The sequence below is a fragment of the Carassius carassius genome, chromosome 42, assembly GCF_963082965.1.
Source record: "Carassius carassius chromosome 42, fCarCar2.1, whole genome shotgun sequence".
Lineage (NCBI taxonomy): Eukaryota > Metazoa > Chordata > Actinopteri > Cypriniformes > Cyprinidae > Carassius > Carassius carassius.
The window spans coordinates 5,744,339-5,816,427 of record NC_081796.1 but is presented as its reverse complement, the minus strand read 5'-3'; the positions used below and the strand labels follow the sequence as shown (position 1 = coordinate 5,816,427).

General features: G+C 37.1%; 1 protein-coding gene across 4 annotated transcripts; it reads left to right on the top strand.

Moving 5' to 3' along the window:
• Window positions 1-19,351: 19,351 nt before the first annotated feature.
• LOC132123786 (divergent protein kinase domain 2A) lies at window positions 19,352-56,326 on the top strand. 4 transcript variants are annotated; one of them, XM_059534422.1, is made up of 5 exons: window positions 19,352-19,645; window positions 27,867-28,750; window positions 42,843-43,146; window positions 54,153-54,480; window positions 56,006-56,326. In XM_059534422.1, exons 2-5 carry the CDS (start codon window positions 28,097-28,099, stop codon window positions 56,100-56,102), a joined length of 1,383 nt encoding a protein of 460 aa, XP_059390405.1. In that variant the 5' UTR covers window positions 19,352-19,645; window positions 27,867-28,096; the 3' UTR covers window positions 56,103-56,326. The 4 variants fall into 4 exon arrangements, with proteins under 4 accessions (XP_059390405.1, XP_059390404.1, XP_059390406.1 ...); XM_059534421.1 differs by having other exon boundaries at window positions 19,352-19,817; XM_059534423.1 differs by having other exon boundaries at window positions 19,353-19,817; window positions 56,081-56,326.
• Window positions 56,327-72,089: the final 15,763 nt, after the last annotated feature.

Below are 72,089 nucleotides of genomic sequence, written 5' to 3'. Positions count from 1 at the left end.
CTACGCTGATGACACCCAACTCTACCTCTCATTCCAACCAGATGACCCGACGGTAGCTGCTCGCATTTCAGCCTGTCTGAGTGACATCTCTAGCTGGATGAATGACCATCACCTTCAGCTTAACCTTACGAAGACAGAACTCCTGGTGATTCCAGCTAACCCATTGCTTCATCACAACTTCTCTATACAGCTGGGCTCATCAACCATTACTCCTTCGAGGACAGCTAGAAACCTAGGAGTTGTGATGGATCATCAGTTAAGCTTCACAGACCACATTGCTACAACTACCCGGTCCTGCAGGTTTGCCTTATACAACATTAGGAAGATTAGACCCTTCCTGTCAGAGCAAGCAACCCAACTTCTTGTCCAAGCTCTTGTTCTCTCCAGACTGGACTATTGTAATGCTCTCCTGGCGGGCCTTCCTGCATGTACTGTCAAGCCTCTGCAATTGATTCAGAATGCAGCAGCGAGGGTTGTCTTCAATGAGCCAAAGAAAGCTCACGTTACTCCGCTCCTCATCAGGTTACACTGGCTACCAGTAGCTGCTCGCATCAAATTCAAGGTACTGATGCTAGCCTACAAGACGACCACTGGCACGGCACCAACTTACCTAAACTCATTGGTTAAATCTTATGTGCCCTCCAGAAGTTTGCGCTCTGCAAGTGATCGACGCCTTGTGGTACCATCCCAAAGAAGTTCAAAATCACTCTCAAGGACCTTTTCCTGGACTGTCCCCAGCTGGTGGAATGACCTCCCAATCTCAATTCGTACAGCTGAGTCTTTACTCATTTTCAAGAAACAGCTAAAGACTCATCTTTTTCGCCTGCACTTAACCAACTAACACTAGCACTTTTCCTTTTCTTGTTTTTTAATTAAAAAAAAAAAAAAAAAAAAAAAAAAAAACCTACCTATGCGTTCTATACTAGACTAACTGAGACCTGTCATGGCACTTGTATACTGTTGTTGTTCTCTTGTTGACCTGACTGCTTCTGTTGTTCTCATTTGTAAGTCGCTTTGGATAAAAGCGTCTGCTAAATGATTAAATGTAAATGTAAATGTAAGTCACGTTTGATGTGGTAATTTTACAGTAGACATACACACAGGTGCGAAAACTCGTTCTCGCCCCCTACAGTGCAATTCGGTTAGGCATACATCAGCGCTAAAATATCAAGGTCAAAGTCATCATAGCTCGCCTAGTATACACCCAGCTCTCAAACCAACCTTGAGAATAGATTAACGGCGATATTTTTTTATCGCCCGATAAAAGTCTCCCGTTAACGCAGCACGTTAACGCCGATAACGGCCCACCACTACTTTTTCACTCATAGTGTACAATTAGAGAAAATGAGACCCACATCAAACAGCGAACATCATTAATTAAGCAAACGTTACTGTTATTTATAATGCTCTCTCAGTCATTAACCTCATGTTGCTAGACTGTAGTTGCACTGCAGGGTTGCTATCTTTGAAAGTATGTACTGAATGGAGCATCTTCTACTCTTATCAGCTCTAGTTTAGCATGAGCTCATGACTAAGTGCTGGTAAAGACGGCAAATGACTCATTCTCCAGAGCTCTTTCTGCTGCCTGTCCAGAGGGACAGGCTGGGTAATTGGAGTCTTACCAATAAAGAAATGCAGTTAAGAGACTGAAAGTGTCTTTAAAAGACTCTATACAGCTGATGATATAGAAAATTAAAGAACTAAGATCAGTGACTAAGACAAGTTACCCTTTTTTCATATCTGCTCTGGTTATATAAATATCCTTGACTTGCAATGAAGTCATATGGTGGGGCTAGACTAGAGACAGAAATTACCTTTTCCATTAAGGGGCAATATCTTGCCCCTAAAAATGATTTCCTAGGGTTTTTTATTATTATTAGTACATTTTACCATTTTTTTTTCCTATGGAGAAGTGTAACATCAGACACTATTCCAACTCAATAAAATACATAAACTTCTGGCGGTGCATAGATCGAAAAATAACTCAAAGACAAAATAATAATAATAATAAAATTAATAAGATGCGCACACAAAAATGGGCCAACAAATCTCACATAAATTTATTGTTCAGAGGCCACAAATAAAGTGCAAAAAAATAAATAAATACAAAACGCGCAAAATGTTTTCGGGATCAACCTTTCATCAGTGCTGTATTTCCAAGCATACACCTGCACCCATTTAACAGGCTTATTAACATAATCATTATAATATACCGGACTTTGATTTAAACACCATATAGGTAAATAGATCCAAAAATACACTTTAAAACATTTAAAAATTTAAGCATGAAATATTAACATAATTATCACACTTGAGTCTAAAAAGTTATATTATATTATATTATATTATATTATATTATATTATATTATATTATATTATATTATATTAATTATATTATATTATATTATATTATATTATATTATATTATATTATATTATATTATATTATATTATATTATATTATATACACACCTCTTTTTATCAGTTTGCACTGCTTGTATAAAACTCACTAGCTGCTTGTATAAAATTTGAGGGATTAATGTTTGCCTTCAGAACCACCACTGGCTCTGCACCCCTTTACCTAAATTCATTACTTCAGAGTTATGTGCTTCTAGAAGCTTACATTCTTCAAGTGAAAATCTCTTTCACAGACTTTTTCATTAAGTGTTCCCTCCTGGTGGAATGACCTGCCCAACTCAATCTGAACAGTCCTTAGCCATCTTCAAGAAACAACTAAAAACACATCTCTTCCATCTTTATTTGACCCTCTAACCCAAGCACTCTCTATTCTACTTGAATTCTACTTAATTTATCTTCTTTTTATATACAAAAACACTAGCTTTCTATTATTATTTTCTGTTCTATCTACTTGTTTTTCTTAGTGTGTATGTGCATGTGTGTGTGTGTGTGTGTGTGTGGATACCTTGCTGCATGTACTGTGTTATACTAACCGAGACTTGTCATTTGCACTTACATTTATCCAAAGTTGCTTTGGATAAAAGCATCTGCTAAATGACTAAATGTACATGTAAATATACTGTGTATTCTAGGGCAGTCATTTCTGTGGAGCCCCTTAATGCAAATGTTTTGTGAACGAATGCAAAGTTTCCTAAGAGAAGTGAAAACATCTGTGTGCAACATAAAATCAGTGAAATATAACTTTTCCCCCTCCCATCTCATATATATATATATATATGTATATTCCATCACCATGTCCCATTAGGGGCTTTTAGACCTTGGTCTAGACAAATATGTTTTTAAAAATCCATGTTCAGTTTCAAATCCATTTCAAAAACACACACAAACTCTTATTGTCCCTCCCTTTCTCACTTCCTGGTGTCAGTCTTTTCACATTAATGTTTCAGGAATCTGCCAGACCCAAAATAACTCCGGTAATGATGATTGTTGTTCTCATGAGGAACATGAGTCTATTGCTCAACTGCAGTGGAAACAGAAACTATCTAGAAAAATCAGTACATCCTATATTTAGACCGAAATGATTGTAAAAAGAATACAGTCCAAACGATATAAGTTTCACTGCAATGCTCACCAGGACCGCAGTACAGGACATCAATATTTAACTGCTGAAATATACATCATTGCACCATGTACAAACACAGAAATGATTGATTTGCAAGACTGTATGTGGTGACAGGTTGTTGGCAGTGAAGTTTATATTAACTGCTCGGTTGGCCATTGTAACTGATGGCCATCTGAACGGGGGGGTTTGGTGTGACACACCAAATCACTTTTACAGTGCTAGATTGATGATAATTATTCTGAGAGTCCCCACTCTCTGCCTGAGTAAAACATACAAACTGATGAGGTAGAAAATCTATTGTTTTATTTTAAAATGCAGGCCTATCACGAATGTTACTTCAAGATAAAGATTTACATGTTGTTCAGTTAACAAAATGTATTCAGTTAGGCAAACACAACGAATCTGTTAGACATTACAACTTGTGTTTGTACTCTTTACAATAGGCTATAAGGAAAGTATTACACAGTAGGAATACCATTTAATAGTTTTGTATGTCAAATTAAAGTTGGCGTATTCTTACGTTTTACATATTTCTTAACAGAGGTGTAAAATGCCCCAACTATTTCCCCCCAAAATAGCCACTAAATAAAGTCAAGATACATTTTTGTTATCGCTATGGACTACGTTGACAAGAGTGATGTAGAAGTATTCACCATGAAGCTTACACTGGTGATGTATTTGAGAGAAAATTGATTTCACAGTAATTTATTTCATTTTCAGCAGTAAGAAACTTTTAAATCTTGTTGTTTTGTAGAACATCATAGTTATATATGATATGCTAATAATAAGGCCTGCAGTTAGGGAGTACATGTTATTTAAGAAAACAAAAGTACTGTATATAATTATATTTTCAGAATGATTTTTTTTTTTTTTTTTTTGTTCAAACCTAGTCTGTGGGGCAAAACGCCCCCTGGGGGTGTGGCTTAATCACTGTAGTTCCTCTGTTCTGAACATCAAATCCTTGGTTTTTCCATCAAATGTATTGCAAGGTGGTTGAATAAAAATGTCATACTTAAAAAAACGTAATATTTAAAAAATAACCCCAATAATAACCCCCATTTTAAGCTAAGACTGCCTGTATTCTGAGTTTGCTGTATATATATATATATATATATATATATATATATATATATATATATATATATATATATATATATATATAAAATCATATAATATAATACACGTTTTAGTTTTACATGGCAGGTAAATCTTAAATACTCTGTGGGTTGTGAATAAAAATTTTACCACAACAACAACAATAATAATGTTACAATTGTAAGTCACCTCTGATCACACAGCATCTGGTTTCAAACAACGTTCTGCCCCGAGTCTCAGAGTGTTAGCCAACGAGAGAGGAGGATAATTACATCAATAGTTCCCTGATGTGCACTAAAAGACAAAAAGCCAAAGTCTGCCAAAACTCTGCATTGAAGTGACCAATTACTCCAAAAAGAGATATTTACAACATTACTACATTCTCATATATTACTGACAAAGACTTAAAAGAAGATAAAAGCTTTCAATTCAAAGATTAGTCCAATTGTAGCAGAACACAGCAGATTACTAGCGCCATCTACTGGAAGATGTAAATGAAGACCCAAGCATCTACTTTTCTAACATTACCACATGAACGTCATTGATATAGCACAGATAATGTAATGAACGCTGCTGTGCAACTCCACATCAAGCACTGCAAAATAAAATAAAATAAATAAAAAAAGTATAAAAATATTTTTTAAACAAGCTAATGTAAACCCTAACCCTAAATCAATTACCCTAACTTCCTAACTTCATTACCCTATGCTGCACCATTTGTGATGTTCTTCAAATATTATGGCTTATTAAATAGATTTGTGCAGTTTATTTTAAGATCAGACCATGTCTGTGAAAAATCCCTGAGAGTTACACTGACGGAAGGAACCAATGCATACACTCTAAAAGTCTTTTATTAAAAGTGTTATACATTGCATTACTGAATATGTAATTTTAATGTAAAATACTGTCAAATGTATGTTTTTTTTGTTTTGTTTTTTGAGAGGAACATTATGAATTACAACATAATTTACAGTGGCTCATTATGTAGATTTCTATTGTACCACCTGAATTATTAGAATGGATATCGGTACATTTGAAAGAATGACTTCACCCAAAAATGTTAATTTACTGAACTTTTCCTCAACCTCAGGCTGTCCTACATGACTTGATATGTTTGTTTGTACATCGTAACAGATTTAGAGAAATGTAGCATTGCATCACTTGTTCTCCAATGGATCCTCTGCAGTGAATGGGTGCCGTCAGAATGAGAGTCTATCTTATAAAAAAACATCACAATAATCCACAAGTAATCCACATGACTCCATTCTATCAATTATCATCATATCAAGTGAAAATATTTTTGTGTGTGATAATGGTTTTTAACTTCTAATTCTATTATATATCTAACTTTTACTAAACCCATTGCTTAAATACAAGTCTTCTATCCATAATATTGAATTGTCTGACTGAATGACTGACAGGCCCATACATACAGTTTGAAGTGCATAAAAAAGGTTGTCACAGCTGAATAATGTTACAATACACAAATGACATCCATCTGAAGTCATCTTTCACAGCTTAATGAATTTTTGGCATGCCACATCCTCTTTTTTTCCCTCTTATCACATCAGAGGCATTGTAATTTGTGGTCTTGTGTGCAATTTTGACAGGTGACCTTCTGTCTATTTCCTATTCTGAGTGATAATCAGAGTGATATATATATATATATATATATATATATATATATATATATATATATATATATATATATATATATATATATATATATATATATATATATATATAATCTCTCTTCTTTGAAACTGACTTTTTATTTTTACATTCAGGGTAGCTATATTAAAAACATATTAAAATAACTTATTTATAAGCTTGGAATCCAATTAGATGTGGAGCCCTCAGAACAGATGATCCTGTTAATGGACTTGAGTCTTTATTTTAAATCCAGAAATTATATAAGAGAGAATACATTGTATGGTGCAATTTCAATAAATGTATTTTGTTTATTATAACATAGTATGGATAAAATATTCAAATGGTAACACAGAACAGCCTTCGCAGTCAGTACAAAAATAAACATTTTTGGGTTGGTTTTGAATTATTTTATTATTGTTTTTATTGTATTTATACGTTGTTTGGAGGAAGTTTCTTATGATTTCCAAGACTGCATTTATTTGATTAAAAAATGTTGTTTTCATAAATATTGTAAAATATTTGTTTTCCTTTAAAATAATAGTTTTATATTTGAATAGAATTTAATATGCAATTTATTCCTGTGAAGCAAAGTTGAATTTTAAGCAGCTATGACTGTAATCATTGTAATATGTGTCGAAATAATCAAAAATTAAATCCAACACAGGGGCAAATCCAATATGGAGAACAGGAGGAAGACACACGTATGGAACTGCTAACTGGTAGACCCAACAAAACGAGATAATAAACTTAGCTTAAATAAACAGGCCAAATAAAGAAAAACAGGAACTGACACACATGACAACAGGTCCAATCCTGAAATTTCGCCCCTCTCCCAGAAGGTGCGTCCTTGCACCATAGGCAACAACGGGAGGAGGCATAGGTGGGAGCATGGGAGGAGACTCCGGTGGAGGATGGAGCTGGTGGGACGGAGAGACTAGGCGCAGCCAGTGGAGAGGAGTCCAGAGCGGGCACTGGAGGACACTTTCTAGGAGCGGGCTCTGGAGGATTGAAAGCCCCTTCAGGGCTAGATAAGGAAACCAAGGACCAAGGAGGGCTGGACAGGACCAGTGGGGAATGATGGAGAGAAGAGAGGGAGCAGTTCAACCTCCAGTTTTGATTCCTAATTAACAAGATCCTCCTCATTTTGGTGTTCCACAGTTCGCTTACCCTCAGCTGTGTTACAGGGGGCCTCTTGTCTGACGGGTTGAGCTCTGGCTCTCCGTCATTGGTGGGCTCGGGCTTATGCTCCGTACCACGGGGAGATGGTGGACTGGGCTCTGGGTCGGGAGTGGCACTGGCGATCAGTCCCTGGGAACAGGTGGGGAACGGAAAGTCCTGGTAATTTCCTTTAACCCTAAAACACAACACAATACAAAGCATAATTTGAATTATGGGGAAAACACTGGTTGAAAAAACATATGGGTGAAAATCAATATGGAAAATTCCTTCATATTATATATGAACATAAAGTACATTTGACCTTCTTTTTACAGGCTTTTTAGGGTGAAGAAACATTTCTTATTTTCATCAATGTTAAAAAAACTTTGTTCTGCTTATAATATTTTTGGGGAAAATCTTGTAAAAAGAAATCAGGATTCTAAGATTAATATTACATTAAAAAAAGAGCATTATGTTATATTATATTACATTATATTATATTACAAATAAATATAAACAAATAATAATGCAGCTTTTCACTGCAAAACAAGTTGAGTGAAAATCTGCATTGAGGAAATAAATAATAAATAATAAATAATTTCATTTGGACATGAACTAAACATGATGATTATGTTGTCCAACAGGATTTAGACATGATCCAATAAGAATTTTGTGCTTCAGAATAAATAAAATCAGACAATCTATACAAAGGAGTTCACATTATCAATGGCGCAATTTTGCTAATTTGATCAAACAGTGCAACATATGAATAGTTACGCAGTTGCATCAGGTTTCTTTGTTTTACATGTTTCCAGATCATTAAACTTTGTTTATTTATGGGTTTAAATTACTTTTTGACTCCACTGTCCACTACTGAAAATGAAACATCAAAAATGTTTATCGACATTAGTGCAGTTGATTTTTTTCTTTGGGTGTGTGGATCCTGGCATAAGAAAACACAAGCCTTGCTCAAAACCCATCACACTTTGCTAGAAATTATTATACATAGACATAATTTACTGTGGTTAAATAACTGGCAAGGCAGGCCTGAGTGGGCCATCTGAATAGGGGTTAGGGATCGCCCTGTGGAGAAAAGCTAATCTGGACATGTAGCATCCTGTTTCCTTCAGGACTGTTTGCAGTCAGCCGTCTCTAAAGAGACAACAGCTGCCAGAAGCAGAAATGGATAATATAAGCATGCAAACGTTATTCAATTGGACACAAATTACTTTTCACAATTACTATGATCCATATGGCACAGAGCCCAACATTAACCATTCCAATGAACGATAAACAACAAACCATTCCTAAAGGAACAATTTGCTGATTAATGAAAATTATGTTCTTTATTCATGTTCTATAATACATTTTGGTAGTGCATTTATATATTTGGTAATACATTTTATAGTCCCCTTGTTACACACTACATTTAGTAATAATGGTAAATTATGAATAATTACATGATTGTAACCCTACACCTAGTCCAGTGCAGTACATGTAGGTTATTAATATTACGCAGTACCTAAATGTATAATTACAATGTAACAATGACACCTACAAACCTGATTCCAAAAAAGCTGGGGCACTGTACAAATTGTGAGTAAAAAAGGAATGGAATAATTTACAAATCTCATAAACTTCACAATAGAATATAGATAACAAATCAAATGTTGAAAGTGAGACTTTTGAAATGTCATGCCAAATATTGGCTCATTTTGGATTTCATGAGAGCTACACATTCCATTCCAAAAAAGTTGGGACAGGTAGCAATAAGAGGCCGGAAAGGTTAAATGTGCATATAAGGAACAGCTGGAGCACCAATTTGCAACTTATTAGGTCAATTGGCAACATGATTGGGTATAAAAAGAGCCTCTCAGTGTCTCTCAGAAGTCAAGATGGGCAGAGGATCACCAGTTCCCCCAATGCTGCGGCGAAAAATAGTGGAGCAATATCAGAAAGGAGTTTCTCAGAGAACAATTGCAAAGAGTTTGAAGTTATCATCATCTACAGTGCATAATATCATCCATAGATTCAGAGAATCTGGAACAATATCTGTGCGTAAGGGTCAAGGCCGGAAAACCATACTGGATGCCAGTGATCTTCAGGCCCTTAGACGGCACTGCATCACATACAGGAATGCTACTGTAATGGAAATCACAACATGGGCTCAGGAATACTTACAGAAAACATTGTTGGTGAACACAATCCACCATGCCATTTGCTGTTGCCGGCTAAAACTCTATAGGTCAAAATGTTTTTTTGTAATTAACATGCAATGAATTGTATGTAAACATGACAATGACAATGACAATTTATTTATATAGCACAATTAACTACAACTTCCGTCGACCAATGTGCTTTCTATTAGGTCATTAAAAACAGAGAAAAAACACACAACAAACAAACAAACAAACAGAAAAAATTATAAAATTGCACAAATATCTCATCAGCCAAATGCTTTTGAAAATAAAAATGTGTTTAGCCTGGACTTAAAAATATTAAGAGAAGAGGCTTGTCTAATGGACATTTGCAAGGCGTTCCAAAGCCTGGGGGCAGCAATACAGAAAGCAAGATCTCCCCTGCACTTAAGCCTCGACTTTGGGGTAAACAATAGATCCTGGTTGGAAGACCGAAGGGATCGAGAAGCACCCGGCTGCAGCCTGCAGATCAAGGCGGGGCTGCACCTGGGGCGGGGTTGCACGTGCAGCCCCGCCCCACACCTACTCTTATTGGTTCAATTGTCTTTCATAGACTTACATGATAGGACATGTGTGCGTAGTTGGTGTAGGATGGAAAACGCTGTACAGTTTTATAAAGCCTTCATAATGCACAAAAGAAGAAAAAAAAACATTAGCCTGTAACTCGCCATGTCCTTGAAATGATTGTTTTGTTAAATTAAGCTGATCTTTAGGCTAACATATGAATAGAGTAAATTAATTGGGTTGATTATCCACAGTAAGACGATTAGGTCTTCAGATAGAAGAATGAATTATGAATTAAATAATTTTAGAAAATTTGATTATTTCATATCATCAGAGTATGAAAAAGGAAAATGAAAGGGGTATATCATTACTGTTTTAATTTATATAGCATGAAAAGACAATTATATATTTATCCGTCAAGCAGTTGATAAATGACACTGCAATATTCTAATGTGTCTGCCAATTCAATTTTTATGAAACTTTTAATTTTCTTTACTACATTGCAAAAAATAGACTTTTTCTCCCCTTTATTTCAGGAAAATATGCTGCTCCTCATTATTTGAAAGTGAAGAAATAGATAAACTTTTATTTCTATCAGCCAGTGATGATTATGAAAGGACATACCTGTAAACCGTTGCTATAGTAACGAACACAATTTCATGATAATTGTGCTCTTATTTTAGTGCAGTCTCACAGCCACTGTCAAATATTGAGATAAACTTTATAAAGTATCATCTATTTATATTAAATTGGTATCTTCTCCGATATCCATTTTGTGACCATTGAGCCGATTCTTTTCAATCAGCCGGAATGATTCGGGACATTCTACGTTTAATGTGGCTTAATGCATTAAAACAGTGTTTTTAAAAGACCTAACTCAGTAAACAAATTAATAATAAAGCATTCTATTTACTGACAGGCAGATGAGTCCAGAATAAGATTGCAATGTGTTTAATTAAGTGTTAAGCGTTTTCCTCCCATAGAAAACCATTAGACTAAAAGGAAACCACGTAACGTGGTGTAATGCATTGAAACGTGTTTTAAAATGACCAAACTCAGTAAACATTTTTAATAACACATTTTATTTACAGACAAGCAGGTTATGGGTGGAAATTAAACGCTTTGTGTTCGTATTCTGTGCTCATATCTGCTTGTCTGTGAAAATAATGCTTTATTAATAATTTGTTTACTGAGTTTGGTCTTTTTAAAACACTGTTTTAATGCATAAAGCCTGGTACTTTCACGTTAAGCGTGCTTTTAGAATGTCCCAATTATTAATTTGTGAATTAATCTGGTCAAGAAGAGTAAACTTGCAGCAGCTAACATCTCTTGATTCAATAAATCAGACATAGTGAGTCAAGTTAACAATAAAAAACTGCATTATAGGAAAGGCGTTGTAAAACTATACAGCGTTTTTAGCTTTTTAAACAGCGTTCTCTGTCCTACACTAACTACGCACACATTTCCTATCATGTAAGTCAATGAAAGACAATTGAACCAATCAGAGTAGGTATGGGGCGGGGTTGCACGTGCAGCCCCGCCCCATACCTACTCTGATTGGTTCAATTGTCTTTTTCATCAATGCAGGTGCAGCCCCGCCCCGATCTGCAGGCTGCAGCCGGGTGTACTTGAAGGGATCTAGTGGGTTTATACTCGATCAGTAACTCCCTGAGATAAAGTGGAGCCAAACCATTCAGAGATTTAAAGGAGCAACATCTTAAAATCAATTCTAAAACAAACAGGCAGCCAATGTAGGGAGCATAAAATAGGAGTAATATGCTCCCTCCTTTTGACCCCACACAAGAGTCTAGCCGCAGCATTCTGAACAAGCTGCAAGCGGGATAAAGCTGTCTGGCTAATCCCAAAGTAAAGTGAGTTACAGTAGTCCAGCCTTGATGAAATAAAACCGTGAATTACTTTTTCAAAATCTTTAAAAGAAAGAAAAGGCTTAGCTTTAAAAAAGCAGATGCAGCTGAAAAAAGCAAGATTTGACAACTGAATTTATTTGTCGTCAAACTTTAAGCCATCATCAAAAATGAAGCAAAGGTTTTTTACCCATGATTTTAAAAATAGAGTCATCCCTCCCAAATCCAATTTTGGGGAATTTGAAAATTCAGATGGACCAAAAAATATAATTTCAGTTTTCTTTTCATTGAAAATTAAAAAATTTAAGGAAAGCCAAGTCTTTACATCTGCCAAACATGTCATAAGAGACTCAAGACCCACAGAGTTTCATTTGACAGGCAAATAAACCTGAGTGTCATCCGCATAACAGTGAAAGGACAAACCATGTTTTCTAAAAATTGAGCCAAGTGGGAGCATATAGAGGGAAAAAAGCAAAGGAGCCAAAATAGAACCCTGAGGAACCCCACAGGGCAAAAAAGCGTTACTCTAGTAATGTTCACCCATCTTGACTGAAAAACTCCTATTTGCAAAATATGATTTAAACCAATCTAGAGCAACACCTCTTAAACCAACACAATGTTCTAAATGCTCAATGAGAACAGCATGATCGACTGTATCGAAAGCAGCCGTCAAATCCAAGAGCACCAGGACTGCAAAATCACCCGAATCACATGATATCAAAATATCATTAAGAACCCTCAAAAGTCCAGTCTCGGTATAATGGCATTTACGAAAACCTGACTGAAATGTTTCAAACATTGAATTGTCAGATAAAAAATTCTGTAGCTGTGAAAACACAATTTTTTCCAGAATCTTGGAGATAAAAGGCAGATTAGAAATGGGCCTAAAGTTTGTTAAAACTGATGAGTCCAGATTCTGTTTTTTAAGCAGTGGGTAAACCACTGCATGCTTTAAATAGTCAGGCATAAACTGCGATTAATGATGAACAAAAGATAGGGAGCGATGTCAATAAAAACTTGCTTAGTAAAAAAGGAGGAATAATATCCAAGGACGAGCCTGAGGGCTTTAGATACTCAACTATTTCCAGCAAATCTGGAAGAGAGATTAGTTTAAACTGACTAAAAAATGTATTGGCGATGGAGGAATTAGATGGATTACAAAACGAGGGAGTTATCCCCAGCCGGAGATCCCTAATTTTACCATCGAAAAATAATAAAAATTCTTCACATGAAAGAGAAGAATCCCCAGAACAACGAGAGGCCGGTGGATTAAGAGTAGCATTAATAATGTTAAAAAGAGTCTTTGGTCTAGAACAGTTTTTGTCAATAATATCTGACAAATGTCGACATTTTGCTTTTTTCACTGCTTTCTGATATTTAGAAAGAGATTCCTTTAAAATCTCAAAGGAAACATGAAGCCTGTCCTTTTTCCACTTTCGTTCTGCTCTTCTACAACAACGTCTGAGAGGAACGAATAGAATCATCAATCCAGGGTTCAGAACTGGTTTTAGACTGAAAAGTCCTTAAAGGAGCCACATCATTTAAAACATTAGAACAGGAAGAGTTAAACCTGGAGAGAAGTTCCTCAACGCTAACATCACAGGAAAAGTCAGCAATAGATGGCATCACTTCATGAAAAATTGATGAAAAAGAGTCTTTGGTAGTATGAGTAATACGCCGAGAAAGGCGGCCACGAGATGGGACTATAGGTGCAGCAGTAGAACATGATACAGTAAACAAAACAGATTTATGATCGGAAAACCCATTTTCACAGACTTCTAAATCAGAAATACTAAGTCCATGCAAAAGCTAAAAAGTCAAGTGTATGGCCATCCTTATGAGTGGGACCATTAACCCCGATAGAAAAGTCAAAGGCGTTCAGCAAATGGGTAAACCCCTTAGCTAAATGATCATTTATGCAGCAAATATCACCGAGTATAAGAAGCTTGTCGTATTTCGGAGTCACATCACCCAGGAACTCAGCAAACTCCGTTAGAAAGTTCGTATTAGATTTTGGTGGTAGATAGATTACCGCTATGAAAAGCGGATCACCAAGTTCTAAAACAAACAGTTGAAGTTCAAAGCTGCTGTAGTTACTCGCCACTGAGCGACAGGTAAAATTATCTTTATAAATAGATACAAGTCTGCCACCCCGACCAGTTGTGCGTGGAGAATTAAAAAAACTGTCACGCTGTCTAGTCTCTGTTTCCCTGGGTGTCCACTAGTGGGCTCACTTCCCCTTAGGCACTTCACCGTAGGCACTAGAATTCCACTAGTCTTGTCCTTTCATCACAGTAATTGCACTCCTGCTAATTGCAACAGGTGCCTTCACTTAATTGTCATTAGCCTACCTATATTTACCAGTCTTTTCATGTTGTCTGTATGGAGTCTTTACCCTTCGTGATCCCAGTCTTCTCGTCCTCCGAGATTCCTCGTCTTCCTGTTCCCTTCCTGTCCCTTTCCTGTTTGTTTTATATTTGGATTGTTCTCTGGATTTGACCCTGACTTGTTTGACTTCGTTTTGGATTACCTGCATACCTAATCATACCTGCAATTGGATTTCTCCCTCTCCTGTGTCTTACTTGGGTTGCGATCGTCACAAAAACAAACATTTAGATGGCAAGAGTTCAGAAAAAGGACTCAGATCACCTGGACAGAGCCAGGTTTCAGTAAGAAATAAAAAAATCCAAGTTTTGGGTAGAGAACAAGTAATTTAAAATGAAAGTCTTGTTAATCACCGATCTGGTGTTGATCAAAGCCATCCTTAAAGACAGAGGATTTAAGGTAGATACCTTGCATTGCTTTGCCCGTGGTAGAGGACGAAGATGTTTCAAACACACTCCTCCGCAATAAAAACGTGGAGAGAAAACAGGAGGATATATACCGGAGAGTGGGACCGTCACAGTCGGAACCAGTGGGATTAACCACTCCCGAATCGGATCCAGGGAGCGCAACACGACTTCCGACTTCCGAAAACTCCATCAGAACAGAGATGCTCTCTGTGTTTCAGAAGCGCAAGCCTCAGCTTAACAGCTGTGCCACTCCGTTTTCCCCGGGCCGCCTCCGCCTCCAGGCCGGTAAGGAACATGGCCAGTGGCGTAGATATCGAGGTATGGTTGATAGTAGTGGAGGAGTATAATACGAGCCATTCCGTAATTGATAAGGCAACGTGTTTGCAGAAACTTGCAGATTTTAAAGGAATGCCCGATCGTAAGTCAGTATCAGTGAGGCAAGCAGCGGCTGACAGATAAAACTAATTAAAATAAACAAACAAACAAACAGTACATGGAGCGCAGACGGCAAGCCACACACATCGGCGCCATCTTCTGTCCACTAAAGGCATAGCGGTCTCAACATTACAGTCAGTTTGCACTTAAAGGTGCACTATTTGTAAAGTTCTATTTTTTAGCGGCATCTTGTGGTGAGGTTGAGAATTGCAACCAATGGCTCAGTCCCCCGATAACCCCTCTTTTTAGAGAAGCTACAGTGGCCGACACAGGTAAAGATGTCGTCAGAGACAACAGAGAGCAATGAGATTTCTTTACAAAGTTAATTCAAGGAATTATATTTACTTAATTATGTTAATGTTAATGTACTTGTTTATCATTGTGTCAACAAAGTGACAAAACATGCTCTGTAGAGCAGTTTGTCCATTTAGGACTACTGTAGAAACATGGTGGTGACTTCCATGTAAGGGGACCCGCGGTGTATGTAGATAGAAATAGCTCAATCTAAGCTAATAAAAACATAACGGCTCATTAAGAAAGGTCTTTATCAGTGGTGTATAAAGTACCTGAAAATTATACTCAAGTAAAAGTACAGATATCTTACCAGAAAATGACTTTGGTAGAAGTTTAAGTCACCTTTTAAAATATTACTTGAGTAAAAGTCTTGTGATATTTATTGTACTTAAGGCAAGTACAAGTACAATCTTTTCCATTTTGTATTTACTTCTACTTTTACTTTTAATACTTAAGTATGTTTAAGATTTTAAAAATACTTTTCGTACTTAAGTCGCAGGGGTATATTTGTAGCAATACCCCAAAAAACATTGTATGAGTGAAAATTATAAATTTTTCTTTTATTCCAAAAATTATTAGGATATTAGGTAAAGATCATGGTCCATGAAGGTATTTTGTAAATTTCTTACTGTAAATATATCAGAACTTAATTTTTGATTTGTAATATGCATTGCTAAGAATTCATTTAGACAAATTCAAAGGCGATATTCTCAGTATTGTTTTTTTTTTTTTTTTTTGCACCATCAGATTCCACATTTTCAAAAAGTGGTATCTCGACCAAATATTGTCCTAATAAACCATAAATCAATGGAAAGTTTATTTATTCAGCTTTCAGATGATGTATAAATCTCAATTTTGAAAAATTGACACTTAAGTTTTGTGGTCCAGGGTCAAACACACACATACGTTTGTTTTTGTGAAAGGTGGGGACATCCCATAGACGTAATGGTTTTTAACTGTACATTCTATGGCCCTACACCAACCTTACACCTAACCCTAGCCTGGGTTATGTCCTGATAAGTCACCCTCTTCTTGTAATACCTGTGTCATAGCCATGTCATTATACAGAGTTGTGTCCTGATATGTCACAAAAACATGCACACACATACATACATAAATACATACATACACACACACACATACACATACACACACACACACACACACACACACACACACACACACATATATATATATATATATATATACATATATAAATTTCATACACAGCTTGAGTAGCAAGACTGTGTTCAGTTTAACTATTTCTTCCATTTTGTATTTTTGGGTAAGAATAAGAAGCACTTCATCTGGTATTTAGTGTCTTTCATCCCAACATTAGAAAACATTTCTGGAATCTGCATCTGAAATATCATGTATTTACACAGTTTATGTATCTCAAGAGGGGACATGGATTTATTTAAACTGTAGATATAGATGTATAAAAAGGCCTAATTTTTATTGTGTTCATGCATCTGCAGAAAAACGGTACTCTTTGTGCGATATAGATTAAGTTAGCTAGGCTTACATTAAATTATATAAATATAAAAAGCATACAGAGCATTTTTGCCGTCTACAATTTAGAATGCCTGGAATATTGAGTTTTAATAGACTTATAAATCAATGTGCTTGATAACGTCAGACTGCACATCATTACAACAACACTTACCCTTATTATCGCAGACGATGGTGAATCGCACACACCCCAGACTCGACTTGAGTGTTAAATGAAATCATCTGCGGTTGTTTGCACATGAGCAAAGGTGTTTTTTTTAGGAGTCTAACTTGCAAATGTCAGAACACTGATTCGTCAAACCTGCTTTCCTGCAGTCTGTGTTTTCGGACTATTTTGTAGTAAGTAATGAATATACTTAGGGGAAATGTATCGGAGTAAAAGTATACATTTTAATTAGGAAATGTAGTGGAGTAAAAGTAAAAGTTGGCTGGAATATAAAAACTCAAGTAACCTACAGATACTCCCAGAAATACTTAAGTACTAAGTATTTTTACTTCATTACATTACACCACTTGTCTTTATACATCTGAAAACATAGTTATATGTATTATATACTGCATTTCTGTAAATAGATCGTTGTAAATATTACACATTGCACCTTTCAATATATTATTGTATATTAAGTTTTTTTTACAGGGAAAAAGTGTTGAAAATATAAAAAATTAAATTAACATTTGTGAAAAAAGCATTGTTAAAGATTCTTTTAAAACTTCTGACTAGAATCAAATAGAAATGGTTGTAATACATGCGTTTCACAGGTTTAGAAATATATTCGGCTTTATAAACCACACACCAGATTATGAGAGTTATTTTTTTCATTGTCCTTTCAAATCAAGCAGAGGTAAATTTAATCAGTTACCAAACATTATGCCCTACAAAATTAGGCCTAATGACTTAAAGACTTGGGCAGAAAAAAGCACACCTAACTACCTCATCCACAAGCATTCCTCCATCAGACGATTAATGATGATTTTAATGCTGTTATTTAGAATACGCCAAGTTCATTCTTCATCCTCAGTCTCCAACAATAAAAGCTTAAATGAAGCGTGCTTACTGGGGCTAAGCATTCATTCAAAGTAATTGGTGCTGTCTTTTGGGAGTTCTTTGAACCAGCTGACCCGAACACTCAGCCCTTGTTAGAGAGGCTAGCAGAACGAAAGTGAGCAATGCACTTTAAGCTGTGAGAACGAGCTTACATCACGTCTAAACTGCTGAATTCTAAAGGACTCTGAATGGGAAACATTTAAACTTGTATTGAAGAAAGTTAAGATGATGTGGAATTATTCTCATTTATTAATTTAAATTTTTATTTTTTTAATGGTGAACTGGATGGGTGTTTTTTATGATAGAAAATAAGAAAATTTGCCTTACAGTCACATTCATCTATGATGAATAAAATATTTAGTTTACACATTTTTATGCAACGTAGATAGATACGATATTGAAGGGAAAAAAATGAATTCATGTACCACTAGGTGGTAGCACATGCAAACATTTTCCTTCATCAGTACTGTCGAAGAATTTCCCATGGTTGGCGTCTCAAAAACCTTGTTGCTGTAATTATGCCTCTGGCGTTCATGATCATGTCAACATAGACTTTATAGCGGAATCACTGTCTGTGTATAATATACAAACACATTCTCATTACTTGCAAGGTAAGTTTTTTTTTCTTTCTTTTCCCTGAAGAAAATTGTATTGTGGACTTATAAAAAGTACCTTGTAAATGTAATTTCATGAAAAAAAAAAAAAAAAAAAAAAAAAAAGGGATTAAGTGGGTTTAACCGAGTCATACACTTTTCCCCTGTTTCAGCAAATTAGTGTTTTTGGGAAGGAGTCCAGATCAGCCACTTGCTCTCCAGGCTATGGCCCACAGTCGTACTTTAGGAATATGGCCACATGCTTTTACAGACATAAATTGTGAGGAAATGGATCTCAGGGCACGACTCAGAAGTGCCACACGGTCAGGCGGTTTGCCAACAGAAGCTCTCGTTTGGTCCCAATCCCCCTCTCAATACATCCAAGAGGTGTTGTCTCTTTCTTTCTTTCTTAATTACTTCTCTCCATATATTAAAACATTTCTTACATTAATATAATTGTTTGTTGTGTTTGTTGTTCTTATTTTTCTGCTTTTATTTTTCTGCTCAATATTATATATATTTTCAAAAATGTATTCAGTCTCCAGAGCAAAGCGATGTTCATCCATCAAGGAAAACGAGGACAAGTGCTTCGCGTAACTGGAGGCTGGGGCAGGCGCCATGACAACGCCCTCAAACCAATAACGTAAAGCGACGGAAGACGTCGTAAACACGGACTCCTCGGTGTTGGAAAGAGTCGGTCGCTGTGGATCATTGTTAGTGCTGGAGATCAGCAGCTGTGTGTGTGTGTGTGTGTATGTGTGTGTGTGTGGAGACCGCGCTCGATTAGACTCCTGCTCTCGACAGCTCTGGATAAAAACGAGAGTCCTGCTCCAGAAGCCTTGCATATAGAAACGACCGATTCATATAAGAGATTGAGAATTAGAGGCTTGAGCACTGTTTATGTCTTCGGATACGTTGCTAACTGGCTGGTGTCCTAATGGATAGAGCGTCTGAGTTTGATGTGAGTATGTGAGCCGATGAGCGTCTGGGAAACAATGTTTCTTGTGTTTGTTTTGTCGGAGCGTCTCGGGCTCCAGATTGACAGCAGCGCGAGCGCTCCAGCCTGAACAATGATTCAAAGTAACCGATCCAGAGACTCTCTCCTTCAGGACTGACTGAAGAAACTCTCTCAGGTTTGTTGGCAGCTTTTTTTTTCTCCACCGTCTTGTTGAAGCGTCTTTATTTCATTCAGTTCACGTTTGGTGGTTGTTTCTTAGTTGGAATGAGTGTAAATGTAAATACCTAAACTCTGTTTCTGAGCACCGTCTGTCTTTAGGTCATGGAAAACCTCGACACGTCTGGGCAAAGACTCGGGAATTTCTTTATTTATGATTATTTTAGTATCTCTATTGTGAATACACAACGTTTAGAACAGTTTTCTACAGCCAACACTTCTTAATCACGAACGCCTGAAAAGTCCCACAAATCGCTAAATATATTTTTTTCTTTGAAAATCCGTTTCATGATATGTCTGTGAGAGGTATGTATAAAACTCACAGTCAGGTCTATTTGAAAAGGCAAGTTATAACACATACATACTGATTGTATTCTGAAACAGCACAGCCCAGGAGATCATGAGTAGGTTTCGGATTTCTTGGCACTGATCTGACACTTGAAATAACATGATAGGATTCAGCTGCTGACCCCAGAGCAGTCTGAAAGATCTCCGGATTATAATGTGATTTACTCAGCATTAACACCCATACACTTATTGATCAAGCCGGGACTTTTCAGATGTTAAGGCTAACAGTGTGTTTATTCTAACATTGTGTTTATCCTAACAGTGTGTTCATCCTAACAAAAGGCACAAGATTGTTAAGATTTTATTCTGTTAGTATAAATCAATTAGTTTTCTTCATTTCTTTCACTTTTTTTTTCCTTTTACCATCTCTAGTTAGTTTTAATTGCCTTAGGTTTCCTTTTAAAGAGCAGCCTAATATTGCGTTAATAAACAAGGCTGTCAAACAAACTACTGCATAAAAATGCTGTTTAGCATGTTGTATCATAGTTCATCTGGTTCATATTATTAATTTATCAACTATCCAATTGCTATTCTTTTTTAATAACACCATATCGTTTTATTTTAACAAAAATAATACCTTAAACAAATTTATTGTTTGCCTATTTGCTGCTACTGTCTGCAAAGTTATGCTGTAATCTGATCACTCATTTGTCAGGATTGAGAGTGTAAGGGAGAAAGCCACCCCTGTGTAATAAACCGTAGCTCAAACTCACTATCAAGTGCTGACATTTTTTTATTAAGTTTTCATGCACCCTCCTAATGAAGTTAAGACATCATGTTGGTGGCTGACAGAAAGAGTGTCTGGCTGCATAGTAATTGTGTAAACAAGGCGAACATTGTGTTGGATTTCACTGAAGCATTTGTTTGATTGTCTCTAGACAATGCATTCATTTGCCTAAAGAACTTATTTCTCTGGGAGTCATTTCAAAATATCCAGATCGGAAGCTTTTAGAGAAGCTAGAAGCGTCGTAAACGCATCATTGAGTTTAAGATTCAGGTCTCGACTTTAAATGGGAATGCAGTTGATCAGTAATTTAGAGTGTTTTTATTGTTAGTGTGTGAAAGAAAATTTGTTTCCATTCATCATTGTCTGCACGGGTTGCCGAACTGAGGCGGATCAGTTGTGGATGGCTGTTTTTGTGATCCAACATTATTGACTCCTGGAGTCGATAACCTTGGCAACTTCAGTTCTTCACCCGAGCGCCTCCAGCTCGGCATCTGCAAAGCTAAAGACAAGGCTTTTGTTAAATGCTAAATGTAATGGGAATAAAGTTAACAAAATCCACTCAGTACAGTCTCAAACTTAGACTCAGTGTGTTAAGAATTAGGGGCAGGTATGTGTTTATCATGTTATGGATTCAAAAAGGTGATATTCGTTTCCATTTCAGTCAGACAAACTATCATTTCAGATAAATAGACATTGTTAACGAGTACATTCCATATATTTAGAGTTGGGATCAAATTAAAATATTCTAAATGCATGTTATTGGTCTTGCTGTGAATGATTCATCCATGTTTAATTTATTGTGCTTTATTTATCTTGCTTAAATCGGCTGCAAGCTTGCATCCAAATCATCCGCCATTTCTAAATGCAATGCATGCATATCAAAAACATATGAAACAAGTCTCCCACTTTCTTTTTCAATAACTTGTTACTAAAGTAAAAATAAAAAAGTCGGTTTTTCCACTAAGTGAACACAAGAATTACATGTTATGTGACTCACTGAATCTTCTCACTGACGTTAACTGAAATGAGAATTGTGGACTGGTTAATGAACTTATATCAGTGACACTTTAAATAAGATGTTTTAAATGGCTTCAGACATCTGTTTCAACACTAACATTTTGCTTGTCTCGACTTGCAAAAAAAAAAAAAAAAGGAACTATTGTAACAGTAGTGTTTCTTTTTTGAGAATGAAGTAGCGATGGGTGGTTCGACCAAAAATCTGTATCACATTTTTTATAGGATTGTGGCGGTTTATAGGTTTTTTTTCTTTTCTTTTCTTTTTTTTTCCTGTGCCTTTAAATGAATCAGAATGCATGAAAGTGTTACAGACCCACTGCATTTTAATCACTATCCAAACAAAGATGCTGCATGAGTTTTGGATTTAAATTAGATGGTATAATTACAAAATTTAATGCAAAAACATAATCTGACATTCAATTTGTGAAACTATACTTCATAAAACATATCTGCATGAAAAAAAAAAAAAAAACATACCTGCTGAATGAGCGCCCACCTAGTGGAAGTTCGTCATTGGAGACAGGATGACAGAGTCACACATGAGCTGTGAATGAGCTTCATCTGAGCAGTGTTGGCAACTTTTTGATGTATGTGAGGCTATTTTGTTGCTAGATTTAGAAACTTTTCAGATTACCCTAGCATCTTTTTCTTCCAAAAGCACCTAGCAACAACATGTATTATTATTATTATTATTATTATTATTATATTTAATTTATTAATTTTAATTAAAGCAACTTTTGATAAGTGACTCTATTTTTAGGCACGTATTTGGCTTCTAATTTAAACAAAAAGAGTCAAGTCTTTATTTAGACTTGACTTGGGGCAGTTCTCCTCTGACCAGACAAAAACAGCAGTTCAATTCCAGGCTGCAACAAAGTCAGATTGTGCAGAAGAATCATCTGTTTCCTGTGATCTTGTCCCGGTGGCAATCTTGGAGACAATGTCTTTACTGTGGATCTGTCTCTGGGGCTCATCTGTTTATCCTGGTCTCCACTATTTTTTAGGGCTGTAGAGGTCCTTTCTAGGTGCTGATCCACCATCTGGTCTGGATACGTACTGGATCCGGGTCACTGCAGTGACCCTCTGATCTGGATACAGACTGGATCTGGTGGCTACGGTGACCTCGGAATAAGAGAGAAACAGACTGATATTAACGTAGATGCCATTCTTCTAATGATGTAGCAAGTACATCGGGTGTAATGGGAAGTGTTCCCGGTTCCGGGTTTCCTGATTAATGCAGCCTAAAAATACTTTAATGGATTTGAATCGTAAAAACAAATGATAAAACCAAAGCATAAATACCCAAGAGGAAACAAAAGAGGCCTAGAATTACATGCATCACGTGGATTAATTTAACTGCTATTTGCAATTGTTCAATAATAATCAGGTGTGCTCTGCTTGAAGAGGCGCTGCACAGACTGGATTTATTGATTTATTTTATTAAATTCTTTTGTGAAAAAAATGTATTCCATGGTTGCAGTGGAAGGGTTTAAAAATTAAGAGGGAATTGTGTTTTTTTTTTTTTTGAAGAGATTTTTTTTATATATTTTTTTATAATATGCCCGATGAATCATTCATAGTATAACCAGGGATATGAATTTTAAAAAAAGTAAAGAGTCAGTTATGTTTTTATGCTGACTACAAGTGCCAAATAAATGCAATTATTAAAAATGGAGCATATATCGGGGGCAAAATCCAGTGCTGGCTCATTATCCCTTCTCCATACTCAGAGTTTGTCGTCTTAGCCAGTTTGCTCATTTGCGCTGACTGTTCTATGATACTATGCAACCTTTCTTCTGGCACATCCTGTGCTGCTTTTTGGTGGTAAGTGTCATTTGGTGGCCCTGAGGCCTTGGTTTCCTACTTTTCTTAACCGCCTGAATGGTGGGTGAGAGGGGGGATATACTTTGTGAGTAATGGTGTGGTAATTCAAAACAGAGGCCTGTGGCGAGGATGGGGTTGTTGAAAATGAAAACATTTCATCAGTGAAGTTCGAGTAAATTTGTCTGTTTGTGAATGGGGCGATCTGGTTTTCTGCATAATTGTTTCTTAAACTGTATTTGTCTTGTATACCGTCATAGCCCTATCAGTCAGACACAAAACAAATATAAAAGAAGATATATGCATATGCAGTTCCATCGTTTTTGTCATCTTGCGTAAAAGTCAATGTAAGCTACCGTTTGTAATTGGAAATGTGATTTCCCACGTGTAACTAATTTTACTTTAATAACATTAGTTGGAATTCAGTGCAAAATCAATGAGAGAAAAAAAAATGCAGGGCTGAGAAGCTGGAAATGACTTTGACAACGAGAGACGAGGGGATTGTAAAAAGTGTCTTAAATACATTTGGAAAAACATGCAACAATTAAGAAAGTAAAACGCATCACATTTGATGTCACATTAAACTTTGTCTTAACTACAAGAAGTGATGATTTCATTGATTTATGTATTTATTTTATACTAAATTTGTAACTTCTGTTTTATGGGTTTAACAAAGCAAGATAAATCTCCCTGTGGAACTGCAGAAGAACCCCTTGGGGAACGCATTACCAGAGTTGTGGATAATTATTATTATTTTTAGTGTGTTAAAGGCTTTTAATGGCCTTCAGCTTGAAATACAAGAAGTTGATCATTTACCAGAGTGACAAACCATTTGGAAGGTTTGTAAGGATGTTTGAGAAAAGTAAAATTTAATTCTGCCTTCATTTTTGGTTTGTGTGAGTCTTGATCTGAATCATACCCCCACAGGCTTATCCTACTGAAGTCTGAAATGAGCCATATTAATGGCAAGGTGAAAGAATCAGCAGGAACCTTTGCAAAATGCTTTCATTTTCCCCACCAAACATTTCAACATGTCATTCATTTAAAAGAGGCCCCTGTGTCCTGAAATATTATGATTGAGTTTCCGTGACTGTGGGTGGACATGGACCTGACTGCTGGAGCGAGAACAACTTAATCTGGTGCAGTGTGAAGCAGGCACCGTGTGTGTGCAGTGAAGCTTGTTAGCTTTCGCTCTGCCAATCTGTACTCAAACCAACGGCAGTGCATCACGTTGACCAAGTCTTTCCTTGACTGCCTCATTTTTCCTGAAGAAAAATGTGCAGTTTATCTTTGTCTCTGCTCAGTGAGTGAAAAACCGGGGATGTGATTCTGTTAAATGGCACGCAGAGATCATATCATGATCAGTTGTTTTATGAACGTTCAGTAAATCTCATCCTCTATAATAGGCAGTACTATGCACGCTCTTCTTATCAAAATCTGTGTTAGCCCTCTTCCTTTTGCTGCGTTCCAAATTAGTTATTTCCCTGGTGTTCAAACCTTAATTGCTATTATATTTATGTACTAAATCAGTCTTTTCCCACAGTTATGTTTTGTCTTCATTGTAGCCTGCAAGTTATATCCAACCAATGTTCTTGTCCATGGAACATGGATATAAACCATGTTACAAGTCCAAAACACAAGATTGTACTTTTGTGGGTGTGATGTAGTAAAGTCAGTTGGCTTCAGTTTGTCCCACTCGGCACAGGGAAAAAAAATGCACTTGTCCGATAATTTCATGGAAACTTTTAAGTGTAATGTATATGTAAAGGAAAGAAATAAAACATATTTTACCTCATAAAAATGATATTAGTCTGCTTTTTAGGACCATTAAGATGTTTCACACTGGTAGTAGAACCTTTGCATTGATTAGTGTTACATTAACTATTAATGAGACTAACTAGAAACGCAGAAAAGTTAAACCTCTAGGCAGTGAGAATTTGTTGCGAAAAATGTTATAGTCAGTTGTCAAAAAGCAACTCTTAATGGTCCTAAAATTATTCCAAATATAATTGATTTGTCTTTTTCTATTTTTATTTTGAGGTGAATATGAGCAAGACATGTTATAGTGAGATTTGCCTTTAAACGCCACTGTCTGATAAGGGCACTGCAGGACTGATACGAGTTACCATTTCTGGTGTCAATTTTCTCTCTTCCACCCCTCAGCAACTTGGATCTCACTAGGTCAATTAAAATGCACAAAAATTTGTCAACATGCTCGCTAATCATACTGACTCGTCTACTAATGAGCACAGCTCTCGAAAGCCATCTCTTTTAATAGGCATGGTGTAATAAGCTTTAATTGAAATTGGTCCATTTGCATGGCAAGCGGCCATATGAAGAATTTGATGCTAAGGGTCTGATTGTCTGCATGGAATCTGTACTTGGTTGGTAATAGCCTGTTTTACCATAGACTGAGTATCAGGACAACACCACATGTAGGTGTCTGCTTCATATGCCTCATTTGCATGACTGTTGATGTGCTTCATCAGTATCAGTGACACCCCTGCATCAGATTCATTCACATGGTGCTCTGTACAGTGCTGTTTCACTTCCCCACATTACCTTGGTGACACCAGGATTTTTCAAAGGAATTTTCAAAGACAGATTAAAACTTACCAGGGCAACTCCGATCAAAGGTTAAACTATGCTCAGCACAACACTTCTGGTTAGTGGTCGACTAATATATTGCCAAGGCCGATAAATCGGACGATATTGGTATTTTTCAAATATAGGCATCGGCTGATAAGTTTTTCTGCTTGGCCGATGTAATCGATACTTTTATTTTGACAGCGCTGACAGTGGCAGCGCCTGACGCACACAGTGATCACACTCTCCCTCTTGTTTACTGTCGGTGTTAACAGTTCTGTCTAATACGGATAGAACGGTTAAACAAAGGGATTAATGTATACAAAAAGTATTATAACGATTGCTTTTATATTGTTATTAATAGAAAGGCAAACATAATACTTTCTCGTTTGTATTAAGAAAATATGCATTTATCATTTAAATAAATCTTTGAATGGTTAATGAACATTTAATTTCACTAACCTTGCAAACTTTGCCAAATCCAGCTGTGAGATCTTGTGACCTGTGCATTTTTATCCAGCATGATCACGTGTTCTCTGTGTGACAGTCGGTCTGTGTGAATTGAATGAATTGACTTTAAACTCGTGATTTCAAATTATGCTGCGCTTTAATGCATTTGCCCACTGTCATATTCATGTCATTTTCTCTGTGAGCTGTATCTAAAATGAATGTTAACCTGGATTTATTTGAAAAATATGATTCCCAGTGCACACAGTCTTCCCAGATTTCTGAGTGCCCTGTTGGTTACAGTAACCGTGTTTACTTCCTTTTTAAATTATATTTTTATAAAATATAAATTTATTTGTGAAACATATTCTGTCATGTAAAGTATGTTTATTTTACACATTTATTTGATAATGGACTCAAATTTCTTTCCTGCTTTCCAAGATATCACCATCGGCATCAGCTGTCAAAAAACAATATTGGTCGACCACTACTTCTGGTAATACACAGCAGAGCACATCCATTTGAAAGTAGAAAGAGACTAATTTGATTTGCAGGTGATGGAATCAATCACAGATCATTTGCTTTATTGCTGATGAGCAGTATGGTTAACTGTTTCCGTAACATACCTTGTTTTAGAGGTGCCATATATTTCTTAATGTTTGTTCACTTGTTTAAACACTCACTTTTATTTTTAGTATTTATTTATTTTAATCCGTATTTGTTAGGAGCTTTTTTTAGGAAAATATGAGCCAGCACAGTCTGGTACAGAGTTTCTCGCCGTTTATTGGTCTGGCAGAAATTCATCTCGTTACAGTTTGGAAAGCAATGCAAATGCTCAAATGACCTGAAAATTTTCAATTTGTTAAACATTTCAAAACAACACACAATCTTGGTTTTGCTTAGAGGTTTATACCCTGGGAAAACGGAAATTTCAGGTTGGGAGAAATGGAAAGTAACTGTGCAAAAAGTGTGAATTTGTCCGTTATAGGAAATTGGCATGTTCTTTGTTCCATGCTGTAGTAACTTAATATAATATGTTTGTTCTTTTTGTCTTCTTTGCAGGCCAGCTTTTATGTGCATCGGCACTGTGTACTGAAGAGCAATGCCTATGAGAATGTCTTAGTCCAGCAAGCACTTGCAAGGGGGGACTCTGCTAGTTTTTCCCCCTTTGGGAACTCTAGTTGATGAGACAACACTAGTGATGGAGATCCATTGAGTCCTGTCCCTTACAATATTCAGTGCCCTTTCCCCCTTTACCCTTTACCCCTGCCTTGCCTGACTAGTGCACGAACATGCTGCGCTTCCTCCCACTCAAGCTTGGCCGTTTGTACCGGTGTCTGAAACTTCTTTTTGTCATTGGCCTGTTTGTAATCTTGCTGATGAACACGCACAACCTCTTCGCCTCTTTCCAAAAGAATGAACTTACCGACCGAAGGTTCATCAGCCTCAACAAGTGCCCAGCCTGCTTTGGCACCAGCTGGTGTCGCAAGTTCATGAATGGACAGATATCTTTCGAGACATGGGGTCGCCTTCGCTTCCTGGATGTCTTCAATGTGAAAAACGTTTTCTTTGCCCAGTACGGGGAGCCTCGTGAGGGTACACGGAGGATTGTACTCAAGCGTTTGGGTTCCAACCAAGAGCTTACTGATATTGACCAGAAGATTTGCAAGCGAGCAACGGGCCGAACTCGTTGTGATCTTATCCAGGCCATGTACAAGACAGAGTTTGCCCGACTTAATGGGGACGTCAGACTCCTAACCCCAGACGTTGTGGAAGGCTGGTCAGACCTTGTTCATTGTCCGTCCCAAAGACTGCTGGACAGAATAGTCAGGAGGTATGCTGAGACAAAGGACTCTGGAAGCTTCCTTCTGAAGAATCTTAAGGACACAGAAAGGATGCAGCTGTTGATGACATTGGCTTTCAATCCAGAACCCTTAGTGCTTCAGGTAGGCCTTTTCTTGTTGTCTACTAACCCATCTCTCTGACAGACTCCCTATGCCTGTAATATATCGTTTGTGTTATAATAGCCAGATCATAATATATGCTCTTGAATTACCCTTGATAATTCCACCATCAGAATAGAACCTGTCAGTTTGGTTGGCTGCAAATAGGCTAAAAAATGCTGCTGTAAATTATATGGTGTGCTACTTTCCCTGCCACTCTGTTTCCATTCCTGCCTGTGTAGTTTGTAAGCCACAATTATTGAGTTTGAAGTCCTGTCCCTGTAATCTTGAAGGACCTCAAATGGGGAAGTGTTTAATTCCAGCCTTATAGGCTTTAATCTTGCCTAAATGCATATTTTAAAGAATTTTGAATGAATTAAAAACTAAATGGTCATTGCAATTTTATTTCTTAATCGCAAAAGCTGCCTTGCAGAATAGGCTGGCTTCCTATCAGCACAGTTATAATGTATCTCACAGTCACAGTAACATAACCGTTTTTTTCTGACATACCATACTACTTATTTTCTTGACATAGCATTGATAATAAGGGCCACTATCTGACCAATTTTCAATACTGATTTTCATTTGGACGATCAATTTCAATTTCACTTGTCATTGACCGCAGCTGGTAAATGCCCAGAACAACAAAAGAACACAAGCCCTTTGAAGACATTTGGTGTCTTGCTGACTTCTTATCTGTCACAAGATACCCTCTGGCATTTACTAAATAAAGGGGAGATCAACCCAATCTATAAAATCTGATTCATTTTGTGTGGTCCCTGTCATTCGGTGGCCTCCTCCTTTGTCTGTAATTATTTCTCAATCTCTGCTTCTGCTATTTCTGCAGTACCTCTCTTTCTGCCATCCAGACAATTCCAAAAAGTTTGTATTATCAGTTCAAAGCACAGATTTCATCAGATCACAATTGACATATATTTAATCATTTATCCATATACTGTACAAATTTGAGGAAGCTACTTTAAAGTGTTTGGCAAACCAGGGTTTAAAAGTAGTTAAACTACAGAGAATCTATTAAGGATGGTCTGAATACCATACAATGTCGAGAACCATTCATCCAATCGGCATCGCATGTGGCTGGTGTGTTTCTGCGGACCCTAGTGACTGTCGCATTTTGGTGCAATATCGACACGCAACACGTTCAGAATTAATATACTTTAATAATCTACAAAACGGCACATACCAGAAGCGGCACGCCTCATGTGGGCATTGTCTTAAATGCTCTGAGAACGGACACAGCACTAGTGATACAAGACACACAGGTCTGTTAAGAGCAATAATTTTAATAAAGACATTATTATTAGGCTGGGCTACTGTACATTTTTTTTTTATGACAGCCATATCCGCAAGTATTTTCCAAGCAAATTAAGTGCACGGTTTTATCATGTGTAAAATTACTGATTAACGTAAAAGCAGCTAATTTTTTTTATTTTTATTTACACCAACAGTACACTATAGGCTTACTTACAGAACTCAGGTGATTTTTCAAACTTAATGTGCTGTTGTGGTAGGCCAGTTTAAAATCACATATTTGGCACACTGCCTTTGTCTTGTCCTCACTCAATTTAAAGTGCTCCCACACAGCATTTTTGTCTTCTCTTTCAGACTAACTGAATCATGACGTTCACTCATGGGCGATTCATATTCAAGAGCGAATGAGAACTGTTTCACGGGGGATGCCAGGTGTCTAAAAAGAAAATAAATAAGAATATTAGAATCCCAGCCCCTAGAATCTATTCCCAAAAAAAGGTACTTAGTTTCAGTGAGGCAGTTCTTTCTCGTTAGCGTCTATTTATGTGAGCGATATATCAATGTATTTACCTGACACGAGAAGATTTCAGTTAGTGTGCCAGCATTGACCAGCAGTGTTGGGAAGGTTACTTTGGAAATGTAATAGGTTACAGATTACAAGTTACCCTGTTTAAAATGTAATAGTAGTGTAACTTTTTCAATTACTTTATTAAAGTAATGTAACTAATTACTTTTGAGTAATTTTTTATTACTTTTCTAAATTTGTGAAAATTAAAGAATAATAAATATAAGCAAATACATCATCTTAAATACAGTTATCTAATAAGCATGTGACGTATTCTGTGTAATAAACTCCTAAACATTGATGTTTTTTTTTGAAACTGCTGTCTCTGTATATGATGATAGTTTTCTCAAAATAAGTAAAATGCACATGAAGTGACACAGAGCAGTTCTAGAAATTATGTTTATGTGCTCGTGTACTCCTATATTGAGATGGCAGAGGTTGAAAACTCTGCGAGCTTCAGTAGGCCTGTGTGTAGTAAATGAAACCATGTCTTTGCCATTAATTTACAGGAGGAACGGACTGGGAAAAAAATCAGACTGGAAAATTCAAACTCATACAAACAAATTCATGGAAAAAACTATTTTTTATCTATTTTAAATCTTTAATTTGGGGACATGCAAAATAATTAAAAGTTCTCTCCTGAACTGCACCTTCACTTCCATTTTTCTCTTCAGTCTCTTTATTTTGCCCTGTTATCCATCTCTCTCATGACTTTAATACTCAAGATTGAACAAAACTATACTTTACAATACAATACTCTACAATACTACAATATCTTTATAGAAAAATCCTAATACTGTACACGAGTCATCTTTTTCCCTTACACAAATTAACCATGCTTTTATTAGCCTATATTAAAGTAAAATAACCTTGAGTAATTTTTTTTTTTTTTTTTTTTTTTTTTTTGCAAATGGATTTGTATTTATTTTTAAATAAAAACATTTGTAAAATAATTTTACATTTTTGGTTATCACAGTTAAACAATAGTAACCATTTTCTCTGGATTTATAGTTAAATATTAAAAATGTTAATTTTCGTAAGGGTTGTGTTGTTGTCTGTCGTAGCTCCCCCTAAACCTATAAAAAAAAATCTGAAATTTTTTCAGCTAAATTACTACTGTAACATTACAACAGATAATAATGATGTCCTTTAGTATTTTGAGTGATGACTGATGAGCAACGTGCTGCTGCTTGATTAAAAAAAAAAAAAAACAAAGACAAAAAAGCATCTTTACAGATGAAACTGACCTGAAACCCTGAACAGGAGTTCTGCTTCTTTGCTCCAGCAGTCCACTCTATTCACTCTCTCTCTCTCTCTCTCTCTCTCTCTCTCTCTCTCGCATTGATTACTCTGAGTCTGATCCAAACCGTTTGGCGGAGGCGCGGAGAGCGCGCGAGTCATGACTAACACTTCATGACTTATTAGAGATTTAATTATCAAATGGCGGATTCGCAAATGATCGCTTTAGTACATTCGGCAGGCAATTATACAATAATGATATTAAATAGTGGGGCAAAATCGGCTGTCAGGTCACCGGGAATTGTCCCGGTTCTCCCGGTGTCCAGTCCACACCTGATTTCCACAGACACGCAGAATGTGCAAGTCATATATTGCATTTTTGGGGCTTAATATTCACAGACACTAGTCCATGTCATGTTTTGATTCAACTGACCTACTTTTGATTTAGTCATCCAAAATGTGGGATATTCCGTCCGCGTTAGGCATTCTGTTTTTATGACTGGATTCTACGAACGAGACTGTATTTCCGCATCCCGGGTATTATTAGGGCGGTCTCAGAATAGTCAGTGCAATTTGGGAAAGAAATCAGTTAAATCTGTATGTGGATGTGTGTAAACATTCAAATGTAATCCCCTTTGTAATCGTTAAACATTTCATAAGTAACTGTAATTTAATTACTCATTTTTTCGTAGTAACTGTAACTAATTACAGTTACAATAATTTTGTAATTAAATTACGTAACGCCGTTACATGTAACTAGTTACTCCCCAACACTGTTGACCAGAGATGTGTTCACTACATACAACAAATACAATTAGAAGCTAGTCTCTGGGATTTAACCGCACTACATAGTGTATGATAATAAAAGACCGTTTATGAGAGTGTTTAATTATTACCACACTTGGTTGTAAAGTTTTTTTAAATGCAATTCATAAAAAAAACAGCAATGCAAATTTTTGTTGTGCCACACTGCTAATTTTAAGCAAAAGTTGCTTGGTAATTGGAAAGCTACACTACACTAATGCTTTAAGCAAATGAGCTACAGCCATGTTTCTGACAAATTTAGTTACATACCTACACAGTTTGTGTATAATTGTATTTACTGTATTTTAAGGTACTTCTAAGAATAACACAACATTTAGGATCCTTCCATGTCCAAAATACCACATTACCGCTGTAGTATCCATTTTATTTTTCACCTTATTTTTGGGTGCAGCCATTTGTCATTGTCATTTTTTTTATTTTTATTTATTTATTTTTTATCAGACACTTTTATCCAAAGCGACTTACAAATGAGGACAAAAAAGCAATCAATTGTCAGCTATTTTTTATGTTTTGCTACTTGATATTGCAAACTGCTGTGACTCTATATTATTGTAATGTATTATCATACTTCTGAACACATTGGTTTGTAGTGCAAACATTTTTACCCTTTACTGCACTTTGTTATTCTTCTCATTATTTCCTTACAGCGGCTAATGAACCAGAAGTCTTTCACAATCACAGACAATGACTTACTTCCACATTGAAAAATAACGTGGATATGTCACTTTAAAATATAAATATTATAGTGCTTTTTTACTTCTTTCCTTATTTTGTGCTTATTTTCTGTAATTAAGCCATCCATAATTGCCTCATTTTCTGAGAATTAATTCAAGTAGAACTTGTTTTTCCCTCAAAAAACGTCTTACTTCCTTTACTATTGTATTTTTGTAAAATGCCATGGCGCCATTCACCACTGCTTTAGTTTTCAATTTACTGTGATGTTTCTGGCAGGAAAGCAGCCCTTCCTCTCAGCTATGTGAGAAACCAGCCTGTTTTTGTCAGTGGAAACCAATCATCAGCGCTGTTGTAAGGTTGGCCCACAACAGACCCCCTTTTTTTGTCTGCCGAAATCATGGTGCTTCAAGTCACGTGGAAAGCAATTTGTCCCAAAGGAATAAATATTTTTAGAAATTAATACAATGGCTAGAAATAATGAATTGTGTGTGATATGAAAGGCCTTTGTTTTAAAAGTCCCACAGTCCTGCCATGAAATGCTGAAGCCAACCATTGTATTTATTTTACCCTACAAAAACCATAAAAATTTCCTCTGTCAACCAGTCAGATTTGAACCTTTAAAACAGCATTATGCTTTATTAGTATCAATTTTGCGAGTAGGTTGAGGAGATTATGTGATCCACATTCTTTGCAGAGACGGTTTTTAATTCACACGTTCATGAGCCGACGTTCACTGCATTTTATCTTCCGTCTGTGAAACTGTGATGCATGAGGTCATGTAGAGGCTGGTTTAGCTGACCTTGCTCAAATTTAGCCAGGAGCAAGGTACTTTGTTAACAGCCCCCGCGTTATCTTAGGCTCTGCCTTCTTAGCCAGCTTGACAACAGGACATGACAGGCCTGTGGGGTTAACGCAGTCAAGGGTGCAGTGCTTGCCTCCGGAATGGTTGCTTGTCGAGACACTCCTCCCTACACCTGATATAATTTATGAGTTCAGCTGGAGAAAATATGGCAAGACGGTACTTCTGAAAGCTCCCCCTGGATTGTGGAGTCAAATGAGGGCAGGACTTTGGTAAGGTAAGAGAGTATTAAATAAAAACAGCATGAAAAGGTTTTTGAACACAGCCAGTCAATTGCCAATCAGCAGATGATGATTAAACCGATGCATTTGCACATTGGTTGCTGAATGTGTAGTACAGACTGTAACAGTTGGGTAATAATCCCGTGCGGATTCTTCATGGAGAAGTTAGTTTTCAAACATTGATATATTTTTCTGTAGAAGCTGTAAGTCTTCTTACAGCCCCCCCCCCCCCAACTTCTACCATTGTTATGAGTTTTTGCAGGCTAACTAGGTAGCACTAGGTAATTTAAACACTGTGAATAAGATTTTGCATTCCATATTAAGACAGAGAATACATTTTGCATTAAGTTTATTTTATTAACAAGTGTGCTGGCTTATGGGATGAGTCAGTTTTCATAAGCACAAAGTTTGTAGATCTAGTCAAAATAGATTTTGAATACCTTTTTAAATTTTTTGCTTTTAAATCCTTATTGTTTAAGTTTTGTAGTTGGTTTGGTTCAAGGATGATGCCTTTGGAGAAACTGAACGGGAAAGCCGAGTACTTTTTCTGCTCTGGTGGTCACTGATGCCTCCCACACTTTTGCAATCCTGTCAGCTAATAAAACCCACACCTTCCAAATGAAGATGTAGTCTGTCTAGTTTTTCTTGAAGCAGATGTTTTCTCACCACCTCTGCCATAAGGTTCTCTTACATGTGTTTCATAACTTGAGCTATTCACAATTTAGAAGTAAAATTAAGGTGTAGCCTACTTCATAACTTGTGATAGGTTTGGTTATGGAGGGTCCCCATCAAAAAAAAATAAAGATAATAAAAACTGAAAGATGTTTATTTTAACCACATGAAACAAAATCACATTAAGTGTGTTTTATAATTGGACTGAAATATGCTTAATTTTATAATGACATTTCCCTTAAGTCTTTGTGCTTTCTTGGATGAACTTATTAACCGAGTTTGTCACTCACATTGCTTCTTCAGTTGAGAGTATATACAGTGTAGCCCACAGGCCAAAATGTTGGCATAGTTTTAGTGCCCACTATATGAAACGGTATTTACATCCAAAGTAAATAAAATAAAATGCAAAATCATACAATTAATTTGCAAAATATGCAATTAACATTAAGTTTTAATATGAAATTATTACATTATAATTAAAATTGGCACACTTCTCTAACAAATTCTTCTCATTATCTTTGTATTATAGACTAATAAATAAATAAAAAGCTATATGTGATGCAGCTGATAAAAACTAGTAACAATTCTAGTACAATGAAAACTAGTACAATTATTATAAATACTATACTGTTAATAAATATTATTACAATTGCAGTTGATTTGATTTTTCCCATTATACTGACATTGATATTCAATATTATTACAGTGCCATATTAAAATGTAGTTAGAAATATCTTTGTGGGAAAAAAAAAACATTCAATAAATGGTGTTTTATATCTTAAAAGGAGAGTTCACCTAAAAATGAAAATTCTGTCACATTCTCACCCTCCACTTGTTCCAAGCCTGTATGAGTTTGTTCAATTTGTTCACTCACTTGTTTGTTCTGAACATAAAAGATGTCTGAAAAATGTTGGTTACCAAGCAGTTGATGGTAGCCATTGACTTCCGTAGTATTTATTTATTTTTTTCCATAAGGATGTCAGTGACTACCATCAAATTCCTTTTAAAGATGATTTGTGTACTTTGTTTTCAGTGAGGGGTAGATGCTTAGAGTTTAAAGATCCGAGCTGGTAACACAAAGAATGTAAGTGTTCTTTTAAATCTCAAATCAATATGATGTGCCTTAAAATAAATGAGCTAGCGTTACCCATTGTGTCCTTCCTATATATTTGTTAATGTCATAAATGAACAACCAAACCCTAGTTACCTGTGCTTGGTCAAAAATAGACGCGTAGACTGAGTATACAGAAGGAAAACCTTCAGCAATTTATCTCTCCTTCTCTTCACTCGTTTCTTGTCCTCAGCTGGTGAATTGCTGGTCTGCAGTCTGGAATGGGATGCAAAGAGGGAGATTTTGGGGGAAGGGCTAGAGAAAAAAACTGCCCATCTGTAGAATAAGTGCGGCACCCCGCAGGGACGAGATCTCTCTGTAGACGGAGTCTGTTTTAAAATTTAATAGCCAAGCAAAATGTCAGACGGGGGCTGGTCTGCTTTCACGCCTGCGTGGTGGACCGCAGGTCAACGATGGGGTTTGAGGGAAAAGGGCAGTCAATTAATGTGAAGAACAAAACAACTTGTGTTTAGTTCTTCCTCAACAGCCCTTAAAATTGGCTTATCAGAATGTATAATACGTTAAACTACCGGCGAGAGGATAATTTCCTCCACATTGGAATTTTTACACATTGGTTTTTTTTTCATATATTGTAGCAATTCTTCACTCACCCTTCATCTGTATACTCAATGCTTGTCCTGACACGCTTGTTGCAGATCCCAGGTATTGACTGTGGAAATGTGGAAAATTTCGCCACACCCTGGCAGATCATTTTACATGAGAAAGGCAGTTAGTGACGGTTACACGTGAAACACTGAGAGGTTAATTGCTAATTGCTGTTGTCTGTAGTGTGACTGTTTAAGCTTTAGTTTAGGGTTGCATTTAACATTTTTTTGGTAAACGCAAACATCTTGATGCCAAGGTAACAAGATCCCTAATTGTAAACTGCACTTCGACTTCAGGAAGTGGGGAAAATGAAACTCTGAATATCGAACATGATTTTTCACATTTTCCCCACTTGTAGGCCTATTTTGCCTATATTTGTGAATGCTTATTTTTGTTGACAACAGCATGCAGATTTCAGAATACATGCAATTTTTGCATGCATTAGACAATATAACATTCTGCAGTTTATTTACTAATCGTTTGAGGTAGATTTGTGAATTCAGTCATCATACAGTAACCTAACCACCAGCATTAGCCACCTCCACCGGAGACGTGATGTAGCACTAAACAGCACTCTCTCTTGCTGTCGGTGCTTTGTGCTTGTAATGATTTCTGTGTCTTTCTCTGATAGTTTTAAATACTTTCACACTGCCGATATGATTTCTGCATTAGTGCGTGCCTCTTTTCGATCGCGTAAGCCATTGTTCGTAACATATTATTTGGCCTTTTCGGACGAACACGGAAAGAGATATTTTTTTGCTATTTTCAGCCGAATAATTTCCCGAATATTCGGTGCATCCTAGTATTATTTCAAATGAGTATTTAAAACTGTTTTTATACTGACAAATATAAAAATTACATAAAAAAAATTAGTGGCCAAAAACTAATTTGGAAGTTGCAAGTGGTTAAGTATGTTGTCAAATAACATGTAGCATACTTTGTCTATGAAAAAAATAAAAAAGGGAGAGAAAGATATATATATATATATCAGTGTGATCTTCAGAGAATCTGTTATAGGCAAAAATGTTTAACATATAAGTGTGTTTTAAAACCAACTCTGGCTGAAGGTTAATATAGAACAATAAAGTACCGGGACTATCGGAGCATCCCTATCACAAACACAAGCACATAACAAACATGCTCTCATGTGAAATGCTGTTTGGAAGGGCATGACATTGTAAAAACTGCAAGTTTACTCTTTTTATCCTCTCCTCTGGAGGAAAGCCATTTGTCTGAGGCTGTTTCATTTTCAGCAGGGTGAGATTCTCTAGAGATCTTCTGGGCACATGGTTTCAGTCTCGTTCTCTATTCCCTATGTTGTTGTTTTTTTCATCCTCATAGTTTACCATTTACATGATTTATATATGTTTTATTCAAAATAAACGATTCACATAAATCACAAATACTTAATACCGTACGTTGCTATTAGTTATATTTAGCTATATTCCTGGTTACAGTTATTAACAGTTCTGTGACTTCAAATGCAGAGACATATGTGATTGGGATTTCTGTTGGTTTTACAAGATTTGAATTGGTAATTATGCTTTTGAGTTGCACATTTCAAAACCCATTGAAATAAACAAGTCAATAATATAGGTTCAATGTAGTTGCATGTATAGTGTATATAACGTGTATATAAAAGAAAGAATTAATTAGCTGCTACTGTAAATTAAAGGATGTTATTATCAAAATTTTGACTAAAATAAACATGTGATTTTAAACCTGTCAATAAAGAGTTTCAAATACAAAATCAAACCTCAGGGAAAACTAGTCTAATTTGTATAGGCCATTAGTTGGTCTTATTTTCTCCAGGCTGAAAACATCTATGTGAGTAGATGTGCAGTGGTGTGCAGCAAGCTATTGCACATACCTTTTCTTTAAATCTGTAACCCAGTGGGTGTGGTTAACAGTTAACATTTAATTATTTTCAAGGATACATGTCAAGAAAATTTAATTTTTCAATCTATTTTGATGAGAAAGCTTAATCTAAATTTCAAGTGAATGTTAGAAAAAAAGAGAAAAAAAGACTAATAACTAATATGGAATATGGCTCTTTTTAACAAATTACCAACACACAGTATCTCCTTGACATGGCTGCTTCCACATAGTGACATAGACGTGTTAGAATGAGACATTTTAGGGGGCGTGGGAGAGTCTTAACTTTGATAAATATATATATATATATATATATATATATATATATATATATATATATATATATATATATATATATATATATATATATATATATATATTAGGGGTGTAACGGTTCACAAAATTCACGGTTCGGTTCGATACAATACACTGGTGTCACGGTTCGGTTCGGTACGGTTCGGTACGTTTTAGATACAGCAAAAAGAAAAAAATGGCAGATAAATTTCCTTGATTTAAAAAAAAAAAATGTTTTATTTATTAAAACTAACAAAGTATGTTTTTTTTTTTTACATTGAACAATGATGGAGCTTTTCTTTACCCATCTTCTATGGTGTTTTCTTAGCAGCATACTGTATAAAACAAAAACAGCGCCTTATAAAAAAAATGAAAATGTTATAGTAGTTATGAACAAATACAAAGATGTAACTTTTTAAATCGAACTCTATAACTCTTTATATTGAGTGTGTTTTTACTCAATTGGTTCTCTATAGGGCTTATGTTTTTTGGAACAAAGCAGGAATTACGGTCTGTCTGAAATGGGCTCGTGAAGGAATATTGTAACGGGGCTCAATTACATTAAGCATGTTCTTAAAACCTAGGCGCTCGCTCACTCAGTAATACACGCTGAAGGCTCGTTGCAAAATGGCTTATGCGTTTAACAGACCAGAAATGGATTCCCTGTAAGCTATAATGGTGATGATAGAATGAATGGTAAATATTAAGGTCTCATATCCGTGGCTATAACGTAAATGTCGCCGTGTCTTTTGCCCTGTTTTAATCCGTTGGAAATGTCTGTCTAAATGCTGCAGGGATAACGTTAGTTTGTTGTGTGTATGTTTTCTCCTTTTTTCCGTCTTTTCCCAGATACTGACACACTAAGGTGATGTCGGCGTAAATGAGTTGACATGTTTCAAGTATTCCCGCTGGTGTTTTTTTTTTTTTTTTGTATTCCCGCTGGTGTACCCTAGACGCGACATATCATTTTTTTTTATCCACCACTCTCTTGCCATCACCATTATAGCTTACAGGGAATCCAAAGTGCACCCAAACACCAGACCTGTTGGTTATTGGAGGATCTTCTATTTCTGGTCTGTTTTAACTGATTGGCCATTTTGCAACGACCCTTCAGCGCGTATTACTGAGTGAGCGAGCGCCTGACTGAGTAGCCTAACATAAACATAGTTGGTGTTTTTTTCTTCTTCGGGGGTGTCAGTGGCGTTGCCTGTTACGTCGTTTGGGTTATTGGGCTACCTTGTTGAACGCATATCATTATATTTCACACTTTTTTTTATTTTCCAAATATAATTAATTAGTCCAACGAACCGTTCGGTCCATAATGCGTACCGCGTACCGAACCGATAGCCTCGTACCGAACGGTTCAATACGAATACGCATATCGTTACACCCCTAATATATATATATTCTGATTCTGCATTTATTTGTCATTTTAATTATTTGGAAACGGAGGGTAAATGTGGAAGTCCTTCAAAGATTTCTTATCCTGTTGCGCCCTCTATATTTAAGTCAAGCTTAAAGCGTCACTGCAGATCAATTGACTTTATTTAATAAATAAATAAATATATGCATATGTATATCATTTTTTTAAATGTAATTTATTCCTTTGAAGCAAAGCTCAATTTTCAGCACCACTGCAGATTTCAGTGTCACATGATCCTTCAGAAATCATTCTGATATGATTTGCTCCTCATGAAACATTTCTTATTATTATCATCAGCACTAAAAACAGTTGTGCTGCTTAGTATTTTTGTGGAAATAGTGATCCTTTTTTTCAGGGCGAAAGAAAATTAAAAATACGAAATCATTTTAAAAATAAATATTTGGTTATAAATATTTGATTTAAAGCATCCTTGCTAAATAAATCACCTCTCTCTCACACTGGCCCTAGTTCACTCAGCCATCTTTGTTAAATTCCCAGACTGCATGAACTACATAAAAGCGGCTATAAATGCGATGCCGAACAGTCTCTGGGCCTCCTTATGCAGGTCTTTCTTTGTGAAGGCCACCCTTAACCCTCATTAACAGAGCAAGACTTCAACAAAGCCCAACACAAAAGCAATTGGCCTGCTGTTTCTCCATTCAAATCCTTCTCTTTGAGGTTTGCGAGGTGTATTCCTCCCCTCTCCATGGATTTCTCCCCCTTCTTTCTGGAGAGCCCCTGATCAAACCCACACAGGAAGTGTGCTGGGAGTGAGCAGCTCCGTGAAGGAGCTGATTGACTCAGTCCTCTAATAGAGAGAGTATTGAGCGCCTTACTCGCAGACTTCATGCCCGCTTCCACTTTGCCTCATACTAATTACTAATATCAGAATGAGCTAATATTGTTATTATTGCATCCTCCATTTAATAGTGCTTTGGAACAAATTGGATTTGTATAAATTGTTGGCACGGTTGCGCACTGATTAGATGGAGTGTTTTAGATTGGGCTGATAGTTTGAGTCTTATCTCATCTGTCCGTTCCTAGAGGTCACGGCTAAAGAGTCAAAGGCTTAATGCAACATCAAAGATGTCTAGCTTCTGCATGTACACCACTGATATAAAGACAGATGGAACACTTGCTTGAGGATTAAATGATATGACTATTTTTGGAGACATTAAATGTAACATTTTCAAAACCAACATAAATCCAAAGATGAAATATCTTGGACAATGTAATTTGAGATTGACCCAATACCACCTTGGAGATCTTGCTTTCACCCCAAACTCAGTATTAACATACTGGGCACAATATGCATATTGCAAAAATAGTGTTAAATACAGCAGTATGGCAACATGGTACTCTGGCGGTATCGCTTGTGTTCTCCCTTTCTACATTACCAGTTGAAGAGTGTGTAACAAAAAGCTTTCGTTCTGAACAGAAGCTGTTTTATTCTGCGTCCTTTTACTGATTGTATGTTTATAAATAATATGTGTATGATGAAATATTAATGAGACTCTGCATTAAACTTTAACCAGATTCTGAGGCAGATTAAACTAGACTATTAAATTTCTCTGACTGTGAAATAAGAGCGAATCAGATTGCAGTTGTACACATTTTTTCCTGTCAATATCTATGAAGCTCTTATGAGTAATTTGAGTAGCTTGAAAAAATGAAGCAGGTGAAATTATTTCTGAATATCAACCGGAAGGATCCAGAACAAAACAAGACGAGGGTTTTGTACATTTCAAATATGAATCATTAAAATAGAATGGCACTCTGATTGAATAAACCAGATTATGTGGTCAGCCAGTGAATGTATTTGGTTTTTCCTTTTATTTTGCTCTAATTTGTGCTCTTTCATTTCTAATTGACTCTGCACTTCCACGCTGTGGTAGATGGAATTGACAGAGAAGCTGTAATAAGATGTGCCCACTCAAGGACCTGAGAGACCAACCCAGTTGCTTGGGTACAGCGGCTTTACTTGCCTCATTTGTGTGTATCTGAAGAGGCTAGCAAAGTAAAGTCACAACTGACAGATGCCTCCCCAGCATCCACAAATTTCCTGCCTCTATTAGAGTCCGACAAAACAAGCATCACATTAAAATAATAACCTGCTCTTTTGCACGCAATTGATGTCGTGTTTTCCCCCATCTTCAAGTAGCCCTCCTACCAGACTGTTTGCTTTCATCTCAAACCATTTCAATTCGACGTCTGGACACCAGACGCAGCGCCGTCAGCATTCAAACCAATCACAATTCCCCATAGTCCAATTTACTGTTATTCTATGAAGGTATTTGAAGTTCACATGGAGTTTGAACTTCTTTTGGCCGAATAAATGTTTTTATTTGAACTTGATGTTTGGTGTAGCGGTACGATGGGAATTTCGAAAGTTACTCAGTAGGGTCTTTTAACTTTTATTTGTACATAATCTCCAAATCGTTCCCTTGTGTGCACTTCTCAGAGCTTCCCATCAGACGAAGGCTGGCCATTTGCAAAGTACCTGGGTGCATGCGGGCGGATGGTGGCGGTGAACTACGTGGGCGAGGAGCTGTGGAGTTTCTTCAATGCGCCCTGGGAAAAGAGAGTAGACCTGGCCAAGCAATTGATGGACATTGCAGAGCAGCTTACTAACAACGACTTCGACTTTGCTCTCTATCTGTTGGACGTTAGCTTCGATAACTTCGCCGTGGGCCTGCGGGACGGGAAGGTCATTGTTGTGGATGCGGAGAATGTTGTGGTGGCCGACAAGAGGTTGATCAAACAGAGTAAGTAAATAGATTGCATCTTTCCTACATGTACAGTAAACCTCAATCTGTACACAGTGTTTCTTGATTTATCGCTACTGAATACTGAATACTACACACAAATTTGCCTCCCAAAAATGTACACAATCCACATAATGCGAGTATTAAAATGATCATTTGAACTGATATTGTTAAAGGAATTGTTCACTCATAAATGTAAATTCTGTAACCATTTACACAGTGCTGGTTAGATTACTGATTACAAATTACATGATGGAAATATTAGTTTGTAATTTAATTTGTTGGATTACTCATGTTAGGGAATGTGTTCTGACTACTTTTTACTTTTGTCCTAAAATATATTCCATTTTTTTTTCTGATCATGAACATCATTTTGCCAGGGCTTCCCAAACTGAAGTTCATGAATGGTCTGCAGTGGGTTTGTGTGTTGATAAAATGCAGGAAGACTTTTCGAAAGTGTACAAATGGTAGAATTTAGCGAGAGAGGGAAAGGGAGAAAATAAGAATTAGGGTGAATCAAATTAAGAATAATTTACTGCCTTTCTGTGAATAATATGTAATCCATTAAAGTAACTATAATCTGATCATGAGCATTTTATAATATAATCTGATTACAAGTACTTATTTTTTATAATCTGATTACGTAACCTGTATTACATGTAACAAGCTACGACCCAGCAGTGTTTACAGACAGTCATGTTGTTCCAAACGCTTATGACTTTTTCTTTCTTTTGTGCAACACAAATCGAGAAATTTTAAAGGATCTACTGATCGTTTTTTCATGCACTTACAACTAATGAGGACTGGAGCTTCAAAAAACACCCATATGAACCATAGACATGCCATACAAGTAGTCAACTAGTGTGCTTAATCACAAGTCTTCTTAAGTCATGCAGTTGCTTTATGTAAAGAACAAACCAACATTCTAAGTAGGGATTTAATGATTAACTGCGAGCCGGTTGAAATCTATTTAAATATGTGATGATTCAAATCAGATAAGATAAAAAAAATCTCAATTCAATTAGGGGTAGGAGTTTATATGAATTTATGTTCAAGGGGAACTTACTTTCTTTAGAAAAGTTTTAGATGGTATTTTTTCTTTTCATCTTGCCAAAAATGCAGCGCTGCTTTGTTTAAAGCAGAAACCAAGGAAATGCTTTAAGTGCCACCTGCTAGCAGAGAGTGACTCTGTCTCATTCAGCTCATCTTCCGTTTCTGTTTCATCAAGTCAAGTCAAGTCTGCTTTATTGTCAATTTCCACATGTACAGTACATACATACAGAGAATCGAAATTGCATTACTCTCAGACCCCGGTGCATACAGATAACATTAACATTAAAGCCTAAATATCTAGATCAAATATAAAATGTAGATAGAACTATACAATAAGGGAATGTAAAAAAAGGCATATAATACAATTAAAAATAAAGTTAAATAAAGCAGCGCAAGGCAAATGACAGATAGAGTGCAAATTGAATGAAGTGAACATCAGTGCAGATAAAAGATTTTTAGTGCAAAAAGGGCTCAAGAGTAGTTATTTTATTTAACTGACTGATGAGGTAGTGGAATGACGTCAGTTCCATGCTGAATGAGGTAGTGAGCAGACCAATTCTGAACAAAGTGACAGGTGCATGCCATCATATAATTAGTGGGGGGGGGGTTCATAGTTCAGTGGTGCCTGGGGCAGAAGAGGGGAGGGGGGGGCAAGTTCGGGAGGGAGTTCAGCTTCCTGACAGCCTGGTGAATGAAGCTGTCCTTCAGTCTGCTGGTCCTGGCCTGGAGACTCCGCAGTCTCCTCCCTGATGGCAGCAGACTGAAGAAGCTGTGTGATGGGTGAGTGGGATCACCTGTAATGAGAGGGCTTTACTGATGAGACAGGTTCCATAAATGTCCTGGAGGGAGAGAGACACCAATGATCTTCTCAGCTGCTCTCACTATGCGTTGCAGAGTCTTTTGGCAGGACACGTTGCAGGCACCATACCACACAGTGATGCAGCTCGTCAGGATGCTCTCGATGGTGCCTCTGTAGAAGGTGTATATGATGGGGGCCGGGGCTCTGGCTCTCCTCAGTTTGCGGAGGAATTAGAGACGCTGTTGTGATTTCTTGGCCAGTGCTGCTGTGTTTTCAGTTCAGGAGAGGTCCTCTGTGATGTGCACACCCAGGAACTTGGTGCTGCTCACTCTCTCCACAGTCGCACCGTTGATGGTCAGAGGAACGTGCTGAGTGTGCGCTCTCCTGAAGTCAACAACAATCTCCTTCGTCTTCTCCACGTTCAGAGAGAGATTGTTGTCACTGCACCATCCGGCCAGGTGGCTCACCTCACTCCTGTAGTTTGTCTCATCTCTGTTGCTAATGAGACCCACCACAGTCGTGTCATCTGCAAACTTAATAAAGAGGTTGGAGTTGTGTGATGGTGTGCAGTCATGGGTCAGCAGAGTGAAGAGGAGGGGGCTCAGCACACATCCTTGGGGGACCCCAGTGTTCAGTGTGATGGTGCTGGATGTGTTGCTGCCAACCTGTACTGCCTGAGGTCTTCCAGTCAGAAAGTCCAACAGCCAGTTGCACAGCGAAGTGTTGAGCCCCAGCTGAATCAGTTTGTAAATGAGCTGTTGAGGGATGATTGTGTTGAATGCTGAAATGAAGTCTATGAACAGCATTCTGACATATGAGTCCTTTTTGTCCAGATGTGTGAGTGCTGAGTGGAGGGTAGTGACGATGGCATCATCGGTCGACCGGTTGGACCGATATGCAAACTGGAAGGGGTCCAGGGAAGGGGGGGGGGGGCAGACTTGATGTGGTGCAGGACTAGCCGTTCAAAGCACTTCATGAGGATGGGGGTAAGTGCAACAGGACGGTAGTCATTGAAGCAGGATGGAGATGGCTTCTTTGGAACTGGAATGATGGTGGTAGTTTTGAAAAATGTGGGAACAACAGCCTGACTCAGGGAGATGTTGAAAATGTCTGTGAAGACATCAGTGAGTTCTGCTGCACAGTCTTTCAGTACACGCCCAGGGATGTTGTCAAGACCCCGGAGCTTTGCGTGCATTGATCCTGCTGAAGGATCTCCTCACGCTGTCTGAGGTCAGCGTCATCACCTGGTCGCCGGGAGGAAGTGGAGTCTTCTGTGCAGTGGTGCTGTTTTGTTGCTCAAAGCGAGCGAAGAAGAGGTTCAGCTCATTTAGCAGAGAGATGTTGTTGTCACAGGTCCGTGGTGGGGGCTTGTAGTCCGTAATGGTCTGTATCCCCTGCCACAGGTTCCTAGTGTCTCTGCTGTCGCTGAATTGATGAGCTATCCTCCTGGAGTGCTGTCTTTTAGCCTCTCTGATGCCACTGCCACTGGACAGGTTGGCCCTAGCTGTTCTCAGGCCCACCTCATCTCCAGCTCTGAAGGCAGCGTTCCGTGTCTTCAGGAGTCTTTAGACCTCCCCTGTCATCCAGGGCTTCTGGTTGGCCCGGACAGTGATGTTTATGTGGCCGTTACATCATCAATACACTTGTTGATGTAGGCAGTGACAGTCTCTGAGTACTCCTGAAGGTCAGGGGTGTTATTGCATGGGGCAGCCTGCTTAAACATGTCCTAGTCAGTTGTGTTGAAGCAGTCTTGAAGAACCTCTGATGATCCTTCTGGCCACACTTTAATCTGTTTGTAAACTTGTTTGGTGACTTTAATGAGTGGTCTGTATGCAGGCATTAGCATGACAGTGATGTGGTCTGAAGCTCCGAGGTGGGGGAGGGGGAGGGCTTTGTAAGCTCCTTTCTGTGTGGTGTAAACAAAGTCTAAAATGTTATTACCTCGTGTTGGAAAGTTAATGTGTTGGTGTATTTTTGGAAACACACTCTTTAGGTCAGCATGGTTGAAATTAGGGCTGCACGATATTGGGAAAAAATGACATTGCGATATTTTATTTTTCTGCGATATATATTGGGATATTTTTTCTTACAAACAAAAATGGGGTGAACACACTTACATTCTCATTTTAAATGATTTAAACATCGACACCATCGCGTCAATTGATTAATATGCTGGAGGGAGAGAGAGCAAGACAGCGCTCCTGTTGTTTGAAGACGGCTCGCTCTCTCTCTGTCTCTCTCACGCGCGCTCTCTCTCTCTCTGTCTCTCTCGCGCGCGCTCTCTCTGTCTCTCTCGCGCGCGCTCTCTCTGTCTCTCTCGCGCACGCTCTCTGTGTCTCGCGCACGCTCTCTCTCTGTCTCTCTCGCGCGCGCGCTCTCTCTCCCTCTCCCTCTCTGTCTCTCTCGCGCGCTCTCTCTCTCTGTGTCTCTCTCGCGCGCTCTCTCTCTCTGCCCTGTTAAACTTGCATGTGTTTTTCAGTCCTGTCAATGAAAAAACTTTCACTCTATGATGGTTAAGCTGTGCAATTAATCTGCGAATCACATTCGTCAAGGGCCGGGGAGCAGCTGGCCCGTACAGTTAATGAATAACAGATCAACTACGACAGCCTACATCGCACATCCTGCGATGTGACTATCGTGGATTCGTACATCGCGATATCGATGCTTAAACGACACATCGTGCAGCCCTAGTTGAAATCCCCAGCTATGATGAGAAAAGCATCGGGGTGTGCTGTCTGCTGCTCACTGATGTGCTGGTACAGTTCATTAAGTGCGTCGTTCCTGTTGCTGATGATGTTGAACGGGGGAATGTACACTGAAATGAGCAGTATAACAGTATATTCCCTCGGCAGATAGAACGGCCGGCACTTAATAATCATAAACTCCACCAGGGTTGAGCAGTGTTTGCAGATCACAACAGTATCGCGGCACCACGCGTCATTGATGTAAACACAAAGATGAGAGCTCTGTCCGCTTGATAGCACGTCAGCTGGTCGAGCTGAATAGCGCTATCTGGAATGCTGTTGCTGAGCCATGTTTCCGTGAACACAAAAACACAACAGTCTCTTACAGTCCTCTGAGTTGAACGTAGTAATCAAATGTAGTCCAGTTTATTGTCCAACGAGCGTACGTTAGCCAGTACGATGGTGGGGATAGATGGCTTGTGTGGGTTAGCCGTTAGCCTAGCCCGGATACCTCCGCGTTTACCCCTCTTCTGCTTCCTCTCACACCGTTTGTGTCGCCTCTGCTTTGGGCGAGATGCAGTAGTGGGGGTCGGTGATGGTGAAGGCCTCTGTAGCAGACAGAGATTCCGCAGCTGTTCCGCGTGCGCGGAGTTTAACTGTAAAAATGCAGTTCTGCTGACATCGAGCAGAAACTCGTGACTGTATTTGCGCTTACAGACAGGTAGACGTGACGACGACGTACAAAAACACTGCGACTCACAATACAAAAAACATGAAAACTTCCTTGTTTATGGACTTGTTTTAATTTTTCTATTTAGTTTTGTTATTTACATTTTAAATTATATTTAAATGTTGCTATTTAGCCGACGTTTTTATCCAAAGCAACTTACAAATGAGGATAATAGAAGCAATGAAAAGCAACAAAAGCAAGTGCTATATTGGTATATTTTTATAGTGTTATATTTGAATTACACAAAGAAACGTGCATCAGTTTTTCCAAGCAATAATAAAAGGAAACATTTAATTTATTATTTTGTTACAAAAAAATCGTGAATCGAATCATGAAATCAAAATTGTTAATCGAATCAAATCAAATTGTAATTTGAGTTAATCATTACATCCTTAATTCTAAGTGATTTTCTCCAGTGAGCTGTTAACTACTGCCACTAGATCACAAAAGTGAATTGATTCAAGGTTATCATTATTATCAGATTAATATAGTTCATTTACTGACAATATACACTACATATTAAAAAGTTTGGCCTCAGTGAATGTTTTTAAGAAATTACAACTTTTATTCAGCAAGAATGTGTTTTATTGTTAACAAGTGATAACAACAATTTATATTGTTAGAAAATATTTATATTTTGAATAAATGCTTTTTAACTTTTATTCATCAAAGAATCCTGAAATAAATATTGCAGTCCCCCCAAAAAAAATAAAATAAAAAAATTTGGCAGCACAATTCTTGCCAATGTTAATAATTCTAATTAAAAAAATCAGGATATTAGAATGATTTCTTAAGGATCGTGTGATACTGTATTCTGGAGTAATGGCTGATGGAAATTCAGCTTTGCATCAAAGAAGTAAATTTAAAGGATATTCAAATAGAAATCATTATGCAAAATTGCAATTTCTTCTTCTGTATTTTTGATCAAATAAATGGAGCCTTGATGAGCATAAGAGAAAAAACAGAAGTCTTACTGATCCCAAACTTTTGAATGGCAGTTAATATATATGTATTTATGCAAATCGCTATGCAATTTTTGTTTTGTTATACAAAGAAACTTTTTGGAAGTTTTGTGCATATAGATGCCTTGATAGACACCTTTAGAACCCAGAAGGATGCAGAAAGTGTTGTTACACACCCAGCACATCAGCATTGCGTGCGTCACCAGCGTACAGAGACATTTTGTGTTGTACCTTTTGTGTTTTGTGACCAGAATCTCAGGGGAGATACCCAACATGAGATAGAACACTATTCAGAGAACAAGGTTTGTCCCTGAAAGCATTCAATAGAATATGTGTCTGTGTTCGGGCGGGTGCACCAGAGACCCACACGTGAGGACAGAGCGACGCCAGTTGTGTCTTTCTTTAATGGCGACTTGTCACGGTGCCAAAAGCCTCACAGAAGCCGCAGCTCTGTCACTGAAGTGGGAGCGAGCCCTCGAGGGGAGGGTGTCCCCTTTTACCAATCAAACAGCTCCGCTAGGATGAATTTAAATTGTTTTAGCCCAGTTTTGAAAGAGTACTAAAGTTAAACACTGTTTTTTTTACAAGCAATGTTAAGGATATTGTGTTTCATTCACAAATATTTACCTCTAAGTTAAAACAGTCTCATGCTAAATGTCCACAGGATTTACAACAGGTTGGTACACACGTTAATTTCTTACCATTGTATTGATGTTAATGAATTTGGATTATTCTGGACTATGTATGAGTAGCATAATGCAGACCCAGGTGATCTCTGTGTAAGGGCTCGTTGCATAACAAATTCTGTACTGCCAATCTTCATATAGAGATTTTTAAATACAGACGCTAGTGCCATTCTCAAAAGCAGTTGAAAAAAAATAACACCAAACACACTGTAGATTATTATTATTATTATTATTTTTTATTTTTTTTTTTTAGGAAAATCTATCCCAGATCAAAAGAGAATGCTTTTCATCTTTTTTTTTTTTTTTTTAACCTAATTATCATTAGTTGTTTAAACATAGAAACTGTTATTAAGTGACCCTACTGGTACATGTTGTAGGGTCAGATAGTTTTCTCAATTTCTAATAAATAATATTACTGTTGATGATGATGATGATTAATTATGTTCCATGGTTATTTATTTATCTGTTAGTTTATAATATATTCATACATGGTTTTGTTTGTCTTAGTTTCAGTTTTGTTTATTTCTTTAAATTTCAACCATCCATCCAACAAGTATTCAGTATCTGTCCATCCAGCCATCCATTATTTATATCCATCATCCATCCACTTTTATCTTTTTATTATTCCCATCTAGTTTATTTTTCCATCCATCTTGTTTTTGTTTTATAATTATTTAATATAATTATAATTATTTATTTACATTTGATTGTATTTATTTGTCTTTTTTTTAATATAAATGTATTACACTGCTCTGTGGAATACTTGATTCTGACTGGCCAGTTGTGACATTCTGAAGTCTGTTATACCTCGATAAAAACCTGTAAAAGCTGATAATACAGGCTCATCCTGGTAACTGAAGTCATCGCTGTGCACTTGCTAGGATCAGTTTTTCATGGTGGATTGGTTAGCTAATAAAATACGAGAACTCAGTTCAATATAATGTGTACAGTTTAATTATATCCTGGTATCGTGGACTGCGCACAAACACAGCTGCTGCCTTTTTGCAATGATTGTTTTGTACACTGTAATGGATTATAAGGTAACTAACAAGCTGATAATATTTTAAAACAGTTTTGTCTTAAATATCTTTTATCATCCGTTTCAGATCGGGTTCCGGATCACCTTGCCAGGGATTATTCTGCAATATCATTATCCCGTACTTAGAATCAGTTTCATTGTAACCTGATCGATGAATCATGATTTAATGCAAATATGTGTGTTTGTATGGTTAGTTAGTGAATAGAAGCCATTGTAATCAGATTAGACAGGAAGTTTTGCATTACATCAAGAATTTGACATAGTAACACATTTCGACAACTGTGCAAATAGATTGAGACCAAAAAAGGCTCTTTGTTATAAACATCTGGTGGTACAATAGGCTACTCAATTAGGCTTCAAGTTCACCAGTGCAGTATTTAAAGAGCACAAAGCGACATTGATCCGCAGCTCCGTAATGAAATTATCTGCAGTGCTTTGGAGAAAGCCCCGCACCAGTCTTGCATGTAGAATGTTTGTCTAGACAAGTGACGCAGGGAAAGTCACAGCCTAAAATGAATTCCAATCTGGAGCATGGCTCCGCTTCACTGAGGGTCACAATCACTTTTGTTTCCTTGGTCTGCTAAAGATGATCAAGAAGCTTTCTTCCACTCTTGCAATGGGCAGATGTCTTACTTGTAATAATACTGCACAGATTAGGATGACATGTTTATAAAGATACAAAACAGAAGGAAGGGATTCAGACGATGAGAACCTGAATTCAGACATGAATAATATAGACGGCTATGAAAAGTTTTGTATACTGATATGTGGGTCACAATACAATAATATTGTAATCTGTTATGTTTAATATACAGCTATTGAAAACTGATGTATTGCATTCCCTTATAATGGCACTGGCCACTGATTTGTGCAGTTTGTGCAGCTTTTGTTGAATAAAAATGAGTGACATAGGTCATGTTCACTTTTGCTTTCTCAAACTTCCACTGATTGCAGGATGTTCTCTCTTTTTAAATCATGTTCAAGGTTAAATGAATCAGAAACTTCATCAACAGTGCATTTGTCAATGTAATTATTTATTTTATATTCGTTTTCTTTCTCCAGTGATCCTTTCTCGAATTTCTCAAAGTGTCATCCAGTGTTGTAACTACCAAGATTTGCCACTGACAAAGAACAAACAAAACAAAACATAACTGGATACAATGGCCATTACAAATTGAATGACTTCCAGTTCTAGGCAGTGCTATAAAATTCACCCAAAGCACTGCATCCTCAGCATCCAGAGGATATATATTCTACAATAAATGTAATGATTATGGTCATTTCCCGTTTCCATGTGCTTTGCCTCTAATTATTGCCGCTTGTGGATATTTTTGCGTATAGTGTTAATTTGTGGTGCTGCACGCTTGATTGCCAGGCTCCCAATGTAAGGCTGTTAATGCAAAGAAGAAAGAAGAAAAAATAAAAGCTGAGCTAATTAAATGCATGCTACAGATACTGAATATACATGGAGTTTAATGCATACTTTACCAAGAATAAGCCTTTAAGAACTTGGGCTTTCATTATAATTACACCTGTATGCCCTTGCACAAATGCACAGACCCCGATTCACATACATTTTCAAATGCCTTGATGTTGCAGCAAAGATGTATGTGACAAGTAAATGACATCTCTTCACCTTGGCTCTCAGCATCTGCAGATCTGTGTTGAGCAATGATTGAGTTTGGGCAATGGTCTGGGGCCTGAGGCAGAATCTGATGCCAGAAACACAGAAAGAGTCATTGGAGTCGAGGAAGGACAAGGGCCAGAGTACATTGAGTTTCTCAAACATGATTAGGGGTTGGCATCTCCTGGGCTCCTCCACTCTAATCACTTTGATCATTATTGCAACTCCAAAGAGTTTCCCATCATAGAGATTGTTATTTATTTGCACTGGTTGCAAGGTCCTTGAAAAATAAGTGTGAAGATGAAGGTTGTATGGATCGGTGTTCTGGGTAGAGAAACAGGCCAATTTGTGTCCCTTTATTAAGGAAGGAACACACTGTAGGATTGCTTCTGTGCTATTTCTTAGTCACAAATTGCTCCGTCAGTCCACTGAGTGATATTTTCACTCTGTTCAAACTGAATGAGCATGACCAAATATGATTTATAAAAAACAGATATTGTTTTCAATTTTAAAATGAAAAATACTGGCCTATTTTTTTCTCTCCATAAATTTTTAAAATTTTACTTTAAAAACATAGTTTAAAGTGTGCCAAGTGAGTAGTAATCTCTACATATTCACACTGGTTTCATAAAAAAAAAAAAAATACAATTCAATTGTTTAAAATGTCAAATTAAAATTGTTAAAGATTATTTTCCTTAACATCTTAATTCTTTTCAAAAAGCTTTAAAAATATACGTTTTCAAGTAGCAAGAAAAATTCTAAGACATATTATAAAATAATACGTTTTTCTTGAAACCATCAGTCATTTTCTCAAAACCTTAAACACAAATCCAATACTCAAACTAAATTCACAAATGCTCAAACTAAATTTGAGTTCAAAATCAAAAGTAATGTCTTTTTTTCTAGACGAAGAGGAATAACAAACCTCTGGTCTGACAGATCCAGCCTTGACAACACTACACCTTACTTTTTCTCTCCTCATTCTCATCTCCTTCCTCCTCATACTCCACTTCTTACATGTACTCTTCTTCCTCTCCTTCTCAGATTGTTTCCATCTGTTGTTCCTATCATCATTCAGTCACCTGTGCCACTTGTGCACTCTGAACTGGCTCATATTTTGTACAGTTGGTTTGATCACATCATTAGAAACAAGTGTGAACAATTTTAAATCATTGTGTGTAAACGATGACAACCGTGCTTCAGTTGTATGAATTACCTGATATATATATATATATTTTTTAAAAAAAATTTTATTATTATTATTCTTTTTATAATAGACGTGTTTATAAGCATCACATAATTTGACTCAACTGCTGTTTGAAACTTGTCGTAGTCTTTACAAAAACCTGAAAGAGGAAATTCAGTTTGTCTGTGGTTCATTTTAATCAACTTCTGCCTTTTAACTATTGTTTCTGTCATCTTCCTGTAGATAAGCCTGAGAACTATGACGTCTGGTATGAGAGCAAGTTTGAGGAGTGTGACAAGGAGGCCTGTCTTTCCTTCTCTAAAGACACGATGTGCTCGCGGGTCACAGTGGACCACAACTATTACGCCATATGTCAAAATCTACTTTCACGATATGCTGTGTGGCGGGGCAGCTCCGGCGGACTTCTTCACGACCCCCCGCCACACATAGCAAAAGACGGCCAGCTCGAAGTGCTGTTGGACGAATGCGCCAACCCTAAAAAGCGATACGGCCGCTTCCAGGCAGCTAAAGAACTGCGCGAGTACTTAACCCAGCTAAGCAGTACCGCTAGGTAATGACCGCCCATCCCTGTCCAACAGGGCTATGCAATTAATCACATGCGATTGTCATGCGCATCTCGTTCGTGTGAAAGTGAAAAAAAGACGGTTCTATGATTAGTAGTAAATGTCTATCACCTGCTTTCAGATGGAGCGTCATTTTATACACCGAGGCATAGTTCACTGACAAGCTACGTAATGTTGCGTTCATTATCGCAGGCGATTTGATCTGCGTTAATGAACGTGATATTTCCTGATTGTCAGTGAACTACTGCTCTGTGTATTAAATGCTGCTCAATCTGAAAGCAGGTAATAGAGATTTACTAATAATTACGGAACCGGCATTACTGACAAGATGCGCATGACAATCGCATGTGATTAATTGCACAGCCCTAATGTCCGATGAAATCTTCAGGCTTTGAGGATCCCGGTTTGAAGGTCTGATGAAGCTTCAGTCTTCTGTGACTTTATCTCAAACAAGTCGTCCTTCACTTCATTCTGTTATGTGTACATTTTATTTTGCTTATGTTAATGTTTAAATTATTGAAATGTCTTGAGTTCATTGCTTTTATTCAATGGTTTATTTGCAATAAAGGCAGCAGTTAGGTCACCATTGTCAAAATCCTCCGATTTCTCGCTGAAGGCTTACTTGAAAAATGGCGACCCCCTCCGAAAGGCAGCTGGGAATTTTAGTCCACGAGCATTAACTCTGTCCAAAATTTTTCAGCGAACGCCTTCTGCCTAATTGTTTCACTTACATTCCAGGAAGAATGAGTTTGGCGTAAGGCATAATGGTAGAGAGGATGTGGAAATCTCTACATAATTAGAGCAAATTGGAGAGGGGAAATGAGTTGGAATTGCTTTGCATATACCAAAGAGTCTGTTTTTATGTAACCAAAACCTCTGAACTAAAAGTGCAGAGCCTAAAAACTGAGCGTAGTCAAACCACCCCAGAGCAGATTCATGAATGCGGTTAGACTTATTACGAAGGTTTGTTTCTGTATTAATCAAACCATGTCCAGAGAGATGGCCACAATGAATCCAAATTACGGGATGCAATTAAATCAAAGCGATGTCCAGTTCTCTAATTAGTCGTTAACTATAAATAATGTACTGGCACATAGCTTGATGCGGCACTATCAACTCCTTGATGTGTGAATGTGCATCCACACACGCAGGCTGAAATTGTACTTTCTGTTTTTAAAATCCATCTTAACATTTCAATTTCACAGCTTTGCAATTAAATTAATCAAAATTTAATTAAATGTCTTTAACACTTAAGATAATTTAACTTTGGGCCATCAGCCTGCTGTTTTTTTCTCCCTCCCTGGTTTGATTTTGCACTTGGTGGACCAATGAATTAGATCTGTATGCTAATGAGTATGCGTTAGATAATGAAGTACGCTAGCGCTTGACTGACAGCATCACTCCATTGAGCCTGGATTTTGAAAGCTAGCTGATCAATTTTCAACATGATGTTTCTGCCAGTGCAAATGAATGAAATTAATTAAGATTTTAATCTTTGTATTTCCATGTTAGGGTTCTGGCCAGTCAGAGTCAAAGCAATAACTGTCCATCAGCCATTCTTACTGAAGATCCCTCTGCTCTTTTCAGATCTAAACCGGTGACCGGATAGCCTCTCTTTAGGTGTCGGCACGTGAGAGATTTTTTTGCGTGCATAAATAACTGTCCGCTTTTTGTACTGTACTTCTATTTCAGTTGAGTATTATATCAGCTGTGTCTGATTTCACTGTGCCTTTCATTCAGAAGTTGTATTTACAACTTTTTAGTCTGTTTAAATATCAATGAATAAATGAATATATATATATATATATATATATATATATATATATATATATATATATATATATATATATATATATAATATACTTCCGGTGTCTGTTGTTTACATTATTTGTGCTGTTGCTGCATTGAATGTCATTGATTTAGAATTTGTACAGAGGACATGACGTTTAGGCATTTGGACATTCTTGATCACAATCAATTGTTATCAATTACAGTCCATAACAACAGTGTAACTACTGTTATTAGAAAGGTTCTGCCATTTCCCTGCAATTTAGGTAACATAATCTACTCCGTAATATACAGTTACTAAATATTGCCACATATATGACCTGTTACAATACATAAGGAAAATCAACGTTATGTGAGATTAAATTATCTAGGAAAATATGTGTCTTTACTGACCCATTCATATGGGAAATTAGGGATAGTGAAGCTGTTCCAAAACATAGTGAGCTGGCTTGTTGTGTGTTTCTACACTGCATTCTGAGAGAACGGACTTAAGGTAAGTTCTTCACTGACTACAGTATATAACCCTGAACTATTTAACTTCAAATGCAGCAAAGTCATTGTGACGAGTGGGGCGGGGCCGAGAGCTGTGGGAACGAAGCGAGGCCGGTGGAGTAATCGGGAAATGAGTGACCCCTGCTTCACTCACCGGTCTCGAGTCCCACGGAGGAGATCGAAAGGATACAAAAGAGGAGCAACGTTTGTGTTTGCTTTTGTTTGTGCGCGACAGTCGTCTGCGAGGGGCTGTCGCGCTGTTTTGTGTTTATTTGATTATTAAAAGTATTATTAGAGACGGCTGAATGGTTGCAATTTTATCTCTAATAGTATCGATTTTAGAAGTAAAGTAGTTCATAAAGTCATTACTGCTGTTGTGTTGGGAAATGTCAACACTTGTTGAGGCTTTATTTTTCGTTAATTTAGCCACTGTATTGAATAAATACCTGGAGTTATGTTTGTTTTCTTCTAAAAGAGAAGAAAAGTAATCGGATCTAGCAGTTTTTAATGCTTTTCCATAGGATAGGTTACTTCCCCGACAAGCAATACGAAATACCTCTAGTTTTGTTTTCCTCCAGCTGCGCTCCATTTTTCGGGCTGCTCTCTTTAGGGTGCGAGTATGCTCATTATACCATGGTGTCAAACTGTTTTCCTTAACCTTCCTTAAGCGTAGAGGAGCAACTGTATTTAAAGTGCTAGAAAAGAGAGAGTCCATAGTTTCTGTTACATCATCAAGTTGTTCTGAGGTTTTGGATATGCTAAGGAATTTGGATACATCAGGAAGATAACTTAAAAAGCAGTCTTTTGTGGTAGAAGTGATGGTTCTTCCATACTTGTAACAAGAAGTAGAATTTACAATTTTGGCTATATGAAGTTTGCACAAAACTAAATAATGATCTGAGATATCATCACTTGTCTGCATAATTTCAACACTATCAACATCAATTCCATGTGACAGTATTAAATCTAGAGTATGATTTCGACAATGAGTAGGTCCTGAAACGTGTTGTCTAACCCCAATAGAGTTCAGAAAGTCTATAAATGCTGATCCCAATGCATCTTTTTCATTATCAACATGGATATTAAAATCACCAACTATTAAAACTTTATCTGCAGCCAGAACTAACTCGGATGTAAAATCACCAAACTCTTTAATAAAGTCTGTATGGTGCCCTGGTGGCCTGTATACAGTAGCCAGTACAAACATAACAGGGGATTTATCATTAACATTTGTTTCTCTGGATAATGTTATATGAAGCACCATTACTTCAAAAGAGTTATACTTGAAGCCTGCCCTCTGAGAATTCCTGAAAACGTTGTTATAAATTGAAGCAACACCTCCCCCTTTGCCTTTTAGACGCGATTCTGTGTTTATAACAGTAATCTTGGGGGGTGGACTCATTTAAAATAATGTAATCATTAGGTTTTAGCCAGGTTTCTGTCAAACAGAGCACATCTAGATTATGATCAGTGATCATATTATTTACAAAAAGTGTTTTCGTAGAAAGGGATCTGATATTCAATAAGCCAAGCTTTATCATTTGTTTATCCATATTGTATCTGTTTTTTATTTGTTGAACCTCAATTAAATTGTTAATCTTAACTTGGTTTGGAAGTTTTTTGTATTTTCTAGTTCGGGGAACAGACACAGTCTCTATAGTGTGATATCTAGGTGAAAGAGTCTCTATGTGCTGAGAATTAGCTGACCTCTGTGACATGAGGCAGCTAGCAGACAGTCAGTTTACCCAGTCTGTCTGCTTCCTGACCTGGGCCCCAGTTAGTCAAGTATAAACACTAAGACTACTTGCCATATTTCTAGAGAGAAGAGTGGCGCCACCCCAGGAGGGATGAAGACCATCTCTTTTCAACAGGTCAGGTCTGCCCCAAAAGCTCGTCCAATTGTCTATGAAACCTATGTTATTCTGTGGGCACCACTTAGACATCCAGCCATTGAGTGATGACAATCTGCTATGCATAGTAGGCAAGGAACAGTGTGTGTAAAGTTTAGTATGCCTGAATGCACAGTGAAAAATACCTGAAGAGATATAAAAATGTGCATATTGAACATACTTATTAGCAAGTGCTTTTTTATAGAAGTACTTACTCATGAAGATATGTGATTTCCAAATCAATGTCTCTTCAAATCTCCTCGGCGGTGATTATAGTGTTTACAGAGCTCTGATGACCGATGAACCGTAAAATAAGTTTATAATGAAAAAGAACAGCTGAACGTCAGTTCATGAATAAAGTATATAATTGTTTAAATAAACTATATTGTTTAAATCGTTACTTGAGTTATTGTTTTGGAACAAATGTAAAATGCTTAAACACATCAAACTGTTGAGATTTATAGTTGGTTTTAATAAAGAGAATAGTTTATTACACTGTTAATGTGTATATATATATATATATATATATATATATATATATATATATATATTAGGGTTGGCACGGTTCAACTTTTTCACAGTTCGGTTTGTTTCACGGTTTTAGAGTCACGGTTTTCGGTACAGTTCGGTATGTGCAGAACCGGATTTTCCATAAGGGCACTTGGGCCAGTGCCCAGGGGCACCAACCATTCACAACAACTAGGGGGGCACCACATGACACAAGCTTTAAATATATTTTTCGTGGATTGTTTTGATATTTAATTGAAATTTCTTGAAAGACCATACATAACTCGTTTATGAACACTAACTTAATGACAACAATAATAATAATAAATTATAAATAAATAAAGATTACATGACCACTATCAGTCCCCCCCTTCCGTCCCCAATCTGTCAGAGTTGAGTTGGTCCACAAAAAGTACTCGCAAATGTGTAATTTTTTTAACGGCTCCAGAAAATTAATCAAAATGGACTGACATCAATTGAGTGGTTTTGCAAAAAGAAAGTTAAAGAAAGACAAGGACGCTAGACATTTAGCTACAATTCAAAATGTTCCAGGGATCTAAAGTTTTGTTTTTTTTTTAAAAGTGAAGAATGAGCTCAGGAGGACAATGACACAGAAACGATCGACTGCACTCTCCATGTTTACCATTGAAGTTAAAGTTAAAACATTAATGTCTACAGCCGCGAGAGGGTGCTCTATGCTGATCAGTGCTCCTGTAGTCTAGCACTGAAAACATAGAGCGCCCTCTCGCGGCTGTAGACGGTAATGTTTTCTCTTGTTTCTTGGTTCTAAATTAATGCGACTTATAGTCCAGTGCGACTTATATATGTTTTTTTTCCTTGTCATGACGTATTTTTGGACTGATGCGACTTATACTCAGGTGTGACTTTTAGTCCAAAAAATACGGTAGTTGGACAAGTTAAAAAATTACATTTACATTACATTTACTTATTTATGTCTGAGGGGGGGGGGGGTTAAATGAGTTTAGTTTAAATACATATTAACGTGTGCTGTTCAGGTCTCATCTGTGCGCACGCGCTCTCAGGGTGATGACGGAATCAATGACTGCTCATATTCCAGCAGTAATTCACATTGATCAAGAGTGAATGGTTTGTCCAGTTTTTTTTTTTTTTCCTCATCGCTAATGTTGTAATGTCTGGGAATCCAGAATGTGCATCTATCAACAGAAACATATATTAACTGCTATTTATAGCAAACAATATTAGAGATGCTTTTGATTTAAGTTGAACCGTGGCCCCAGCGTGTACCGAACCGTGTGTGGTGAACCGAATGGTACGGGTTTTTTTCAGCGAACCCTGCCCCCCAATATACAGTGTTGGGGAGTAACTAGTTACATGTAACGGAGTTACGTAATTTAATTGCAAAATTATTGTAACTGTAATTAGTTACAGTTACTGCGAAAAAATGAGTAATTAAATTACAGTTACTTACTTACTTTTTAACGATTACAAAGGGGATTACATTTGAATATTTCCACACATCCACATACAGATTTAACTGATTTCTTTCCCAAATTGCACTGACTATTCTGAGACATACCGCCCTAATAATTTCCGGGATGCGGAAATACAGTCTGGTTCGTAGAATCCAGTCATAAAAACGGAATGCCTAACGCGGACGGAATATCCCACATTTTGGATGACTAAATCAAAAGTAGGTCAGTACACTTGAATCAAAACATGACATCGACTAGTGTCTCTGAATATTAAGCCCCAAAAATGTAATATATGACTTGCACATTCTGTGTGTCTGTGGAAATCAGGCGCGGACTGGACACCGGGAGAACCGGGACAATTCCCGGTGGCCTGGCAGCCGATTTTGCCCCACTATTTAATATCATTATTGTATAATTGCCTGCCGAATGTACTAAAGCGATCATTTGCGAATCCGCCATTTGATAATTAAATCTCTAATAAGTCATGACTCGCGAGAGAGAGAGAGAGAGAGAGAGAGAGAGAGAGAGAATAGAGTGGACTGCTGGAGCAGAGAAGCAGAACTACTGTTCAGGGTTTTAGGTCAGTTTCGTCTGTAGAGATGCTTTTTTTTGTCTTTGTTTTTTTTATTTTTTTATTTAATCAAGCAGCAGCACGTTGTTCACCAGTCATCACTCAAAATACTATATAAAGGACATCATTATTATCAGTTGTAATGTTACAGTAGGAATTTATCTGAAAAAAATTCCGATTTTTTTATAGGTTTAGGGGGAGCTACGACAGACAACAACACAACCCTTACGAAAATTTACATTTTAATATTTAACTATAAATCCAGAGAAAATGGTTACTATTGTTTAAATGTGGTAACCAAAAATGTAAAATTATTTTACAAATGTATTTATTTAAAAATAAATACAAATCCATTTGCAAAAAAACAAAAACAAAACAAGGTTATTTTAGTTTTATATAGGCTAATAAAAGCATGGTTAATTTGTGTAAGGGAAAAATATGACTCGTGTACAGTATTAGAATTTTTCTATAAAGATAATGTAGTATTGTAGAGTATTGTATTGTAAAGTATAGTTTTGTTCAATCTTGAGTATTAAAGTCATGAGAGAGATGGATAACAGGGCAAAATAAAGAGACTGAAGAGAAAAATGGAAGTGAAGGTGCAGTTCAGGAGAGAACTTTTAATTATTTTGCATGTCCCCAAATTAAAGATTTAAACCTTTTTTTATGTCAGGTCCATACAAAAAAAATAGTTTTGTCCATGAATTTATTTGTATGAGTTTGAATTTTCCAGTCTGAATTTTTTTCCCAGTCCGCCCCTCCTGTAAATTAATGGCAAAGACATTGGTTTCATTTACTACACACAGGCCTACTGAAGCTCGCAGTGTTTTCAACCTCTGCTGCCTCAATATAGGAGTACACGAGCACATAAACATAATTTCTAGAACTGCTTTGTGTCACTTAATGTGCCTTTTACTTATTTTGAGAAAACTATCATCATATACAGAGACAGCAGTTTAAAAAAAACACCAATGTTTTAGGAGTTTAGTACACCGAATACATCACATGCTTATTAGATAACTGTATTTAAGTTGATGTATATGCTTTTATTTATTATTCTTTAATTTTCACAAATTTAGAAAAGTAATAAAAAATTACTCAAAAGTAATTAGTTAAATTACTTTAATAAAGTAATTGAAAAAGTTACACTACTATTACATTTTAAACAGGGTAACTTGTAATCTGTAACTTATTACATTTCCAAAGTAACCTTCCCAACACTGCCAATATATATATATATATATATATATATATATAAAATTTATTTAACAAAGAAAATGTAACTGGGACATGGATTTACATTTAATAATAATAAAAAAGTGTGTCTCTTCATTTCAAAACACCACTGCATGCCACTGAACCACACACTCCTGTTTACATGATGTGATTTTTAACTCTGGGTTTAGCATTAGTGTTGTTTCGGTCAACTAGCACACCTTTTTCATCCTTTTTTTCATGCTGTTTTTCTATCTGGACAGCTGTGTTGGGGATGAGAAACTCTAGCTAATGTGAAGCATATACAGACTGAAATGAGTCCCTGTGCTGCAGCTAAGAGAGTCTGACAGCTATCAGGATCAGCTTCATTACTACAGCAGCAGCTCCTCTGATAGCAATCATCATTTCAGAAGTTGTGTGTATGTTCAAAGATGTTTTACTGCCTAAAAGAATTACTTGATCCCTTGAGCCAAAACACATTTCAGACTCAATGAATATAGGAGGTGCTGGGAGTAACTGCTAAGTGGCTAAATTATGTGTTTGTGAGTGTGACAGGAAAGAGAGAGAAATGCAGATGTACTGCAACCCTCTCCACATCTTCCAGTCTATAATTATGCCTCTCTGTTTTGACAAACACATTGTTGTTGGTATTGATCATAAAACAGACACTCAAACACACATTGTCTTCTTAAAGTGCTTTATGGAGCAGAATAATTCCAATAGTGTGAGCTTACAGGGGAGCACTGCAGGAAATGTATCTGACTCCAGGGGCCCGTACCATCCTCATTTGTTGAAATAAACACGAGCTTGAACTGACTCGAGCTCGAGTGCTTTTATCGATAGAGAAATGAAGGAGAGGAAGCTTAAAAACTCCTGCTGTCTCCCATGAGTAAAATGAATATGGTATCTCAGAGAAGCATTCAGACAGTCTCTTATGTCTAATGCTATTCCTTGAAAATGATCAGATAGTTGATCACTTTTTCTTAAAACTCAGTTCTCACACTGAACTGTCTGATTCAGGCAGTTTTTAACATTGCAGAGCTGTGCATATTAATATATTATGACGACATTCATCCATTGTTTTCAGTTCTCAGTACTCTCCTCATCCCAAACCTTCCGTTGCTAATTCCGAATTGTGATTTTAGAGAAAATAACAGAGAATTGAGCCACTGATATGGAGACTAATGCAGTTATCAATGCATTAGTGCATCTCTCAACAGGGTTTGGGAGCAACTACAATCTACTCTACTAATAGAGAATATTTAAGTCTAACTGCTTCAAGAACAGTAATGTTACCACCTCGCTACTGAGAAATGTCATGTAGCTTTTCAGCTGCAAAATTATTTCGGTTCCCCTTCCTGTGTGAGTGCGTGTCTGTACTGTATGTGTGTGCCTAGGGATAAAGAAAGTGCTTTCCTTCATAGTATAGCCCCGGGAGATGTGGTTGATGCTAATGTATATTAATTGTACCTAAATTGAAATCACTGAAATTCTGAAAATGAAGCATTGAAAGTTTTTGTATTATTGCACTTAAAGAGATAGTTCACCCAAAAATAAAATGTTGATGTTTATCTGCTTACCCCCAAGGCAAGCAAAGATGTTTAACTCAAACTGTTGCAGTCTATCAGCCTTATAATGGCAGTCAATGGGCTCCACGGCTTTGATAGTAAAAAAAAAAAAAAAAAACCTATGGCTTGTGACAATAGATTGAGGTATTAAGACATGAAAAAGATCGGTCTGTGCAAGAAACTGAACAGTATTTATGTATTTTCTTTTACCTCTGATCCACCGCAATGTCTGAGCACATTCCCAACATCTGGCATATTTTATGCTGCTTTAAAAGATGACTTTTCTGTGTTCAAAATGATATAGTTCAGGGTTATAAACTGTATTCAGTGAAGAACTTCTCTTTAGTCCGTTCTCTCAGAATGCAATGTAGAAACATACAACAAAATCAAAATACTGAGAAAATAGCCTCTGAAGTTGTCTGAATTAATTCTTAGCAATGCATATTACTAATCAAAAATTAAGTTTTGTTAGATGTATGCTAAAAAAATTACAAAATATCTTCATGGAACATGATCTTTACTTAATATCCTAATGATATTTGGCATAAAAGAAAACATTAGAATTTCGACGCATACAAGTTTTTTTTTTATTGCAAAAAATATACCCCAGCTTGTTTTGTGGTCCATGGTCACATAAATAAGTAGATCCCTCATTAGTGACTGCTTCTATGGGCTGCAATATGTTCCAAAATGGTGAACGTGTCACTGTATCTGGAGCTTTCGAACAGGGCATCTATACATATCTATGATAGTAGACGCATATGCGGAAGAGATCTGTCACACGTAAACGTCACTTATTTTTTAGACAGTGCAGAGAGATTGTGGATTTGTTCACTGGCCCTGCGATGATCTAAAGATATTCAGAAGTACAGATCATTACAATGGAACACATTTTGTCATCAATCATCAGACAGCGTGGAATTTTTTGCCCAACCATATTTATTTGACATCACGCGCCGGATGTTGTGAATGTACTCAGGACAGTTGGACATTGTGGTGGATCAGAGATTTATATATATATATATATATATATATATATATATATATATATATACTGTTTAGTCTCTTGCACAGACCAATCGTTTTGTGTCTTAAGATCTCAGAATATCGTCATGAGCCACAGGGTTCTTTGTTTTTGTCTATGTATGGTTTTCTTTTTACTCTCAAGGCCTTGGAGCCCATTGACTCCCATTATAAGACTGATAGACTGCAACGGTTTGAGATAAAAATCTTTGTTTGTGTTCCAGTGAAGAAACAGTCACCTACATCTTGGATGCCCTGGGGGTAAGCAGATAAACATCAATTTTTCATTTTTGGGTAAACTATTCCTTTAAAGGAATAGTTTATCCAAATGAAATTGTGCTAAGAAAAAATCTCACCCCCAGGCCATCTGAGATGTAGATGAGTTTGTTTAATCATCAGAACAGATTTGTAGAAATTTAGCCTTTCTTCACTTGCTTAACAATGGTTATTCTGCAGTGAATGGGCGCCGTCAGAATGAGAGCCCAAACAGATGATAAAAGCATAACAAAAATCAACAAGTATCCCACACAAATGCAGCCCATCTGATGTGTTATCTCATGAAAAGCTTTGTGTTTTTAATAAACAAATCCATCACTTCAAACCACAAGGGGGCTGGACTTTTTCACTGGAGGAAGCCTTGTTATGGATTTTAAGTGATGGTTTAATGTTAAAATGTCTTGATGGACAAACACACAGGTTTTCACTTCACAAAAAATAAATTGGTCAAATGGAGTCATGCGGATTACTGGATAATTGTGATAAATCAAATGTTTATGCTATTAATATTCTTACTATCACTACTACTGTTTTCATTGAGAAATAGAAAAATAACAATTATTAAAATACATATTTTAATAAATTTTCCACCTTCTTTATTATAGATCTAATTTATAACAACAGCAGCCACAGCCAATTACACACAAACACACACCCACAAACGCATACTTAAAGTATACTTAATTTTGTGATTCACTTTAAACCTATTAAGAAACTAATAAAACTTTTGTAAAACCACAAAGATCAAGGGGCTTTTTTGCTTATGGAAGCAGGGTATGCTTGCAGGTGCAGCAGGTTTAATTTATGCTACACTTGGCAAACCTTGAGCAGATTTATGTCAAATGGCCCAGACTGAGAGGTTCTAATGCAGTGCAAAGAATCTCGGGAGTGAAATGCCCATGAGCTGAACCATATGAAAATATTCATTCCAAAGGGCCCTTTGAAGTATTTATTACTTGACTTTGATTTAAAACAATCCTACAACATAGCTGTCATGATTGTTCTCCCTTTAGAGTGCTCTGTGTATGTGTCATTTATACTATTAAGAATGCACTTGAAAGTATACTAGATTAGAAGAACTAATCTCTAGATTTGCCAGAGATTGCCATGTTAGTGGTATCATTTGTTTGAGAGATAATGTTTAGCATCTTAGTTTTGTTAGAGACACTTATTGAAAAAGAAACAATTCAATTCAAGTTTATTTGTATAGCGCTTTTTACAATACAAATCGTTACAAAGCAACTTTACAGAAAATTATGTTTCTACAATATTTAGTAGTAGATTATGAGTGGTGACTGTCAGTTTGTGCGCGTATGACAGGATTTTTCAGAAAAAAATTACGTAGTCAGCCAGACGATGAACATTATTAACAGCAATTATTATATGACGCAATCACACTTGTAGCAATATTTGTTAGTTATGTTTGTTGATTCAGGGTTAGCATCATCTGAGGTCCTCTGAGGGGGTCAACATCATCTCTTCTCAGGTGTTCTGGATCCAGACTGGAGCTTAAATAGAGACATCATTAGCATAGCTGCTGTTCCAACAAAGTAAAACAAATTAGTTTAACCTAAGCTAAAGAATAAAATGCCATTTGATCAGATACAACTGCAGTCACAATTTAAGAGATGCATTATTCGAATGCTTGGCAAAAGAGATGCGTTTTTAATCTAGATTTAAACAAAGAGAGTGTGTCTGGACCCCAAACATTATCAGGAAGGCTATTCCAGAGTTTGGGAGCCAAATGTGAAAAGTTTTACCTCCTTTAGTGGACTTTGCTATCCTAGGAACTACCAAAAGTCCAGCGTTTCGGTGACCTTAGGGAGCGTGATGGATTGTAACGTGGTACAAGACTAGTTAGGTACGCAGGAGCTAAACCATTTAGGGTCTTATAGGTAAGTAATGATAATTTGTAACTGATACGGAGCTTAATAGGTAGCCAGTGCAGAGACTGTAAAATTGGGGTAATATGATCATATTTTCTTGACCTGGTAAGGACTCCACCCAGAAGTGCATTACAATAGTCCAGTCTAGAGGTCATAAATGCATGAATTAGCTTTTCTGCATCAGAAACAGTTAACATGTTTCGTAGCTTGGCAATGTTTCTAAGATGGAAGAATGCAGTTTTTGTAACGGAAATATGATTTTCAAAAGACAAGTTGCTGTCTAATACAACACCCAGATTTTGACTGTAGAGGAAGTAGCAGTGCATCCGTCTAGTTGCAAATTGTAATCTACAAGATTCTGTGTACTGTTTTTTTTTTTTTGGTCCAATAACTAATATCTCTGTCTTATCCAAATTTAATAAGAGAAAGTTATTGGTCATCCAATCTTTTACATTTTTAACACACTCTGTTAGCTTAGATAATTTAAAAGTTTCATCTGGTCTCTTTGAGATATATAGCTGAGTATCATCAGCACAACAGTGGAAACTAATCCTGTATTTTCTAATAATATTACCAAGGGGCAACATGTATATTGAAAATAGAAGGGGACCTAGGATGGATCCTTGTGGCACTCCATATTTTACTGGTGAGAAATGAGATGACTCCCCATTTAAATAAACAAAATGGTAGCGATCGGACAGGTAGGATCTAAACCATCTTAGAGCTTGCCCTTGAAAACCTGTATAGGTTTGTAATCGATCTATGAGTATGTCATGATCTATGGTGTTGAACTCAGCACTAAGATCAAGTAAAACTAGCAATGAGATGCAGCCTTGATCTGACGCAAGGAGCAGGTCATTTGTAATTTTAACAAGAGCAGTTTCTGTGCTATGGTGGGGCCTAAAACCTGACTGTAATTCTTCATACAGATCATTTTTTTTTGCAGGAAGGAGCTCAATTGAGCAGACTCAACTTTTTCTAGAATTTTAGACATAAATGGAAGATTTGAAATAGGCCTATATTTTGCCAATTCACTAGGATCTAGTTTTGGTTTCTTAATAAGATGCTTAATAACCGCCAGCTTAAATGATTTTGGGATGTGAGCTAAAGATAACGACGAGTTAATGATATTGAGAAGCGGTTCTTCGGCTACAGGTAACAACTCTTTCAGTAATTTTTTGGGTACAGGATCTAATAAACGTTGTTGGTTTAGATACAGTGATGAGTTTATTTAGCTCTTCCTGTCCTTTATTTGTAAAGCACTGCAGTTTATCTTTGGGAGCGATGGATGAAACTGTAGTGTTAGACGCTGTAGAATCTACATTCGCTGTTGTATTTCTTATGTTATCTATTTCATCAGTGAAGAAATTCATAAAGTCATTACTATAAAATGTTGGTGGAATATTTGAATCAGGTGGCGTCTGATTATTTGTTAATTTAGCCACTGTGCTAAATAAAAACCTTGGATTGTTTAGGTTATTTTCTATGAGTTTGTGTATATGCTCTGCCCTAGCAGTTTTTAGAGCCTGTCTATAGCTGGACATACTGTTTTTCTATACAAGTTAGTTTTTCTCCATTTGCATTCAAGACTACGAGTTTCTTTCTTGGGAGAGTGAGTATTACTGTTATACCATGGCACAGTACGTTTTTCTCTAACCTTTTTCAATTTAATGGGGGCAACGGCTTCTAATTTATTAGAGAAAATAGTGCCCATGTTTCCAGTCATTTCGTCTAATTCATGTGTATTTTTGGGTACAAATAGCAGTTGAGATAGATCAGGCAGGTTATTTGCGAATCTGTCTTTGGTGGCTGGAACAATAGTTCTGCCCAGACAGTAACACTGAGACATATTGTTAATATCAGTGATACGCAGCATGCATTATACAAGATATCCATGAGCACAACTGTCCATCCTGCTTAGTTTTCTATATTATGTAGATAATATAAGCAGTTTAATAAAAATAAAAAAATCTGATTACAATGTTGAAACACATCTTCACAATTCTGTTTTTAGCAGCTAGGTCACAGACTGAAACTGCAGTGCAATTATTTGTATTTGTATTCAACTGCTTCAAATGAAGCTCCCCAAACCACATATCCACATCTCAAAGTGGGCTGTTCTTGGCCAAAATAATCTCCAAAGTGGACCAGCAGTTATGGCAAAAGTCAAAACTCTGGTTCTGTGTTGTTGGCCACATAATTTGCACCTGTGTAAAAGTTTTGCTTGTCATTTGATCCCACCCAGGGGCAACTCAAATCCACCACCTCTGAATCATGCCTTTCTTGCTTATTGGTAGAAGCACTTTAAATAAGAAACATGCTGGGAAGGTTCTGGGATATGTTATCTTCATCTAAACATAACTCCAGCTTTGCCTGTCAGAAAGCAGGGCTTGTGTTAAGGCCCAGATATCTCATTTAGACCAGAAAGTGAGAAACCTCCATGGCTTCCATTACGGAACCAGAACGGAAAGAAAAATGAACAGTGACAAAAGGAAATGTTCCCAGCTCACCGTTGCTCTGCTAACTTGATAAAAAGTCTATTTAGTGCTCGTCAGGTTGAGCCAGAGAAAGAGAGAGAGAGAGTGTGTGCACAAGAGAAGAAGCGTTTTGTGGAGAAGGCAGGGTGTATTTGTTGGGAAATAACTTTAGCCAGTGTATTCAAGGAAGGTTGTTCTGTTTGTCAGGGCTGATCAGTAGAATTTACTCTAATGTTCTAGTCTAAATCCATCTCCAGAGTATGTGGTTTGGCAGTGCATATAAGGTCTCCTTTTCTGACAGAGGGTATGCAGTAGTTGATGGAGTGACATTCGTTTGGTAAATTGGTTGCTTGTGTAAATTGGTTGCTTGTGATCTTTCCTGTTTGAAGGTAAGGTCAAACAAAGCATGAAGGCTGTATTTAATGGCCATCTTCAAAGTAAAGGTGATGATGACATCCCATGTAAGATTAAAACCTCCATCTGAATACATGTGCTAAAGCAAAATATCAAAGTTCTGTACCCAGTGAGCTGCTCACATAAGCAACCCTTTTTGGCATCTTAGGCTTCCTGACACTTCCAAAAAATATGCAGCAAAACTATTTGTTGACAACATTTTGTCATTTTTATGATATTGATACTAATGATACTTACTTGGTTTTGTCTTTCAGACTAAGTCTGTAGGGTTTTTATGATTGCTTAGACAAGTAAAAAAAAAAAATAATAATAAAAATCACACATAACACCATTCTCTGATAAGGCAATCCCAGAATACAATGCAAAGGTCCCTCAGTTTTAGCTCTGGCTGAGCCAGGAAGCCTTTTTCTGTGTAGTTCTCCCCAAATTGGGGTAGTTTTCTTCTGGGTGCTTCGGTCTGTCAATCGTTAAAAAATATGCAGCAGAGGTGAATTAGAGACACTAATTTGTCCTAAAGTGTATGTTAACCCATCCATTCAGGGAGTTTTCCATTCTTTAGTCCAAGGTTTAGCATCCCTGCAAGTGGTTTGGAGAATGAATGAACTGATGGATGTACAGAGTCATATACTCTGCTGCAGCTTTTGAATTTTAGCTCTGGCATGAAACAAAGACTGCTGGATGCTGCAGTCCTGTCCCAGATCTGCTGTTGATGAGCTCTGTATTAGAATCATTAGCTCATTAGCTTAGCAACTCTCCTGACTCTACTGTTGTATCATTAGATGCTCTGTTGTCTTATCTTTAGTGAACTTAATATGATAAGCATGACAATCATGCCACATGACTGCTTTTGCCGCTACTGAATAACCAGGTCAACGTTGTCAATCAGGTTCCATTTTAGGGGCAGATCAGTAGGGTTTGAAACAGATTACAGGTCTGATCAAGTTTCCATCCTCTATTCAGTTAAATAGCCCCCTGTAAAGAATCATGTACACTAGGCGCTTCATTTCGTTAATGCTTTCTTTTTTAGCTTGTTACCCTAGCTACACCTCACTTTCCTCACCTCTGAGATGATTTTGTCTATCTCGTATCCTGGATTTCCGGCTTCTGCTAGCTCTCAGGGAGATGTCTGGAGCTTACCCAGCAGGGGTTCACAGGCCCTAGTTAAATTCCATTACTCACCCGCACTGCAGCTTAAACACACATTACCATCCACACTGGGGGTTTGGATAGACAGATGATTTGAGCCCCCCTTGCCCCCTTCCCCCATCTCCTTTTCCTTCGCTTATCTCCCCAGGCACATTAAAAGACACCCTGCTTCATTATAACAAGCATTGTTATCTGAGTATTTACTCCCAGCTAAAAACAATGTATGACCTAATGCTCACACGGGAGGAAATGCACACTTATGTGGAGAATTACAATGAAGGAAATGCAGGCAACCAAATCCTGTGTCAGAGCTTATTTATGCTAGATATGTTCATAAAGGGTTTCATTACCTGCACTGTCCAGTCAGTGAGATGGTGTTTACAGGTTGTGGAAAAGTACTGCAGAATGAACATTGTAAGGAGCAACACACAACAGGAAAATACTATCATAGAGAGGACTCCACAGACCCTTAGGACAGTGTGTAATAAGTCTAATAAAATATCTGACGTGACAGTCAGCCAAGTATGGTGACCCATACTCAGAATTCGTGCTCTGCATTTAACCCATCCAAAGTGCACTCACACAGCAGTTAACACACACAGGGAGCAGTGGGCAGCCATTTATGCTGCGGTGCCAGGGGAGCAGCTGGGGGTTCAGTGCCTTGCTCAAGGGCACCTCAGTCATAGTATTGCCGGCCCGAGACTCAAACCCACAACCCTAGGGTTAGGAGTCAAACTCTCTAACCACTAGGCCACATCCTCAGATAATATACCTTTTATACCAATTTATAAAGTAAGGTTTATAAGGCAACATCAAAAATAACAGGCCCAAATTCTAAATATTCCAAATGCCACCCTCAGCCCTTGTGTTTCGCCTCAGAGTTCTCATTT

Bases quoted from the DNA above. Each gene is read 5' to 3' on its own strand.
- LOC132123786 (XM_059534422.1), top strand. From the start codon at position 28,097: ATGCTGCGCTTCCTCCCACTCAAGCTTGGCCGTTTGTACCGGTGTCTG. The intron at 43,147-54,152 runs GTAAGTAAATAG...ATCTTCCTGTAG, and splicing joins CAAGAGGTTGATCAAACAGA to ATAAGCCTGAGAACTATGAC. The intron at 54,481-56,005 runs GTAATGACCGCC...TTTCCATGTTAG, and splicing joins CAGCTAAGCAGTACCGCTAG to GGTTCTGGCCAGTCAGAGTC.